Genomic DNA, 72,089 nt, shown 5'->3' with positions numbered 1-72,089 from the left:
AGAACTATTTGTTGGGTGGAGTTCAAAGCATCTATAACCCCAACAAGGAGGAGATGCATTACAAGATCTTTGATCCGAGCTAAAAGAGCCCAATGTCTTGCTAGAGACGTTAAAGACTAGCACGACATTTCGTAGGGTGTCAAAACCCTATTCCTTCCTCATTTCTATCTTAAATTTCATTTCTTGCAAAGTCTAGATACTTGTTTTTGGTTCATACGCATTGCTAGGAACTGTAATTAGGATAGCATGAATTTTGATGTTGTGATTGAGCATTTTGCATAAATTCGATCGATCGAACTTCCACCTGCATCCAACACTTAGAAAAATTTTCCACCTGCATCCAAATCACCTCTCTATCCCATCGTTCGAACTTATTCTCAGATCAATCAGAAGACCTTAGATCGATCCAACTTCAAATTTCGATCGATCTTGAGATCCAACACTTAAAAAAAATTTAAGCCTGCATCAACCTACATATTTTAGCTCTCTGTCTCATCGATCGAAAACATTTCAAGATCGATCTGAAGTTCTTCGATCGATCCAACTTCATCATTGGATCGATCTGCAAGTTCCAACACTTAACCAAATTACCAAAAACCTGCATATTTTTGCTCTCTGTCTGATCGATCGAACATTTTGTTTAGATCGATCTCAATTCTTCAATTCTCTATTTTGACTTTTGTTTGACTTCATTTGACTTTTTAATTTAAAAAAAAAAAAAAAATCCAAAAATATTTTTATTTTATTTTATTTTTACTCTTATTTTAAAAAAATCCAAAAATATTTTCTAGTTTTCAATTATAATTTTTAATTTTTAGTTTTAGTTTTTAATTTTTCAAAAATTTCAAAAATTCCAAAAATACTTTGAAGAGAGATCATCACAGTTCGATCGATCTAAAATCTCAGTTCGATCGATCGGACTGATCGGGAAAAGTTTTTAAAAATAGACCTTGAGGGTTTCAAGATCGATTCATTACATCGTTCCTCCCAGAAAAAAATATATCTTTTGAAAATCAACTTTACCTGATTGGTTCACACTCTCCTTTTATAGTTTCGGAGGTAATCATCCAACCTCGAAACATATCCTTTAAACAAAAATTAAAACAAAATCCATTTGCCTCAGCAAATTCCAAAGTGTAACCCTCATCCTCCTTATATGCGGAATGCAAACCGTCTAACATAGATTTATAAAGCAACTTAGAACGTCACAACCTAATCCCCATACTCTACGGAACGTGATATAAAATCATTGCCTCGTTCCACTAAGAACTCCATTCGATTCCTAAACCCTTGAAGAGTTCTTATATCTACCTCTTTTAAAAGTAATCCAAAAGCTGAACTATATGTAGGTTGATTCACACCAACTCTACAAGTATCAGTCACTATCTCACTAGCGAATAAGATCATCATCGTGTGATCCTTCATCTTCAAGATTCAGTACCCTCTTTCTTGGATACGTTGAAATCTCCCCCACTAGAATCTTCTTCAGACTCCTATTCCTCGTTTGTCTCTTTTATGAGAACAACCGAAGTCGTGTTAATCACGTTAGGCGATGACCTAAAACACACTCCTAAATCCTTCCTTGGCTTATACTTGTAAAAGTAGCGCCAACCGGAACTAAACCTTCGATCCCAAGTTCTGCTTCTGACAAAGAACTTGATAACGTACTCCTTTACTCCCTTTGGGTCTGTATCGTTTTCACCTTGGACCCCATCCTCCTCCTATTGTCAACTATTCCATAACTATGAAATATAATTGACATCTGCTCCTCCTAACGAACCGTAAATAGAGTACAACAAATCCTAATATGGCTCTAAGTTTTAAGAGACGCAACGCGGAAGTTATATAACGAAAGACAATCCTAAGGACATTAGAACCTGGAGTGCTCTGATACCAACTGTGATACCCCTAGATTCTAGAGCCATGGGTGATCAAGTCCGAGCACAAATCCGAGGGATATCAGATAATTAATATGTAAACAAGCAAGAGTACAAAAGAATTAAAAATAAAATAATACGCTGAACAGAATTCTAAATATAAAAATCCTCCAAAAATAATAGATCAATATACTTTAATCTTTCCACTCCGTACAACTCAGGAATCCATCCAGTGGACCCCTAATAATTCCAAATGAAAATAAATTACATAACCAAAATCCAAAACTAAATACGAAAGGAAGTCATACGTAGTCGAAAGAGTGAGTGACTATATCTGCTTTATCACGATCAAGCTCTAAGCCTGGCACTCACGAATACCAGAAAAATAAGAGTGGGTCAGGCCCACATTCAAGTTTCATCCTACTACAATCTATACATAAACCCGATACGCAGATACATCCCAGATAGCTCGGCAATAACTAAAATAATCCATATAGATATAAATACACACTATAGGATGCTCACTAGCCTATAGTTATCACACCTGAGTAGAATGTAACACGCAAAACGCACGTAGCGTAGTCATGCACACCTAGACCTACCAGGGAACATCATTAGGTCCAGTTATCCATCCGAGGCGATATACGCACCCTAACCATGATCAGGAAACTCAAGCTCATATCACGGTACCATAAGTATATATATATAAATCCTTTCTAATAAAGAAAAATAAAACAAACATCCATTATGTCGTTTAACTATTTTAGTTGAATGCATCCATGTAAGATTTAACTATTTTAGTTAATCCATTCCGTATATATAAACAAGTAAGACTTAGCGTTTTGATCTAATCCGTCCCTGATATGCCATCATCCCATACCGGTGCATGTAATGCATATGATCCATAAATGATGCACACTCATATGAACATCAAGTACATCCAGAAACCAACACAATAGAAATTAGATATAGATAAGATCATATCATGCATCCAGTATATGATTAAAATCATAGAACCTCCGTTTAAATTGCTAAAGTAATGATAAACAATTTAAACCATCCATATCCATCCAATTGACAAAACAGAAATTATAACAGTTCATCAATTAACATCCATAGTATGATATAATGATTATCAGAATTATGAACTGAGCACATTATACTAGAATTCCCAAACCATACTTTTATACTAGTTCATTTAAATTACTAAAACAAAGACTAGTAATTAAATCATCCTCAATCCTTGATTACATGCAAATTAATATTTAAATCCCATGACGTCCCTTTAATCCTCAATTTATAAATCTTGCACATGATATAATGACACTCAGAAGTCTACACAGAGTACATTATATGAATTCCTGATAGTATTTTCATACTAGTCCATTTAGTTCGCTAACACAAAACTAGCAACTAAAACTTCTACAACTCCTGACAGTATGCAACTTACTAGTTAAAATTACATGATGTCCATAACCACAGCATAACCAACATTCCTGGAACTGAAATGTGTTATATATATCCTTGATATAAAATCTTAACAATAACTTTCATATCAGTCCATTTAAGTTGCTAAAACAAACTAGCAAATTAAATCCTCCTCCTTCATGGACAGCATGCATATTAATCTTTAAAAATCATGATGTCCCTTAATATTAATGTGACGACCCTGGTTTTTAGGCCAGCGTGTCCTGTGATGAACGGTAAGGATGATCCGATAACGGATCCGAATGCGGAAGCGAAAATAGAAAACAAGACTCTAAGAAGTCAAAGTGACCTTCCATGAGGTCATGGAACTCAACAAGAACTGATGCGGAAGCAAAAGATCGAAAATATGACAAATAAGCCCTCAGGGGCAAAATAGTCATTTCTGAAAACTATAGATTCAGGTGCCACCGAGCACACCGCTGGAAGGACAATGAAAAACTAATCAAGATGAACTCAAGAATCGCATGATTTGGAGTCCGGACGAAGGAGAAACGGCATGACGAAGAAAAACGAGCACTTAAGGCAAAAAGGGTAAACTGGTAATTATCTAGGAAGAACCTGGTGCAACCGAGCACACCGTTGGAAAGACAGCGAAAAATTAGTCAAGTTTAAAAAAAAATTCACTTGAATCGGAGTCCGGACGAAGGAGAAAAACCCAAAAGAAGAATTGACGTCGCGGCGGCCCGACGAGGGGCCATGGCGCACACGGCGCCCATGCGCGAGCCCATCGGCGTGCATGCCGGCACCCAAAGACATGGCATGGTGGCAGCCCTTGGCTGCTGCTACATTTTTTTTGATCTGCCCAGAACTGAGGCTTGAAACTGAGGTCAAGACGAGTTTTTCTGGAAAAACACGAAGAAAAAACCCCCCCTAAAATCGAGTTTTCTACCCGACAAAGCGGACGGAATCGAAAAAAACTCACTGTGAAATCCCGAAAATGCCCCTAGATCAGAACTGAACAAGAGGGTCATAAAGCTGCTAAATGAAAACTGGAAGCTGAAACTTCACGAGGGATTTCCAGTACCAAGACAACATTTTCTGGGAAAACACGAAGAAGAAACACCCCCCTAAAATCATGTTTTCTATTCAACCATGTTAAAAGAAGAAAATAAAACTGATGTGAAAGGTCCCATAATGCCCCTAGATCAGAATATGCAAAAAAAATGCGAAATGAATTCACAAGAGGCTCAAAACACAAACGATAAGGTTTTGCCCAAAAATGACCATGCACGCAAACGTAACTTACCTATTTAGACGCGCTACAATGGTCCATGGCTTAAAAATATAGCCGATACAAAATCCGACCCCCCAACGGGCAAAAAGGCAAAAATGGAACTTGGAATGAAAACTCGGAATCCAAAAATACAAAAAGGGATCAAATGACCGTTTGGCCCTTGGCCACACTTCAAACATGATTAATAAGACCCTATGAAAGAATGAAAATGGAATTCCTACACCCGATGCAACCATGGTGAAGCAATGAGTTGCAATTTTTCAAGGTTTTCATAATATTTCATGAAGTTAAAAAGTTGTATAGAATACAATACACATGTCATTGGCCTCCGGCCTCACCTCATACATGTCAAATACATTGAAAGGAGTGCACTTATGTACACATTACATACATGGAATCAAATATACATATTTTGACATATAAGTCTACAAAATGACATTTCATGCTAACATTTGCATGAAATGGAAACTTGAAAGCTACACGACATCCAAGGAATGCTAGGCTTCACGAACCAAGTCTTCGTACCTGAAATATGCCCCAGTATTGTAGGGGTGAGTAACATAAAGCTACTCGTAGGAGATGAGCATGCATCGACCTAGCATTTTACAAATTTATCACCTTAAGGTGAAACATGTTAAAGGGGCTCATGCCACCTAACGTCTATGTCCAAGTGAGACTCAAGGAGCATCCTAAACTACCTTAGAGTGTTTCTAGCATAAATCACATCATCCATGCATTTCAACAACATAGAAACATGTTATACAAAGCAACAAGAATCATTATATAAATACATGAATGAAACAAATCAAAGTTGGAGTAATCCGATTAATACAACGAGTTTATAGTTACCACGGATCACATTATCAATGTAATTGAACAAAGTCTAGAGGAATCCATACAACATGACAAAAGCATATTTGAATACAAGTTAACAAGAATTACATTATCCATGCAATTCAACAACAAAAGAGCATGTTATGCAATGCAACAAGGTATAAGTTCTCAAAACCATCAACTTAGAATCTGAAGCACAAAATAACAGTAGTGGGTCATGCCACCTAACATCTAAGTTCTAAATGAATCAATAGGATCATTCCGAAGCTATGTTAGAACGTCAAAACACAATTTTCAATATCGATGTAATTTAACCAACATTGGAACTTCCAATACAACGCATAAAGCACAATTTCGCAAAGTTAATATCATGTAACTTAAAATGGAACGACAAATAAGAAACAACAAATTACAACATCATCTAGTTATCAACTTGAAAATGAAATGCGAAATCAAACAAAGTGGATACTCGGACGTCACACCGGATCAGACCGACAACATAGTTACTTTAGGGTTACTAGCCCATGGGTAACCTCCCTATGTGCGCACTAGACCATATAGAGGGACTATCCCCCGTACTAGAACCACGTCCTAGCCATAGTCAAACAACGACATCCCCAAGTTTCCAAAATCAACAAGTTGTGCAACAACACATATATCAATAGGAATATGCAAGATAATTAACTATCTATCAAGCACAACCAAATTTGGAAACCTATACAGTACATGCTCTAAGTCCACAACTAATATGATGTGATGAATGTCGAATCTTCAGTGTGCGATTCGTTACACGCTATGCATGAATGATGTTAAATACAAAATGTGCAAATCATTACACAAGGCAACAGTATATTCAATAAGGAAAACATATTCTCATGAGTATAAACATAGCAACTATGTTATCCAATGCTCAAAACATAACCAAATGAATATACAACAAGTCTATGTCCAGGATTTTGATATTAAAACGACTTTCAAACATAATTAAATCCATGGCTCAATTCGATAGAATTTAATTAAATAAAAATAATTAAATTCCCTAGATTCTAATTCAATTCCAAATAACCTCAAATTAATACATATTAAAGAACATGGCATGGTCATCACCTATATCCATTCTAAAACTCAATTAGGTTATTGGAACAACAAAGTAGAACTCTAATTAAATCATGCTAATTTAATTCCCAAGATTCTAAAGCAACTTCAAATGGTCCACAATTAATAAATACTAGTAAACAAGTCATGGCCAATACAAACATCAAATTAAAACCTTAAGCTAATGGGACTACAAAATAGATTTTAATTAATTCTTTTAATTAAAATCTCTAGATTTTCAAACTTAACCAAATGCTTTCAAATTAACCTATGTTGGAAAGCATGCCAAAAACTAATTTAATATCACATTACAAGTTTATTTCATTCAATTTAAGACCATGTGAATTAAACTTTCACTAAAGTTAAATATAAATTAAAAGTTACAATTCTCATGCAATTAATCTCAATTTAATATATGTGAACAACTATACCTAAGTTTAATTTTCTAGCATGCCACAATTCAATTCCAAGTTGTATATCACCATGAGAATTAAATCTTAAACAAGGAAATTAATTAAATGAAAGGTTTCAAAACCACACCGAATATTCTAAATCAAATATATATGAAGCTATATGGCATATAGATCAAGAATATCAAGTCGGAATTCAAATTGAGTGAATAGTGCACTCGGGGCAAATTAATTAATAATTACTAATTTTTAAAACACCTCCAATTACTTTCAAATTTAACTATGTTGAAGAGCATGCTAAGGCCTAATATAATATGCTAACACATATTAATTTCAAGCTAGTTAAGGCCATATGAATTAATCTTTCACCTAAGATAAATATTAAATAAAATCTTTAATACTTATTCAAATGTTTCAATTTTAATACATGACAATGAGCATATCAAGGGGCAATATAAAATCATACTACCTGTTTAAACCAAGTCATGAGCAACCGGGAAAATTAGATCCCGTACAAGAAAAATAAATAATAAAATCTTTAGATTTTATATTTAATCATGCAAACAAGTAGTATAAGCATCACAAGCATGCTATATAACAAGAATTTAAACCTAGAACATCTCCTACCTCAATTTGAGATGAAAATCTCAAAAGCCATCAAAATGGAACGGCTCCGAATCCGACGAAACTACTAGGTTTTGTCGGGGACAACGTCGTGAACATAACCCCCATCAAAGCCCCATCAAAATCATAACTTGACCTCAAAACCAAACTCAAGAAATGGTCAAAACTGAATTCTAATAAGGGGGAAAGGTAGAGCACGGCGAGGGGAAAAACAAACGTTAAGGCCGAAGACTTTCCATCAAGGAAAAGTGAACCAAAAGAGGAGAGAGAAGATGGCAGCACCCCTTGGGCTGCCATGGGAGCTCCAGGTCGTGCATGAAGAGGGGAGAAGATGAAAAATGAAATATCTCACCCCCCTTTTTATAGAAATATCAAAAAGTGCCCCGAACGGGGCCTCGCCGGGTCCGAAAAAGTAAAATTTGAGCAGACGCGCTCAAATGGCAAAAATTTATGAACAAAAAAGATTCAAAATGATAAAATATGAATAACGGAAGAAACGGCGTCAAAAACTGAGTCCTGAACAGAAAGTTATGCCCAAAACAAGTTTGGCGAAAACCGGGGCCAGAAACCCTGAAACTGGAAAACATCAACCAGGAGGAAATTCCAAGAGTACACAACTCGAAGAAATGTGAAAATGAATCCCGTACGAGGATCCAGGCTCAAAACAAGACATTTTGTAATAACTTTCATTAATTGCACAATGGCCCTTCCAAAAAGTGAAAACTGCACTTATGGCCCAGAATGAAAATATCTTCCAAAAATATTTTCTTAAAAACCCCTGAAATAAAATATCTTCAAAAGATATTTACGAAAAATACCCCAAGAAAAGAAAATAATTTCAAAGAACTTTGCATCCATGCCCCTATGGACACCGGGAGCAACCAGAGTACTTTCTTGCAAAAATAAAGATACGTATTTCGAGGAAACCACTCAAGATGAAGGCACGTGAAGTCACAAACCAACTCCGAGCATGAGAAGTGAGGTTGTGCCAACAATGTGACAAATGGGGAAAAGACAGAATAGGGAAAAAGACGGAAAGGGAAAAAGATGAAAGACGCATAGTGTCCGAAAAGTAAAAATGCAAAAATGACTCGGTCCTCAAAGGAAGTTGTCAATTCACATGAAAGAGTCTCAGAAACCAATTCTGAGCACTCGAGATGACACTAAGCGACACGAAACAGAGCTCAGAAAAGAAAATTAAATGAAAAAAATTCATTCGTAAAATTTCAAGAAAAAGGAAAGGAAGGCAAATGACCAGGTCGTTACAATTAACACACTAGCATATACTGACTATTTTAAGGTTTCAACAAGTTAATTTTTAACATTTAAAACCCCACAACATTTTTTAGAAATTACCTCTAAGCCCCTGAAATCCGAAAAACATCGAAAAACACCCCGTAGAGGTATTTTGGCAAAGGAGCTGGCTCCCCCATCATGGGAGCTAGCTCTTAGGATTCCAGAGCCGGCTCTCCCTGAGAGCCCCTCTCTGCTTCGTCTCAGCTTTGTCCGTTTGTCTTCTGCGCTTCCGGCGAAGTTCAACGTCCCTGTCCCAAATCTTTTTAACATTCCTAGGGTTAAATTTTAGTTCTTATAGTCCTAGAAACTCCTCACATTCCAGTATGAATTAATTAACAAAAATCTAAAATGAAAACAAAACAGTATATGCAAGAAAACTGATCTTAGTTAATTAAACATACAAACAGTTTACAGTCCGAAAACATGCATCAAAGTTCTATTTTAAAGTTGGAATTAATTCCTGGAGACTATATAGCATGCACAGAATACAAGTTTATAGGAAGGAGATAGAATGAAACTTGCCTTTAGGTTTCGGTTTGAAACCTTTCAACGTCATCTGTCAATTCTCCGACGACTGCCGACTACCGGCAAACCTCCTACTGCTCGGTTTCAATCCCACAAACCATCCCTTCCTTCCTCCTTGGTACGTCCTTCAATCCATGGCTAAACTCCTAATTAGTTCTCACAGTTTCCTCTCAAGCTCTCCTCTGTTTTTTCCCTCTCAAGCACTATTACGTGAATAGGTTTTTTTCCCAACCCTAGCAGACATATACTGTTCTACATATATAGGTGTTTATTAACCCTACTTCTAACTCCAACCAAATTACACGTCAACTACATAACCCCATAACATAAAAAAAATAATAATAATAATAATAAAAATAATAAAAAAAAAAAAACACTTAAACCTAAACTATATACGACACATACAAATTATAATCAATTAAGTCATACAAGCCACTTAGATAACACACCTCAATTAAAACACCAATTAAATCAACTAAGTAAATTAAATAACAATTAAACGATTAATTTAAAATAATTACAATTAAACACATAGCCAGATAATCACATTTAAATGCAAATAAAACAAATAATCAATTAATCAATTAAAGTGCACATAAAACAAATAATTAAATTCCAATTATACCCTTTTGAGAAATAGGGGTATTACAGTTCAACCCTCATCATCTTCAGCCAAAAGGAATATCTTTGAGGCTGGTAAACAATATACTTTCGATATAAGTAAAGCAGAAAAAATCTTTGGTTGCCTTTTGTTTGATAAAATTATCAAAGTCACTGGGGTGCATAAAATACCCTTAGCTGACGAGATCAAAGGTCGTCATAGCTACTGGAATCATATAACTAATAACTGTGTTGTCTTTCGTAATGTGATTCAGGCACAGATCGAAAAGGGGGCATGGAAGTTTCCAGAAAAGAAGAAAGAGGTGATGGGCATTGACAGCGATCCATTCCCAGCCTTGGTCAGCAGTAACATGGTCGAGATCTCAATGGCCAGTAGGCCACGAAGAAGAATTAATTTTGAGGATACTTCGGCTAACAAAGAAAGGAAGGCTGAAGGAAAGAAGCCAATGGTTGAGGACACTTCAAGGTCTAAAGATGACTTGGAAAAAGAGTTAAGGGAAGCTCAACTGGCACTGTTCAACTAGGGATTATGCCCTAAATGCAAGACAGACATTGGAAGGGACCGAGAGAGGTTCCATGGCAACACTCAGGGACGTCCTGAAAGTTCACATCATGGAAACAGACCTAAGTCACCCTCGTCTAGGGTGCCTGTAACTAGCCGATTAACATGGCCTGACAGGAGGTCTAATACCAATGAACATCACAAGCGAAGGCAAGAAGTGAACTCCAACAGTAGTGCAAGGAACCCAACCCATACTGTTTGGAAGCTTAGGGAGCCTAACTCAAATGTGGCTCGCCAGGCTAAGACATCAGTTGACCGCCCAAACCATAGGCAAAGGATGGTCAAGCCACCAGCCACTGACGATGGTCGATGATCAAGGTTGAGTTATCCAAAGTTCTCTAGGGTCAGGGATATCCCGCCAGCATTCATATCTCGCACTCAAGTGAGACATTGGCAGTGGATGAAAACTGAGTTAAGAAGAATATAAGAGAAATATTCAGCTCCATAGCCAGAGAAGGTGACTTTGCTTGGGAGAGAACCTGCTAAGCATAATTCAAAGAATGATGCGAAAGGAAATTCTAAGAATGATAATGCAGATGAGAATGGAGGCATAGAAGAGAAATGTGCATCTTCATCCATGAAAGAAGCTGATGATGAAGCAGAATTTGGTGATAATGAACTCGACTTGGATGACCAAGATGATGGTTCAAAAAGTATCAAGTTTAGTTCTTTCGAAGGAATTGTAAACTGTAACATGGTTCTCACTTTACCTCATATTTTTTAGGCTAAACCTAATCAACCCTCACCACAGAGGGAGACGTTGAGGTGATCGAGGATGAAGGCCAAGAAGTTCCAAAAATTATCGAAGACCCATTTGAGTCGATCACCGAATATAAGAAACACAAAGTCGCTGTGATAAGAGCTAAACCACATGGTGATAAGTCGGTGGTTATTGGAAGGGATCAGGCAGCCAGGGTAATTTTTGAGAAGCCTTCTGCGGTAATGTTTCAACATTTGAAACCACTTTACATCAGGGTTTTCCTAAAAGGGATACCGGTTTCACGAGCACTGATAGATAACAGTTCTGCGGTCAATATCCTTCCGATGAACACCGTGAGATTGTTACAAAAAATGGAAGATGACTTGATTCCCACTGACTTGACAGTCAGTAATTTCACTGAGGCAGAGCTAGGACCAAAAGTGTGGTCACCCTGGAAATGACAGTGGAAAAATGTAAGACTATGACTGCATTCTTCGTGGTCGAAGCAGGGGCAGCGTACAATGCTTTAATTGGGCGTGACTGGTTACACCCACATTTTTGCATCCCTTCTACCCTCCACCAGTTTATGATTTTCTGGTATGGGGATGAAGTCCAACTCATATGGGGAAACAATAAACCTTTCGAAGCTCGGGTCCATGTGGCAGATGTTGTTTTATATGAGGAAGAAATGGGTCATGTGAGGCTCATTGGGTGTGACAAGTATGGCAAGCATAAGAAGGCGATAATGCGAAAAAATCTAATAAACAGGGACTTATCTGAGTTATTTAAGGAACTATCAAGGCCAAGTGTTATCCACGAGCCAAGGCCGATAGTTGAAATTAATTAACAAAAAGTTGTTGATGGATCAAACCTAAAAGGACAAGGAGAAAATGCTAGCATTTAAAGCTAACATGGAATGACTGAGAGCGTATCTCGCCAAAAGACGGGCAATGTTGTGGACTGATATGTCGGCCAATATGGCTGAAATCATAGAAGAATGTCAATCAGGAGATTTTTGAGATATTATTCAGTTAGAAGAGTTAGATGTAGCTCCAGCTAAGCTAAAGGACCTGAAGACAGATGTTCAGGATCCTTTTGTTGGAGATCAATTTGGGATCAGAAAAAGAACCTCGGCCAACCTACATAAGTGACCTTTTAGAACCTGACTTTAAGGCTGAGCTGATCTTGTTGCTTAGAGAATATAAAGATTGTTTTGCTTGGAATTACATTGAGATGTCGGGATTACCAGGGTAACTAGTCGAGCATCGACTACCTATAAAAGAAGGTTTTAAACCTTTCAAGCAAGTGCCTAAACGTATGTCAGCAGAAGTGACCATGAAACTAAAGAAGGAGATTGAGAGGTTGCTCAAGGCAGGATTCATCCAAACCATGAGGTATTGTGATTGGCTATCCAATATTGTTCCTGTGGTTAAGAAGAATGGGAAGATAAGGGTATGCTTAGATTTTAGGAATTTAAATTCCCCAAAAGATGAGTATCCGTCGCCCATAGCCGATCAATTGATTGATGCGGCCACCAAGAATGAGATTCTGTTATTCATGGATGGTCACTCAGGATATAACCAGATATTCATAGCAGAAGATGATGTTAACAAGACGGTATTTAGATGTCTGGGAGCCATAGGCACTTTCGAATGGGTGGTAATGCCCTTTGGTTTGAAGAATGCTGGAGCCACTTATCAACGAGCTATAAATGCAATCTTCCATGACATGATTGGGAAATTTATGGAAGCGTACATTGACGACATGGTGGTGAAATCAGTGACAAAGATAAAGCATTTGGCAGACTTGAGGAGATCAATCGAGAGAATGAGCTCATGGTTTGAAGATAAACCCACTTAAATGCGCTTTTGGAGTGAAAGCGGGGAATTTTCTGGGATTTTTGGTGCATCGCAGGGGTATTGAGGTCGACAAGAATAAAGCTAGGATGATCATCGAAGCTTAACCACCTAGCAACAAGAAGGGGCTACAAAGATTGATTGGTCAAATCACATACTTGGGAAGGTTTATTTCAAACCGTACTGGAAAGATCCATACTTTTTCTCCGCTTTTTAAGCTTAAATCAGAGGAAGACTTTTGATGGGAAAAGCATCACCAACATGTTTTTGAATCAATCAAGGAATATCTTGCTAATCTCCCTGTCCTCATGCCACCTAGAAAGAAATAGCCGTTGAAGTTATATATTTCAACTACAGATAAGTCAATCGAAAGTTTGTTAGCCCAAGATAATAAAGTAGGAAAAGAGCAGGCAGTGTATTACCTTAGTTGTATTTTGACACTGGTTGAGCGTTGATATACGCCAATCGAAAAAATGTGTCTTGCTTTGTATTTTGCTGCTCACAAATTAAGAATATATATGCTACCTATTTTAGTTTATGTGATTTGTGCCACTGACCTAATTAAGTATATGCTCTCTCGTCCAATAATTTCTAGACGAATAGACAAGTGGTCCTTGGCCCTCATGGAATTCAGTTTCCAATATGTGCCTCAAAGGGCTGTAAAGGGCCAAGCACTTGCAGATTTCCTAGCCGACCATCCATGCTTAGATGTTAATCCAGGAGTCTATAATGCAGTGGAGTTATGTGTTATTCAACTAACTCCTTGGACTTTAATCTTTGACGGATCAAGCGCAAATGATGTCGAAGGGGCTGAAGTTGTAATAATTGCACCAAATGGAAGGAAGACAACATTTTCTTTCTTTCTAGACTTCAAATGTTCTAACAATCAAGCAGATTATGAATCTCTGATTATCGGTCTTGAAATACTCTTAGAAATGAGGGCACAGACCATTAAAATCATAGGTGATTCAAGTCTAGTGATCGATCAATTGTCTAGCAATTTTAGGTGCCAAAGTTGGCACCTCAAACCATTTCACTCTTTAGCCATGCAATTACTACAAGAATTTGCAGATGTAAAGGTCAAGCATGTTTATAAATCGCATAACAAAGAGGCCAATGATTTGGCTTAAATAGCATCTGGCATCAGGGTGCCAGAAGGAATAATGGAGAATTTGATCAGAATAAAGAAAAGATCTCTACCCTCAGTCAAGGTGAGGGAAGAATTATTGGTAGAGGTCTTTGCAATTGAGGTGGAAGAGGATATAGAGGAGGATGATTAGAGAACACCAATCATCGATTTTCTCAAAAACCCAAACCCTAAGGCTGACAGGAAGCTAAAGATCAAAGCTCTTAAGTTTGTGATGATTGATGGAGGCCTATTTAGGAAAAACATCAAAGATGACTTACTCTTAAGGTGTGTCAGTAAAAAAGAAGCCATAAAAGTAATGGGAGAGGCCCATGAAGGGATATGTGGTGCTCACCAGGCTGGAATAAAAATGAAATGGCTGATTAGAAGGTACGCTTATTACTGGCCTGAGATGCTTAAAGATTGCATCACATATGCCAAAGGATGTCAAGCATGTCAAAAGCATGGACCAATCCATAGAGCCTTGGCGATTGAGTTACAGCCAATCATAAAACCATGGCCTTTTAAGGGGTGAGCTATGGATTTGATAGGGAAAGTTTATCCAGCTTCTTCTAAATAACATTGTTTTATTATTGTGGCAACTGACTACTTTACCAAATAGGTCGAGGCAATACCCATGAGATCGGTGCACCAAGAAGATGTGATTCAATTTATCAAGCAACATATTATTCATAGATTTGGGATCCCAGAATCAATCACGACTGATTGAGGTTCAGCCCTTATTGCTAAAGAAGTGCAGGCATTTGCAGCAGTGTACAGGATCAAGCTCCTTAACTCAACCCCGTATTTTGCATAAAGAAATGGTCAATCCGAGTCGTCTAATAAGACGTTAAAAGGTATCATGAAAAAATGGTGGAAGACAACCCTAGGGTGTCGCATGAATTGTTATCAGAAGCACTTTGGGCATACAGGACTTCTCAACGGTCAAGCACAGGTGTAACTCCATTCATGCTCACTTATGGTCATGATGCAGTTTTGCCCATGGAAGTGACTGTGCGGTCAATGAGATTCACATTGCAAAACAATTTGACTCCTGCGGAATACAATGAATCTATGTTGATCGAATTAGAAGACCTAGATGAGGTGAGGTTAAGGGCTATCGACCATATACAAGTTCAGAAGAGGTGAGTAACAAAGGCATATAACAAGCGTGTTAGGGCCAAAACCTTTGGCGAAGGTGACTTGGTTTGGAAAACTGTCCTCCCAATAGGTGTGAATGATTGAAAATATGAAAAATGGTTGCCAAATTAGGAGGGTCCATTTATGGTTTACAAAGTCTTAAAAGGAGGCGCATATCCTTTGCAAGATCTCGACGGAGAGATACACCCACGGCCAATTAATAGCCAGTACTTGAAAACTTATTATCCTACAATGTGGGAGACAATGGAGAATGAAGCCAAAGATGGTTAAAGAATCAAATGGCCACTTATAACAAGACAGGTAATGCAGGTCGATCATAAGCTCCAAGCTTAAGTAAATACAACTCTACAAAAATTCAGCATGAGCCCATTTTCATAGAGTTGGGGGGCAGTTGTTAACACCTAAAAATATTATCCAAAGTAATCATGCCATGTGGTCGAGCAACCTGAGGTCTGAACTATGGATCAGCCCACGATCGTCGAGGGGAATGATTAATTTTTAATCATGGTGGTCGGAATTAAGGTCGAGATTTAAGGTTATTAGAACTAAGACAAGGTGTTGAGCTCATGGCTAACAATGGCCAAGGTATCTTGGTCACTAATGACTGACGGAGGTGTGGCTGACGGAGGTCCATCGACCACTAGACTGACGGAGGTCCATCGACCACTAGGCTGACGGAGGTCTCATCGACCACTATGGCTGACGGAGGTCATCCATGGATCAGTATGACTGAAGAAAGTTTCTCAACCATCATAACATAATATTTTCTATTGTCATAATCAAGAGTCTCTATCACTATGACCTAAGAAAATCTCTCGACCAACCATGGTCGATAGTCTCTACCAGTAATTGATCAAGGGTACACCTAAGTGATGGACAAGCTTAGATTAAGATGGATATAATATCTCTTCGGGCCATAGTCACTTGAAGAATAGTTGGTGTAATTCAAATAAAGAACGGCTGTGAATCCCAATGTCTCAAGAACCCAACATGTCAGGCCTGGAAACCTAAAGAGAGCTTGAAATAGAAAAAGACAACTTGACCATGTCAGAAGTTTAGAGATTCAAAACTACAGATGAAAGGTTCTCACCTACATCTGATAAAGAAAGTCAGAATTGTCAATAATCAGATGATGCCAAGCCGTGTACATATCAAGCCAAGCATGACAAGTGCATAGAGCTGAAAATGGCTTGAAGACTACAATCATCAAGCATGAAAGAATATGCACCATTTAGTAAAAAATACTATGTCAGACACATTTATATCTGCCCATATAGAGATGTGCAAGTCAGTCAACCTAACCAGCTCAGCAAGATGGTTAGGAGAAGTCATTTTCAGCTTACAACCAATTAATTTCTAGAGAAATGGTTTGAAAGGGACAACATGAGATGAAGGCTTCTATAAATACCCACTCAAGTCTCACAAAGAGGGGATCCAAGACCACTTCTAAAGTTTAACCTTTAACATTCATATCACTTAGCACTTAATTTTTATTTGCTCAAGTTCAGTTTATCACTATCAGTTTAGTACTTAGTTCATCTTTTAGCATTCAATACGTTAGTTTTCATTTCAATCAAGAGTTTGTAATTCATTCATCATTGTAATCAATCAAGTTCAATGAAGAAAGGTTTACAGATTCAGGTATATTTATTGTTCAATTAATTTGCTTCTAATTGATATCTATCTTGAATGTTTAAAGTCCTTTCTTAAAGGCAATAGCAACCTTAAGGAGAGGGTCATTCCTACTCTCCAACTTTCACCTGAATCACATTAGGTCGGTGACCCGACCCAATAGGAATAGTTTGGCAAGAAATATTCGAGTCCGTCAGGACTCTGGCACGCCCGCGTTCTAGGTCAGCCATTCATTGGCTAGCGACCTCAGACCACTTTGTGAGCTAAACACTAAAGCTATAATATTCAGTTTTATTTTCATGAGTAGCTATGGGTTTCTTGTCTTTTAGATTAAATTGTTGTTGCTCGCTTTATTAATGACTTTATTTAAATTGGATAACTCTCTAGTTAATTTGAATAATAAAGTAGGTGTGTATAAGAATAATAATAATAATAATAATAAGTTGAATCAAACTCAAATATACCTGCTTCTATAATGATATTTTCTCATTAGTCAAAGTTGAAGGTCGAATATTTATGTCACCTAAGAAACAAAATAGGTATAATGATCATGACTTTCTTTTCAATATAAATAAATAAACAAAACCTTTTCACTAAAAAAGTGAAATCACAGTAAATTTGGAACTCTTATGCAAAATAGACTCTTAGGTGCCATTCTTTCAAATATGGGAACGAATTTCACCAGTAGCAAGTACGCCCTCTGTTTCATTTTAATTGTCTTTTTTAAGAATTGTAACTCAGTTATAGTTTTCAAAAAAGATAATTAAAGTCAAAGTTCTAAAAAAAATAATAATAATTATACCCTCTGTTTCATAATAGTTATTTATCTTTTCTTTTTGTGTTGTCCCAAAATACTTGTCAACTTATCAAATTTAAACAACATACTTCACATTTTTCTATAAAATACTCTTAAAATTTTATGATAAAAAATTTTAAACTTGATTATATATATATATATATATATATATATATATATATATATATATATATATTTGAAAGGATAGTTTTGTAATTTTTTAAGAAAACAATGCAATAATTACATGTTTCCTTAAAAAGTTTTATTTTTTAAAAAAACATTTAATATGAGACGGATGGAGTAAAATGAGACAGAGGTAAAAACTTATTCAGTTTGGCCACGAAGTCATGTGGGGCTAGCCAATTACAGGCCCCACACGAATGTTGCTCGTAGTAGAACAACAATGGGCTATAATCCTCTCCATGGCACCTCTCACTGGAGGGTGTCCATGGTAGATCCAAGGGCTAGGATGAAGACACATCAGCCCATCTTGCAATGTCATTGCCTTGTCAGCAATGATGAAGCGCCATGTCAGCATTTAGTTTTTAACCTTACTTTTTTTACCATGTACAAATACTACAAACAAAATAAATACGTACCATATACGAATACAATATACCAAAATTATACGTGCGCCCAAATTACACTTTTTACTTTCACTTCTTCTCTTCTCTTCGTGTTCTTCTTCTTCTTCTTTGAGGCTTCGGTTCATCTTCCTTACGCTGGTTTTCCCTCTGAAAAATTTTACGTGGGCCTAAATTACACTTTTTACTTTCACTTCTTCTCTTCTCTTCATATTCTTCTTCTTCTTCTTCGAGGCTTATGTTCATCTTCCTTCGTCGTCCTCTGATTTTCCATCCGAACAGTGCGGCGGTGGCGGCTTCCCTTTAGTCATTAAGTTTTTACTTTACTTCCTCAGCTTCTGTTATCTTGTTCTTGGTTGACCTTGTCTTCCCTCCTTCATCCTCCCTCCGTCCTTTGGTTCGTCTCATTTTCTCTCCTAGGCGGTATCGTAGTCCGTCTTCCCTTTCATTTGTTTATAAGCAGTTGTTGTTGTTCAGTTGGTGTTGTTGTTGCATCATATTTCGTCAAAGAAGAAATCGTGTGATTTTGCGAGGGTTTTATACTGTGATTTTGTGAGGGTTTTAAGCATTTGGGGAAATATAATGGCGAGGAAAAAAACTATAGCGAAAAAGAAATTGGAAAAGAAATTGGTATCTAAAACAATGAACAAAGAAGATATTGCAGGTGGGGAGCAGACATTGGTCAAACAGCCTGCCACAATCTTCGTGATGTATAGGTAAATATTCCTTAAGCTGTTGAAATAAATTTATATCCACAATTGCATTTATTTTAGTATTTAGGTTTTACAAAGATTGATTGTTTATATAAAATTTGATTGATTAAATTAGTGTTTTTTATTTTATTTGTAGAACTGGAAATTCACATTGTGTTAATTTTAGTTGTATAACTGTAAATACACATGTTAGTATGATATGCAATTCATAATACATTGATGTTCATAGAATTTGTGGTTGTTATTTTTATAGAAATATGAAATAAAAAATGAAGTGTATCTTATTTATTGCAATAAGAAGTATAATACAGATACACATGTTAGGAAAGTTTGTTGATGTACTATACAATTCATAATACACAAATGTTGAAAGAATTTGTGATTGTTGTTTTTTTAGAAATATGAAATGAAAAATGAAGCTGTCAAATGGAAAGTAAGATAGAAAACCAATGAATCCAAAAATAACAACTCAAAAAACAGAAAATGTAGACCCCTGTAATCAGTTCATGGTAACAAAACATCAGAAGTGTGAATGGTTTAATAAATAAAACATCACATCTTTAACCTAACATCTTCACCTGATTTTAACACATAGAGTAATATAATGCATATCCACACATTCATACATTTTTCCAACATGTGGCACCACTAATACGAACATGTCATACAAAATATATCCAAACAGACTTCAACTGAAAAATATAACTTTTCAAAAACAAGTGTAAACATCTTTATTAATAAACCATCACAACTTTTTACTAACATTCTCAGAAATTTTATTTCTAAAGCCTTATAATCAACTCATGGTAACAAAACAGCAGCAAAAAATAGGGCCCCCTACAATGTCCACCTCATCAAAGCACAAACAAAAGACAGCAACAAAAACCACAATTTATATAGTAATATCTTGTTAACTAGCATTCTGTACTGTGACAATATCAAAAAACATGTGTGTGGCCACTGAATTAGAAAGAATGCAAACATCCAAATGTAATCTAGCATTTGTTTCCTTCCAAATAGCCCACAAAGATGCTGCAAATAAACTTTTCAGAACCATTGAACTCTGGTACTGAGAATTAAACCAGAGAAAAAGCTCCTAAACTGTGTTAACAGCTACAAACAATTCCATATTCCAATGTAGGACTTCAGCAATCCATATCAGTTTATGTGGTTTAGACTGAATACTGATAGAGTCAAGATAAGCCCTGAAAGGAAGAAGCAAATCATCTTCCAATAGAGCAAAATTCCAGCCTCCATTCAGCATAATACTCCGCATTAAAACATTCCTGTGTAAACATAACCTTCTAGGCAGCGTATGATCAAATTTTTGTGTAATTGTTAACCCTTCACTCTAAGGGTCAAGAAATAATATAATTTCTTGGCCACTTCCAACTTGATAAGAAACAAATGTCAAAATAGTTGCTCTAGCCTCCACAATAGCCTTCCAAATGACAGAATTAGAACTTGTCAATACCACATTCCAGACAATTGAGTTAGCACAATATTTATGATGAAACCAAGACACCCACAATCTATCCTTACTGAGTAAAAAGTCCCAAGCCAACACAACTCTAGACACTCTTTCAAGATCAGACAGCTTCCTAAAGTCAAAACCTCATTCAGTTTTTGTATTTGTAACAATATCCCACTTCAGCAGATGTATTTTATTAGCATGAGTAGTACTCCCCCACAAAAAATGTTTACATAATTATTGAATTTGATTTGTCACAGGGACAGGGACATTAAAACTATTACACCAGTAAAGAAAGATAGGATTCACTATTATTTTAATCAACTCCAACTTACCAGCAAGAGACAACAGCTTTGTATTCCAATAAGAAATCTGTTTAATAACCTTATCAACTAGATCTTTACAATTATTCCCTTTAAGACTTGAAGAACACAGAGGTAGGCCTAAAACATAATTAGTAGATAATTTATATTGCATATTATCTTCTATTGTTGGACATGGTAGGAAAGTTAGTTTGTTGATGTAATATACCTTCATTTAATAACTATTGAGTCGTATAAAAAGTTGATAATAAATTCTTTATTATGATTACAGGTCTGACTATATAGCCAAGTATCAGAAAGCTAATAACAAAATTGGAAGGATGTCGAAGGCTGAGATGAATTCAGTGCACAATGCTTACCAAATGACATAGAATGGTATGAAGGCCAGTGACAAAGAACCGTAAATAAGGGAAAGAGAAAGATTAATGGAAGAGTATGAGAAGCTCGCTTCAGAAAAAAGAGCTCCCAGAAAAGAGAAGGTAATTATATTTCGTTGTAATGATGTAATTTTATGGCTAAGTTCTTTAAAAATATTATATGCATGATGTTTGTTTTTTAATGGTATGGCTTTGAAGCAGAAGAGAAAAGCCAATAAAATTGCTCATCCAGGTGCATGGCACAGATGCGCCGTTTCAAAGTTTGTTAAAGTTGTTGCACAGCTTGATGAGGGTAAGAGAAAAGCTGTGGAGGACATTGGATTCGGAAATTTATTAAAGCTGAAGTGTACATATATGTCTCGGGACTTATGCATGTACTTACTAAAGAATTATGACCCTGATAATTCTTACATAAGACTTGAGGACGGAGGCTTTATGTTGATACATTCAACCGATGTGCACTCGATTCTTGGGATTCCATTTGGAGTTCCAAATGTTCCCACAAATATCCACTTCTACGATGCGGAGTGGATAGACGAAGATGGTTACTTTGACACTGATGGAATACATGATGACTTATTGTTTGACCAGGTTGTAAACTTAAAGGCAAGTGACAAATTCAAGAGAGCATTTGTCCTCTTTGCTTGCTCCACTTTACTAAGTCCTACTGGCAGAAATACATGTCATTGGGGCTTGTTGAAAAGTGTCGATGATATGAATGGTATCAGTACTTACAACTGGTGCGGCTACGTCCGCGATAGTTTGTTGAGAACTATGAAACCATCTACAAATGGGAAGCTGAAAAAGTCCTATGGTGGTTGTTTGATGTTTTTGCACGTATCATTGCTGTCATTGCTTTCAGCATTTGCTTTACTTTTGTTTAGATTATCTTTTGTTTTCTTTAGATTTCCTTTTTATTTACTTTGTTTGTTGTAATTGAAAACAGCTGCTTTATATGATGCACTGTGAGACACAATATGGAGGCTACCCAAAGGGAGATGCTATAGCGCTTGATTTTTGGACCACAGAAATTTTTTGGTCTCGCATAAGATGGGAGTTGGGTAACGGAGGTTTTGGTCGTGGAAAGGTAATTCAAGTTTTTGTTGTGAACAGGTAATTTATTTTGTTATATGATAATGTAATGACTGTCTTATGTATTTTCATATGCAATTTGAATAGTTGGTGCCTCTTAAGGCAAAGACATGTAGAAGAAGTAGCCGCGATGATGGTGCAGCCAAAGATGGCTCGGCCCCTGCTCCGTCTGAGTCATTGAACTTTGAATACGATGATTATAAATGTTCCGACTCAGAGGTGGAGGTAATCATTTAGTGAAATGCATTTAATGTATGTAGAATATTTGTTTTAAAATTTACGGATGTCATTGAACTGTATATACGCAGGTCTATATAAAAAAAGTGAAGATGGACATTGTGTTAGCTGAATATAATTTAAGAAATTCGAAGAGAAGTCTTGGATAATTGTTGACTTCATTGAAGAAGCGTGGAATTCGCAAAAAAGCAAAACTGTGTGGGGGGAACAATGGCAACGGCAGCAGTGTAGGTGGGGAATGTCAAGAGGATAATAGAGGTGGTAAGGATTGTCCTATGAATAATGAAAATGATGAGGAAGACTGTAATGGTGGTGATGAAATAGTGGTGGAGAGAATGGGTTTAGATAATAGTGAAGAGGAATGGAATGGGAGTGAGGAAAGTAATGGAACAAGTGATGATGAGTGCAGTGATGCGAAGGGTGAAAAAAATGAGGGTTGTTCTAGTCTTAGGCAGGAGGTGTTGGTAAGTGCAGAGAAAAAAAAATGATTTAAATGTAGTTATTGATTTAAGAAATGTTGAAGAGGGAACCAGTGATGTAAAACCAAAAAATGGAAAGGGGGAGAGTAAATTGAAAGTGAAGAAATATTTTTTCTATCCATATATATACAAAGGCGGCGAAATGGTTAGTTTGACTTCGGAGCAAAACATGTTGTTGACATATATGGCAACTGCTGAGCCGGATAAATCGTAAGTTTTCCAATGCACCGACTTTTATTAGGCTGGTTATTTATTTTGAATGTGTAGTATGTATGAAAGGTACATTGACTTATAATTGAGCTAATATTGTCTTAATATATTTAGATTTGTGGGTCATATATATAGCAGAAAATTTGTGCAAAATGGATTGCATCAGTATGATATGAGTGCTTTGTTGTGGTTGGTGGCAGATTGGTCTGCTTACAAGTTTCTTCTTCTTTTCACTTAAGTAGAAACTGAGCTAAGAAGGATATATATTACAAGTTAAGTTAAGCAAACCACATGAACACAAGATGTACAAAGCCTCAGTACCATTTACAATGAGTTGTCACAACACCAAGTTGAAAACACCTGAACCTTAAGCAACTATAGGTTGTCACAGCTTCAAATAATCATAATAAACTTGCACCAACAATGTTCTGAATAAGCACAGCAACATAATCAAAGTTTAGCACAGAATCAGTAACAAAAGAACTAGGGTTTGGTCAGTTTTGTAGCTACTGTGATCCCTCTAAACTGAGGGTACAAAAGGTATTATGTAAGGTGTCAGGGCTAGAAAATATTCTCCTACACTTGGTTTATGTTTTGAAACAAAACTTAAAGGTCGAGCACTTCTTTATGAATTAAATTTCAGCCCCAAAATCTGTTCCTAACCAGCATCTGCAGAAACTCTGCAACTAGGGACTAAAATATAAATTCACAGCTGCACTGTCTTGTACTGGACACCCTCAATCATATTTTATGTTAATACACATGCTCAAACAAAAATCTCATCAATAATTTCAAGGTATAATGTCTTCTCAGTTCAGAACACAGTAAACAGCCCAAAATCACTATGTAATGTGAGGTTTAATAGGTCAACTACAAAGATAATCAGTTTTCTAGTAAATCTTGAATTTCAATAGCCTTGAATCAGTAATGGAAACTTGCTAGGATGAATAACATGCAGCTCATAGCAAGATACAAAACAATATAAGCTCAGATTAAGTGAGAAAACCAGAAAAATAGATGTAATGAAGGTGTAAGATGTAAAATCTTACTTCAGGTCACTTTGGTGCAAGAGAGCACCTTCTGCAGATGTAAAAAGCACAACCACACATGCTTGAACCTTTTTTTAACAGCAGGTTTAGCCACAACTTGATTTCAGCTTCAGCAACCTCATATTTACACCAAAAAATTAGCTTCAGGTTAATTTTAGACTTTAGTGGATCAGTGCACTCTTCATGGTAATTTCAGAGATTAAAAACAGGATTGTGCATATAGGAGAAATACTAATTTTTAGCATTTTTTACACTATGCACCTTCATAGAAGTGATTTAAATTCGCTCTGCCAACTGAAATACCCTTGATACCCTTGAAATACTGAAATACCCTTGTTAAAACAACATATTACTTAGATGAAAACAGGTTGCAGTAACCTCTTGTAAATTCAAAATCTTATTGTGCTTGATTATGGAAATTTGAACCACCACTTCTCTGTCACCTAGTTGATCATCACAAACTGAATTAATCAGGTTAGTAACATATTTTCATCATCACAAACTGAATTGATGATTGCACTTTCGACAGGGAGGAAACAATTCTTTCCATGGATGGTATTACTGTATCTCGCCTTGAGATTCATACTCTCTTCGCTGATAACTGGGTCTCCGATGATGTGAATTAATTTAACTTTGTATATTGTTTATACATATGTATTACTGTTAATTGAATTACTTGAACATGTATGTTAAAAATCTGAAATTTTTAGAGGTAATTAATTACTTTGGGAATATGTTAAATAACAAACAAGGATCGAAAGGGGAGAGGTACTACTTCAGCAGTAGAGCCATCCAGCTAATGACTCTATTGAATGTAACTAAATTAAAGAAAAAAGCTGAACGCATCTCTCGGCTTGAAGAAGTCTGGGAAAAATTTAAGAAAACTGCTGAATACTGTTTCCTACCTGATGCGGAGACTGCAAAACTGGTTAGTGTGTTTTTTTCCTTTTATTTACCCAATAACCTTGTAAACCTTACTTGTACTATTCATTAACTCTGTATACTTACCTTGTTGCAGTTATTTTTCCTGGCATGCATAGAAGGACATTGGTTACTCTTTGTTGTCAACCGTCCGAAGAAGATGGTTGATTACCTTTGTTCATTGGGAGGGGCGCATAAACGTATGGATTATGTTAAACTATTGGTACGTATATTTAGTTTGTGTTGATGGAATTGATTAGGAGTGAACATGTATTATTTACAAAATATTGATATGTACAACAGAAAGAGTTTATTGGGATCGTATTTAAGGAAGATTTCACAACATTTCAACCCCGCACACCAAGGGCATTACCCAGACAAACAGATAGGTAAGAATAAGTTTTATGTATTTAATTAGAAAACAGCCCTATACATTTGTATAGGTAATTACTTACAATTAGCCATTGCAGTGAATCATGTGGGCTATTTGTGATGAGGTTTATGGAGCGGTGGAATGGGAAATGTTTATCCCCCGCTTTCGAACATGTAAGTAAAAAATGTGATAACTTATTCATACAATATAATACACGTAATTACATTAATGGTTAGATTTCACAGTTACTTTATCAGGAAATAACTCAAATTATTAAACTTTTCATAATGTTGCAGACAGACGCAAAGGCAATGCGTTCTGAAATACTGCTCCAGCTCTTGGATGATGATAGGAATGAAAAAAAAGTTGATTTATACATCTTGTCATCTATTCGTGGATCCCAAACAAACAATTAATTTGTGTTAATTTCGTACAATGAATTTGTGTTAATGTAGTAAAATTGATGGGTGGCAAATTTTCTGAAATGTTGTAGGACTGTTATACAAATTTCATTTTTTACACCAGAATATTTGAGTACCATGTGTTACAACATATTTGTAGATAATATAACATTTATCTTAACATATATCACATCTTTGACGAGCAATGTAGAGCAAAAGAAGTTAAAGAGAGCGTAGAAGGAATCATTAAATACGCATCATAATTTTTTACTAATATGTGTTACAATGTTATTTTATATTATATATGAATAGTTTGTTAACATGCATCAGAACTTTTAATTACGAAGTTAAAGTTAACTGTTAAAAACACATCCAAAATTTTAACTAATATGTGTTACAATGTTATTGTATATTATATTTGAATTCTTTGTTAACATGCATCACAACTTTTAATTATGAAGTTGAAGGTAACTGTTAAAATCGCATCATCATTTTTTACTAATATGTGTTACAATGTTATTATATATTATATATGAATTATTTGTTAACATGCATGACAACTTTTAATTACGAAGTTGAAGGTAACTGTTAAATACCCATCATACTTTTTCACTAATATGCGTTACAAAATAATTGGGCATAACATATGAATTATTTCCTAACACGAATCCGAATATTTCATTTACGCAACAACACCTGCATGAGTAAAATCACTGCCAATCCAAAAAAAATCAAGCCTACAAGAAAAAAAAATAAACAAAGCCTTTGCGATAGACAAATGTATATTTAGAAGATCGGCATCTGCAGTAGTTGTTGGTGCACGAGCAACAACGTTTTCAACCGTGGATGGTGGATCGATCCACACAAAAAAAAAGAACAACGCCTTTCTGCACAGTTGAAGAATCGCCTCCTTGGATTCTCTTTGGTCTTTGAAACATGCAAACGACTCCATTCTCCACATAAACAAATTGGATGGTCAACATCACCTCTACGACGTACTCCACTGCTGCTCGATGACGCCTTTGAAGACACTTGCTATAAATACGCAGTAAACAAAGTAGAGACCTTAGACCAAAGAGAGAGAGTACACAGATCCTTTGTTAGAGAAAAGTGGAATAAGACTGAGGTTTTAAGGCTATGGATTTCGGATTGTGTCTCTGTTTCTGGTTCTTTGTATACATACATATATATATATATATATACATGTAGCTGTGTGTGTGTCTGTGTGTTGAGAACGGCTCTCTAACGGTTCATTTTGTAACGGTTCAAATTGAAGGGTCAGCCGGCTCAGTTTTCAAAGTGGTTTTAATACTTGGTTTTAATTAGAATAAAATAATATTTCTATTCAACGTAATATATCTTGCCAAAGTGGGTTTGTATTCCGGAAAATCAATGCAGAGAAAAAAAAAATAGAAACGAGTTGGGAATAAAAGCCATGTTGGGTAGAAACGAGTTGGGAACATAAATGCATTGAGAGATACATCAGACAGAGAAGCATCGGAGAAGTTTGTGTGGCAAAAGGAAAGATGCAGCTGCATTGAATTAGTTGTTCAGCAAAACAGAGTGGAAATGATGCATTCAATGAAGTTGTTGGGTATAAATGAAAAGTTAATGGTGCCTAACTACTGATTCCTATTCAGTTTACTGAATCTATATTATTCAACCATAAAAATCCAACACAGCTTCTTGCAACCCAAATAAGAAGGCAGCTTCATCGGGAAGTTGGTGAGTGTTCCTATGTCAAGTATAATATTTGTATCTTAACTATGCATATATAAATTATACTTTTCAGTCTGACCACTTAAGTATTCAGTTTTGTGTACTTACTTTTCAGATTGGATTGGCGGCATGGTTTCCATTCTTATTCACTATGGTCCACGTATTGGTGAAATCAGAGATGTGGACCCAGAAAATTATGGTTACTAGAAATTTTTAGAAGATTTGTGTGGACTACCATTCATTCGTGCAATTTCATATCATTTTTCCATGAACGTATATGTTTCTATCCCTTCCTTACTAGACAGAATGGTGCTCAGCAGCGATTCAAATATAGCAAGGATGTTTGAATTGAAATATCCCTATCAAACGATGATTGTTTTCTTTAAAACAGAGGAAATAGGTTATCCATTAGCTACCTGCTTTTGATCCATCTACTACTGTGACTTGGAAGTCTGGAAGTGTTTTATGATTTTCATGGTGTTCTTCTAATATTTTACTTAAATGTTATGTAGTTGTGACATATGTTTAAAATATATATAAAGTTGTGACATATGTTATGTTATGTATGTCTGACAAATTATTGTGACATGTGTTTAAAATATATACCTATATGATATACAATATACTTGTGGCACTAGTTATTCAAATGTTATGACGCCACTTTCAAAATAACATCTCCATACAAAAATTATATAACAATTACAAATATTAAATTTTGCTACATCACTTTCATCATGCATTATTCTATAATTCATATACTTGAATACATGAAGAAAGTCCATTCTGATGTGGCGAAAGTCCACTGTGTGTTACCCATTCAAATTACAGAACTACCCAGATAATCCTTCTATGTAATGTTGCGAAAGACGACCTTGCAAAACCAAGATATTTAAATCACACCAACAACGATTACAATTGATGAGATCCTCATTAAGGATCCAGCAATGCCAATCAATATGGTTGCTTTCAGGACAACATTTTGGAATATGCGTAAAGAATGACCGATTGCGGGAAGAAGTCTCTCAATAATTGTTAACATCTTTCTACGGGCAGACTTGATACAAGTGTTGAGTATTGAATTTGTCCTCAACAACGTTAAAAAATTAATCCCCGCCTCTTTGTCCGTTTCATTGGAAAATAATAATGCAATACACATAGGATAAAGGGACGCGTAACCATTTGTACGGAGGAAAGCCAACCCTATTTTTTCATTGTAAACAATCCAATCAACCTGTGCAAATTTTTTTGCATGTTAGACCATACAAATAAATAAAGTGTAATGCATAAAAGAGTACACATGATCTTAGGAAACATACCACTCCCCTAATAAATTTTGCAACATGATCCCGAGATTGAAAACATTGTTCCAGGTACATACATCTTGCTGGGATACTTTCATCTGGCCCATTACGTTCAACTAATTCAATTGTTACATCGTATCGCTGTAGACCCGTCGTCCATAGTCCAGTGCCCAGTTCTGCTGTTTCCCTTCATTTTCAATACGTACAACACCCATATGTCTCATTTTAGTAATGTAGACCCATAAGCCGAGAATATATGTAAATTGTAAACTATAAACTGAAACATAACTCACCATGCATGCTTCTCTTGACTGTTTCTAAAAGCTATAGCCTTAACTCGTCTAACCACATCTTCAATCGCAGTATGTAAAACAACATCCATGGTTTCCGAATACATGCAGCGGCTGCATATGGCGTAGAGTATGGTGATATAAATAGACACATAAATTTACCTTTAAACGTTGCCTAGGGCAGTTATAACTACCCAAATGGTTTCAATATAACAACGGTTACAAGGCTAAGATGAAAGTTTCCACTTTAATTGGAAAATAAGTATTACAATAAAGGTACAACTCTAGAAATAATTTAACATGCATCCATTTACATTATTTCTTTCTACCATATCTTGGAGGTGGAATAACAAAGTCGTCATCTCCCGGGTCAGAAAAATTTGACAAATTAGAATCTGATTTCAGATCTGGGTCATTCACAATAGAGGCAATTTGCTCAGCTAGAACCTCATATGTTTGTTTAGCTTCATTCACTTTCTCCACCTTACACCATCTCAGATAAAGTTAGTGGATTTCAGGGTTAATCTGACCAATGATGGAATACATATCTGATGTACCTGCCAGCTTCATTTCAAGTGAACGTGGTCTTGGAATGGCTAGACCTGCTCGTCTACACTCTGCAACAATTACACTCCTCGCATTTGTTAACTCCTCATACTTAATAAGTTATTCCGGTTGCCATTCAGCTTGAGACACCTGTGGAGGTGGACGGCCTGCATGAGGTTGAATATCTTGTACTACCTCACCTTCACTTTTTACCACTTCAGCATGGCAGTGGGCATTCCATCTGCTGAAGGCCTCAACAGCGTCTGCATAACTAGTATAAGGATAATACTTTGCATCAGGATACCCTCGTGTCTGTGCCTTCGCGTCTGCCAACTTCCTGTATATTCCCACATTCCGGCCCATGAAAACAACATAAAACCGACGTGCACCCATTGCTTATACAGAATATGTGATGTGAATATGAGACGAAGGATATGGGGATGAAGAATCCCTGAATATTTAAACTTCAAGTTCAGCAATGGGTAAATGTAACTCGCCTCTTTAATGTTCTTACCAAACAGTAATTAATTGTCCACACAACTACCAGTGTAGGTGCAAAGTAATTGTCCAAACAAACCATAGACTCTTTACAGTTTTTACCAACAACTTCACCAAACTGAATTATTTAAGGTGCAATAACAAATGCAATCTACATAAATAAAGTTTCAAAAGTCTTTCTAAGATCACATAGGAAGCAAAAGATTTAAGTTCATATATGTTCATTAATAACATATTTGTAGCAAACGAAATAACTGCACTAAATTTTTATGTCCTTTAGAATGTTCTGCTCTGCCCATTTCCGACACTGTTATTGGTGACATGTCTAATTCATGTTTTCCATTGGCACAGGGGACATTGTGTAATGACCCGGTTATTTCCTTCCTTTTCTTTTTCCTTAGAATTTCACGGATGAATTTTTTTTCGTTGAAATTTCTTGTCTGAGTTTAGTTTCTCGTCGCTTAGTGTCGTCTCGAGTGCTCAGAAATGGTTTTTGAGACTCTTTCCTTTGGATTGACAACTTCCTTTGAGGACCGAGTCATTTCCATATTTTTTGTTTTTCGACACTATTCACTTTTCGTCATTTTCCCTATTTTGTCATTTTCCCTATTCTGTCTTTTCCCCGTTTGTCACTTGGTTGGCGTAACCTCACTCCTTGTGTTCGGAGTTGGTTTTTGACTTCATGTGTCTTTATTCTAAGTAGTTTCCACGAAATACGTATCTTTACTTTTGCAAGAAAGTACTCTGATTGCTCCCGGTGTCCATAGGGGCATGGATGCAAAGTTCTTTGGAATTATTTTCTTTTCTTGGGGTGTTTTTTGTAAATATCTTTTGAAGATATTTTATTTTAGGGGTTTTTAAGAAAATATTTTTGGAAGATATTTTCATTCTGGGGCATTAGTGCAATTAACCCTTTTTGGAGGGGCCATTTTGCAATTAGTGAAAGTTATTGTAAAATACTTCGTCTAGATCTTGGATCCTCATACAGGATTCATTTTCACTTTTCACCGACTCTTAAATTCTTGGAATTTCCTTCTGGTCATTTTTCTTCAGTTTTAGGGTTTCTGGCTCCGGTTGCCGCCGAACTTGTTCGGGGCATATCTCTTTGCTCGGAACTCAGTTTTTGACGCCGTTTCTTCCATTATTCATATTTTCTCATTTTGAATCTTTTTTGTTCACAGAGTTTTGCCATTTGAGCGCATTTACTCAAATTCCACTAGTCCGGACCTAGCGGGGCCCGTTCGGGGCACTTTTTGAGATTTCTTTAAAAGGAGGGTGAAATATTTCATTTTTCATCTTCCCCACTCACCTTGCACGACCAAAGCTCCTATGGCAGCCCAAGGGAGGCTGCCACCACCTCTCTCCTCTTTTGAACTTCATTCCTTTGTTAAAAAGTTGAAGTGCCTTTACATTTTGTGTTCGTGTTGACTACGTGCACCATTATCCCTTATTAGAAACCATTTCTGACCAAATTTTGAGTTCGGGATTGAGGTCAAGTTTGGATTTTCATGGGGCTTCTTGGGGATTCATATAGATCGTGTTGTCCCCGACAAAACCTAGGAGTTTCGTCGGATTCGGAGCCGTTTCAATTCGGTGGGGATTTGGGATTTTCATCTCAAATTGAAGTAGGGGATGTTTTAGGGTTATATTAATGTTGTATTGATTGTTAAATGAGCATATACAACTTGTGAGCATGCCTTGTTCAAGTTATATAACTTAATTTAATTATTTTATTTGTTTAAGATTTAATTCTCATGATGCTAGGCAACTTAGAATTAAATTGTGGCATGCTAGAAATTTAGGCCTTGGTATGGTGGTTGATATATATTAAATTGGGGTTATTTGAATAAAAATTGTAAATTTTATTTAATATTTATCTTTTGTGAAAGTTTAATTCACCTAGTTGTATCAAGTATGGAATCAACTTGTAATGTGATATTAAAGTAGGCCTTGGTGAGTTCTTTAACATATATTAAATTGAAGACATTTGGATATGTTTGAAAATCTAGAGAAAAATTAATTAATGAGCTTAATTAATTTTATTTTAAGTGTGTTGGTCACTTAAATTAATATCGGAGGTAATAGGTTATTAATCCCTTGAAACATAGTCCGTTTAATCACCTTGTGAGCATATTACAAATTTGATGTAGAATTATTACTTGAGGCATCTTGAAATGGTAATTGGACTTAGCATGATATAGACTATTATTGACTTGCATAGCTTGTTTAGATATATCTTGTGTGGGTGTATAGCTTGTTAGAATATTACAATTGTTTACCTTGAAAGCTAATTACTGAATTAGGACTTATTTAGTACTTGTGGCTTAGTGTGGTAATGTGGTTCAATTGTTGTAAAATATTCTTGTTTTGGTGTATAAATTGCATATTGGAGGTTTGACATGTCACATGTTATCTAGACTTGAATTCTATGACATGGTTTGTGTGGATTCAACCTTATTTGTGCATGGAAGATGGCTTTATGCATTAGTGGATTTGGTAAAAGTTTAGTCTAACTTATTGATTTTTGTATAAGTTTTGGACTTATTAATTTTGGAAAGCTTGTAAGGACATATTTCACGTGATGACTAGGGTTTGGCTCTAGTACGGAGACAAGAATCTTCTAAGTCATAAGTGCGTACTAGGTAGTACCTTGTGGGTCGTAATTGCCCGGAATAACTTATGCATGTGCGCACTAGGTAGTGCCTTGTGGGTCGTAATTACCCGGAAATACTTGCTTGGTCTAGTGACCACATGTCCTAGTCTTTCTACTATGATTTCGCATTCAATTTCAAGTTGTTAATCATGGATTACTTGTAGCTTGAGAATTAATGTTTGCTTTGGATATTTGAATCTTACTTAGTATACTTGAAACTGTAAACTTGTTTTGTGCATTTAGATCTCATATAGTGTACTTGAACTTGTATGCTTGCTCTGTGAGTTTAGATTTCATTTAGTATGCTTGTGCCGTGTATACTTGTTTTAGGCGTATCTCTTTTAGCTTAGTATACTTGTGTTCGTATACTTGATTTACGAGATTTTCATATAAAATGCATACTTGTGTAAATATGCTTAGACATTGCATGACTTGTCTTAATGTGGTTTAGTATACTTGAAAATGTATGCTTGTATGTTGTATAACGTGTTTAACATTATTTAGTATACTTGAGCATGTATACTTGTATGCCGTTGTTCACTTTAAATTGCATGAGTAGCTTAGGATGCTCCCTGAGTCTCATTTTGATATAGACGTTAAGTGGCATGAGCCCCTTTGACATGTTTCACCTTAAGGTGATATAATTGTAAAATGCTAGGTCGATGCATGCTCATCTCCTACAAGTAGCTTTATGTTACTCACCCACGTAGTGGGGACATTTTTCAGGTACCGGGATCAAGATTTGGGATTCACATCATGCTTGGATGATTTGTAGACTTGAAGTTCTCATTTCATGTAAATGTTGACTTGAAATGCCATTTATAGCTTTATATGTCAAAATGTGTAAATTTGATTCTATTTTTGTAATGTGTACATAAGTACATTCTTTACAATGTATTTGACATGTATGAGATGAGGCCATAAGCCAATGACATCTAATTTGTATCCTATGTAACTTTTAACTTCATGAAATATTATGAAAATATTGAAAAATGCCAAGTCATTGTCTCACCATGGTTGCATCGGGTGTAGGAATTCCATTTTCATTCTTTCATAGGGTCTTATAAATCATGTTTGAAGTGTGGCCAAGGGCCAAACGGTCATTTGACCCCGTTTTGTATTTTTGGATTCCGAGTTTTCATTCTAAGTTCCATTTTTGCCTTTTTACCCGTTGGGGGGTCGGATTTTGTATCGGTGGTATTTTTAAGTCGTGGACCATTGTAGCATGTCCAAATAGGTAAGTTACGTTTGCGTGCATGGTCGTTTCTGAGCAAAACCTTATTGTTTGTGTTTTGAGCTTCCTATGGACTCATTTTGAAGTTTTGTTGCATAATCTGATTTTAGGGCACTTTGGGGTTTTTCTTCGGGAAATAAATTCCGTTCTTGACATGGTCACTTAGAAAACGTAATTTTAGGGGGGGTTTCTTCTTCGTGCTTTTCCAAAAAATGTCGTCTTGGTACCGGAAATCCCGTCCAAAGTTCAGTTTTTCTGCTATGCTATAGCAGCTTTTTTTTAACTTCTTGCCCTTTCCTAATCTAGGGGCATTCTGGGTACTTCATAGTGTTTCTTTTTCATTTTCGTTCACAATCCGGGTAGAAAACATGATTTTAGGGGGGGTTTCTTCTTCATGTTTTTACAAAAAAAATCATCTTGATGCCGAAAACAACTCGCAGATCTGGAAAATCTGGTCGCCCCAGGTTTTTCAGGAAAAAGTTCTGATCTAAGGGGGCATTTCGAGTATTTCACTTGAAAAATAAAAAATTCTTTTGACATGGTCATGTAGAAAACATGATTTTGGGGGGGGGGGGGGGGGGGGAGGTTTCTTCACAACTTTTTGCCAAAAAAAATGTCATTTAAGCCCTCAAAATCCCATTTGAATTCGGAAAATGTGTGCAGGCCCTGCTCATACTTGAAACCCAGAAAGTCTAATTTTTTGAAACTTTGAGACTTCATATCTTCATCATCTGGACTCCAAATCAAGTGATTTTTGAGTCTAAGTTTATTAGTTTTTGTTGGTCTATATAAAGGTATGCACAGTGGCATCAAATTATATCTGAAAAGACCATTTTACCCCTTGTAAAGTACCCTTGCCGCACTGATTTTAAACCCAAAAGTTGGTTTTTATGAAACTTCGACATTTCATATCTTATTCGTCCGGACTCCGAATCAAGTGATTCTTGATTCTAGATTCATTAATTTTTCCTAGTCTATCTAACGGTATGCTCAGTTGCATCTAGTTTGGTCTGAAAGGACCATTTTAACCCATGTAAAGTACCCTTGCCGTATTGATTTCAAACCCAAAAGTTTGATTTTATGAAACTTTGGAGTTTCATATTTTCTTCATCCGGACTCCGAATCAAGTGATTCTTGAGTTCATCTTGATTAGTTTTTCGTTATCCTTCCAATGGTGTACTCGGTGGCACCCGAGTCCATAATTTTTAGAAATGACTATTTTACCCCTGGGGGCTTATTTGTCATATTTTTGGTCTTTTGCTTCCGCATCAGTTCTCATTGAGTTCCACGACCTCATGGAAGGTCATTTTGACTTCTTAGAGTCTTGTTTTCTGTTTTTGCTTCCGCATATCGGATCCATTATCGGGTCAATCTGCGGTTCATCACAGGACACGCTGGCCTAAAAACCAGGGTCGTCACACATTGGGGCAACATTTAATTGATGTACACCTTCTACATGAACTTCCTTTTACTATCATGATTTACAAAAAACAATACAACAGTTGTTTGTAATTTCAACAGCAAATTTATTAAAAATTTGGGCCTTATGCATATAATATACACTTACCAGTTTCAACGTGAGTGGTTCTTCATATGCTGATGGGGGGGTCATTATCATGGGTTCACCAAAATAAGCTGCACGAGGGCTATTCTCATATTCCTGGGATTGTGTTGAAGGTCCTGCCCTATCAAATTCTTCGGACATGAATATATGTGATGGAATTTCAGCACCCTTCAAACAATCAAACCATCAACTCAAGTGTTATGATGTACATATAGTTTTGGATAGGTGAAACTTAGAAGAACACTCACATTGTGTAAAATATATGAAAGGATAGTAATACAAGCACTGCAACCTGCCACTCCGGCAACAATGCCACCATTGGAATTCTGTATAACACGATATGAGGAGTTTGTTGTTTAAAAATTATATAATGACAACAGAGATAAAATGATAAACATAACAGGGTAAAACCACGCACATAAAGCTAAATACATACATGATAAGGCTAAGGGTATGTACCTCTAAATTACGGTTGTCAGTCTTTTTCTTCTTTCTAGTGGTTTTTTCCAACACAGATACGAACCTACACCTTCTTCCTTTCGATGTATCTTTGGTGGCAATCCCCTTCAGATTCAAAATTGGAATGCTTTGCACAATGTCTTTGGTGGCAACCGTAGGATTAGGTATTGATCCTTCGGCAATTTGCTTCAAACTACTAAGCTGCATCAAAACATTATTGAATCCATCATGGCTAAGAGATGCAATGGAAGATATTTCTGTAAGCTGACGACAAAGTATTCTGTGCCGTCATCTCATCTAAAGTCTAGGATCCGTCAGCACATCTGTGCCAATTAATTCTTCCAACCTGCCGTCCTTCGCATTTCTTGTCCACCTTTTCAAAACATATCGGCTCAGTATTTTGCTCACACACATCTTATCTCTGAGGACTTACAGAGTATGGCTGCACATGACACCCTCCATTTCAAACTTTCCACAAGAACATGACAAATGGTCATCACGTGTCCGTATCACTCGCCGCATCACGTTTTGATTATACAACTCAACTTCATACACATATTCCCCGTTACCATTGTCATTGCAGTTCAGGATATACTGACTCATACAAGCTATTAATAATTGTTCCTGAAAAAGTTCAAATATGTTAGCAGTGTACACATGTCCGGTGTGATCTAATATGGGAGATCTTGCTTTCATCCTAAGCATCTTCTGGACCAAATCATATTCAGCTTCATACTCCTTGTACCTCTTGTCGTACAACAACGTGTCGAAATGCTTGAAGAAATCTGGAAGTGCATATTGTCTAGATAAGTACTGTTTCAACCCACTGTTGAAGCTTTCACTTAGCTGTGTGGTACGCATACCAGCAGACCATACATTTTTTACGTATGCCTTGGCCAATACATGTTTCAAACGAAACAAGTTAGCCAACCATGTATTATTCTCCACACCAAATTCCCTTTCCATCAAAGACCATTCCTGTAAAAACTCATCATGCTCCTCAATGTCAAACATGAATTTGGAGATCACACTTTTTATGCCTTTCCCACCAACAGACATGTTGCCGATATGCTTTTGTGCATTAAGCATAAGGTGCCACGTATACAAATGGTGATTTGTGTTGAGCATTACTTCTGCTAATGCCTTTGCCATTGCTGCGTCTTGGTCAGTCAATATTGTCCTGGGCACTTTGTGGGACATTGCATTCAAGAATGTATTAAACAACCAAGCAAATGAATCCGCCGTCTCATCATACATGAAAGCGGCACAAAACACACATGTCTGCCGATGATGGTTCAAACCAAGAAAAACACCCAAAGGCCAGTTACCTTGGACAAGTTTATACGTTGTATCAAACGTAACCACATCTCCAAAATGGCCATAATCTGATATCATTTTCGAATCCGCCCAAAAAATATTAGTTATCATTGTATCTTTATCCAGTTGGACAGCATAAAAAAATGATGGATCTTCCCATGACTGAGTTTGGAAATAATTCATGAGCCAACCCGCCGCTCCACACTCTAGCTCATTCTGCCTTCTTGTCCTAATATAATTTTGTACATCAACCTTGGTGTAGCCAATTGCTTCTCTACCTCCAACTTGCCTAGAGCTTAATTCGAAGGCTTTACGAACTGCTATTCCAGAATCACAAGCCAACTCCACATCAATACCTTGCACTGAGCTAATTTTTCGCTGCGATGGCATCATGTGCGTGCACTGCTACATGATGAGGGGATGGTTATGACTTTCTTCAAACTGTTTTACAACGAAATTTTGCAAACCCACATCATACCTTACTAACATGCGTGCACCACAGTTTGTGCGTGTTTCAGCCCTTGATTTCTTTGTTTTTCCGTCTCTCTTGTCCTTACTTCTTAAACCTTCCTTGCTACAAACAAATAACCTAGATATTATTTTTCCATCCTTCCAACTTTTATTTGCATACTCCTTCCGAATACTAAAACCGACTCTGCCACCATAATTGTTCTAAAAATCATACGCCGCATCTACAGAATCAAACTCCATTTCAAGACATGGTTTCCATTGTACTTCATTTTCCTCAGAATCTGATTCGCTATCTGTATCTTCAATATTAATAGTTCCATCTTCCATATCTTCAATATTAATAGTTCCATCTTCCATGGCCATAACTTAAATATAAAACCTACAAATGTAAGCATAACACGTAAGTATTAGCATAGTTCAACTATCACCACATTTCACTAACATGTAGCAACATTTTAATAAATATAACATCAAATATTTTACCTAACATCTGCACATCAAACTGATAGAATAATATAATGCATATCCACATATGCATACACATTTCCAACATGTGGCAGTACTTATATGAAGTTATCATACAAAAAAAAAAAACCTAACATACTTCAACAGAACCTCACAAAGGCAATTCATTTACAATGGGAATCAAATGAAGTTTTGCACCGAACAACATATCAACACTTCAATAAATAAATCATCACATCTTCTAAGTACCATCTTGACATAAATTTAAGTGATACAGTAATATAATGCATATCCACACTTTCATACACTTGTGCAACATGTGGGAAGCAAATGAACTTTTGAACTGAACAATATAACCTTTTAGAAACAGGTGTCAAGAGTTTACTGAATAAACCATGACATCTTTTACCTAACATATATTCATACACTTTTCCAACATGTGGCACCACTTATATGAACATGTCATACAAAATTATTCCTAACATACTTCAACCAACCTCATAAATGAAAAGCATTTAAAGTGGGAACCAAAAGAACTTTTGAACTGGACAGCATAACCTTTTATAAACAAGTGTCAACATTTTAATAAATACACCATCACATCTTTAATTGGACAGTATAACCTTTTACAAACAGCTGTCAATAGTTTAATAAATACACCATCACATCTTTCACCTAACATCTTCACCTAATTTTAACAGATAGAGTAATATAATGTAAGTCCACAGATTCATACACTTTTCCAACATGTGCCACAACATATATGACTATGTCATACAAAATTATTCCTAACATACTATCATAACTTTTGAACTCAACAATATTACCTTTTACAAACACATGTCAATAATGTAATGACTAAACTATCACAACTTTAACTTTTACCTAACATCATGACCTAATTTTCACACATTGAGTAATATAATTCATGTGCACACATTCATACACTTTTCCAACATGTGGCACCACTTATATGGACATGTCATAAAAAATTATTCCTAACATACATCAACTGAACCTCATTAAGGCTAATCATTTCAAGTGAGAAGCAAATGCACTTTTCAACTCAACAACATAATATAATTCATGTGCACACATTCATACACTTTTCCAACATGTGGCACCACTTCTATGGACATGTAATACAAAATTATTCCTAACATACATCAGCTGATCCTCATTAAGGCAAATCATTTCAAGAGGGAAGCACATGCACTTTTCAACTCAACAACATAACCTTTTATAAACAGGTGTCATAAATGTAATGAATAAACTATCACAACTTTTACCTCACATTATGACCCGAATTTAACAGATTGAGTAATATAATACATGTGCACACATTCATACACTTTTCCAACATGTGGCACCACTTATATGGACATGTCATACAAAATTATTCCTAACATACTTCAACTGAACCTCATAAAGGCAAATCATTTCATGTGGGAAGCAAATGCACTTTTAAACTTAACAACATAACCTTTTACAAACGGGTGTCAATAGTTTAATAAATAAACCATCACATCTTTTAGCTAATATCTGTTCATACACTTTTTCAACATGTGCCACCACTTATATGAACATGTCATACATAATTATTCCTCACATACTTCAACTGAAACTCATAGACGCGTTTAAAGTGGGAAGCAAATGAATTTTACAACTGAACAACGTAACCTTATACAAACAGGTGTCAACAGTTTAATAAAAAAAATATCATATCTTTAACCTAACATCTATTCATACACTTTTCCAACATGTGGCACCATTTATATGACGATGTCATACAAAATTATTCCTAACATACTTCAACTGAACCTCATAAAGGAAAATCATTTAAGGTGGGAAGCAAATGAACTTCTGAAGTGGAGAACATAATCTTAAACATTAGAAGTGTCAACAGTTTAAAAAATAAAACATTACATCTTTAACCTAACATCTTCACCTGATTTTAACAGATAGAGTCATATAATGCATGTCCACACATTCATACACTTTTCGAACATGTGGCACCACTAATATGAACATGTCATACAAAATATATCACACTAACAATTGTTATAATCACAAATTCAATTATTATAATCACATGTAAAATAGGGTTATAACTTACATGTAAACACATATCTATACTGCTATAAATATTATCACACTCTACACTGTTTTGTTGTGTCTTAATTTATTAGATCAAAATTAATTCAGGGGTTATTTCAAAAACCAAATATAAAACAAATGCCCTAATACATCACAATTTCAATTAGTATAATCAGATGACAAATAGACTTATCAATTATATGTAAACACATATGTCCACTGCAAAAAATATTATCTCTCTCACACTATTTTTTTGTGTCTTCATTGAATCGTATATAATTCAAGGATTTTGTATTTCATAACCCAAATATAAAACAAAATTAGTAATTTATCACAAATTCAGTGATTATACCATGTAAAATACACTTATAAATAACATGTAAATATAACTATAGACTCTACAAATTTAAGATACATATGCAGAACAACAAAGAAAGTAAAATTTAGCTTCACTGAAATTTAAAAAAAATGCAGAAAAACAAACATACCAAATTCTTGTACAAATATATATGCTTCTTTGAAGACAGACAATGTGTAGGAAGCTTGAGTTGAATTTCAGAGGAAGCTTGAGTTGAATTTCAGAGGAAGAAAGACGTGAACGAAGCTTAGTCTTTGGCCGGATTCTTCAGACTTCAATTTCAGAGGGAGAAACACCTGAACGAAGCTTGGAAGCTTCAATTTCAGAGGGAGGGTTGAATTTCCGAGGAAGAGAGAGGTCAACGAAGCTTGGTCTTTGGCCAGATTCTTCACGCTTCAATTTCAGACGGAGAAACACCTGAACAAAGCTTAGTCATTCGCCGGATAGACAGACCATTTCAAAAGCTTCACCTTCAGTCGTCAGTCACCGGATTCTTCATAATGATACAAAAAAAATTCAGATACAAATAATGATACAAAATTTGTGAATAAACATTTTACTTTTGGGGAGACAGACCTGAACCAAGCTTCAATTTCAGACGGCGAGTGAATTTCAGAGGAAGAGAGGCATAAATGAAGCGTCTTTTACCAGAGACTTCAGACTTCAATTTAAGAGGGAGAGAGACCATTTCAATAGCTTCAACTTTGGCCGGATTGTTGATCAGCCGCCGGAATATTGGTCAGTCGCCGGATTCTTCATGACTTCAATTACAGAGGGAGAGAGGGCAGAATTTCAGACAAATAATGATACAAACATTTTACTTTTGGGGGGAATAAGATCGGGGAAAAGAAGCAACAGTATTTTGAAGGAAATTTAAGCTCGTATTTGTCCATAACTATATAAACTTCTTCAACACATACATGCGTAGCAGTAGTATATACATAAGTAAAGTAAATACTTTTTTTACCAACCTGCCATGTCACGCCTCCATGTCAGCACTGGACACCCTCCAGTGAGAGGGTGCCCGGAGAGGATTTTTCCCCAACAACAATTGCGTGCTTTGGCTAGCTGCTCAGGCCCCCACATGTTTATTTTATGTCTACGATGGCTCTTTTACGAAAAACAAATTACACTGATTTCAATGTATTTTTTTGGTTTTTTTTTTTTTTCTATCCTTAAAAGATCATAAAAATACGCGGGCTTATTTCTTGACTTTTTCTTTTTGATTTATTTAATTATTTGTGAGAAAATATGTAATGTCTTTATATTTATGTTTATTTAATTTTGTTAAAAAAAACTGTTCTACAAAAACAAACAAACAAACAAAAAAAACCCTTCAAAACACGAGTGATTGGAAAAATGGGCAGTCGAGAAAAACACAAACAAATAATAACATAAAAATGTTTTTAAAATTTTTATAAAAAAATGTAAAATTAAAATATATAAAAAGAATTAAAAAATTAATAAAATAATAAAAAGGGGCAGCCCAACCAACACCATATTCAGCCGAACTAGCCACATATTGTAACTAGCCACGTCAGCCCAATTGCCGACATTTGCATAACCATCCAATATTGCCATTTGCTATACCGGCTGCTCTAAAGAGTCGATCTGGACGCCTCCAGCTGCCTGCTCACCCCTTTAAGCCCCAATACCCTCCCAAATTCCTATCCGACATCAGATGCATCCTGTGACACTATGCAACTTGCTATGGAGACCCAAGTATCCTCCTCATAATAGAATTCAAATGTAAATACCACAAGCCCTAGTAGCCTACAACACCTGCTGTGATTTCCACAAGAAATTGATATTTCTTTGATCATGCAAATTATAAGCAAAATCCTAATAGAGCACAATCATAGCTATTTAGAAACTAAGTTTCAATACACTGATTTCCTTGTGCAGTTTCATGAAGTCCCTTTCCCAACCAGATAGAAAAGAAGAAAAAAAAAAACTAAGCACATTTGACAGGACCCTAAAACTTGTACAGATTTTTGTGAACCTTTGATACCACTCGACATGTCAAAGAAACTCGGTTGGTAGTTCTGTGAATTCTATTGGAATCTCCAGTTTTATTTAATCTAATCGTTTTCTCCAAGCCTGGCAGTGGCTGATTTACTTCATCGTGGTTCAAAGCTTCGACAGAATTAACAGCCTGAGAAAGAAGATGTGAAGGAATAAGAGACAATATACACGAAAATTAGATTTAATAGGATCTCTTTGTATTACATGTCAAATACATCATACGTTGCTTTCCAATTGATTAGCACATTAAGTCATTTATATTACCTCATCGTATTGCTGCACCTCGCTATCTTTTATCCCATGCAAGTAGTCTGGAAGCCAACCAGAAGTGTGATGTCAATATTTCAATTGAACAAAAGAATCATAACTGCACACAAGCAAAAGCAACTGAAGAAGTAATCTACCTGAGTATGCCTCATCTTTGAATATCAGTAAACTCCGAGGCATCAATAGGAGGGAGAAAGGGTGGTGATTATCAGAAGCTCCATCTGAAATTTTATCTTCAACGCTGTTTCTCAATTGGTTTGTGCAGAGACTCAAACTAGAATGGGGAGTAAAGTCCATAACAACAGGTGATCCAAGAGACAAGATTGCTACTACCGGGAAATAAGCAGGTCCATCTTGGTGTGGCTGTTTTAGACAAGGTGTTAATATTATTGGCGGTTGAATAATGTTAATATTATTGGCAGTTGAATAAAACTTTACTTTGTGGAACAAATAAACAGAGATGAACAAATCTATTTTGGGCTTTTCCTCCCTATTACTTAATTCCCATAAGATCTAAATAGGAAGTTAGCAATGACTGAAAATGTAGTCATAAATATTCTTTTGGGCTCACAGGTTCAGTAGAGAGAAATAGAGAAGTTACAGGAGAGAAAATATAAAAATACAAGAAAGATACAAAGAAGAATGAATCAATTCGTGTGAGGAATAAGCACAAACCATTATGCCTTGATTAGGAAGGTATTCATTGATGAGCACATGATTAATTGCTGAAGGAAACAGCCCTGACACCTCATTTATTCTTTGCGTAATTCTTGTTAGCCAAGGCGGCACTGCACGAGAGAGGGAGATAGATTATAAATTTGTGCCTACTTCATTTTCTATTTAGTTAATTTTTTTATTGAATAAAAGAATTTATTCACGATAAATCGGTAAGAAGCCTCAACTGCATGTACAATATCTTAATTATAAACAAGCAAAACAATGCCAGATAAAATGTAGCCCAAGTTTAGCATGAATCTGACAATCTGTTGGCTTCACATAAATACATTAAGTCCACAAATTCCAAGTAATACCCGCAAAAGTTCAAAAGTGAGTTTTAAAATATTCGAGGGTCAGATGAGTAATTTTGGGCTTTTAAATTAATTATATCAGATAATCCTGTCTTAATCTAAAATATTTGAGGGTCAGATGAGTATTTTTGGGCTTTTAAATTAATTATATCATATAATCCTATCTTAATCAGGAATATGGTGCATTAGCAAACAACAATCCTAGTATACCACAAATATAAAGAGTCTTACATTAGTTAAGGTTTAAAAAGAAAAAGGCTCCAGATAGAAAAACTACGATTTTTCGAGAGGAGACAGAGAAAACTTTCACAAAATTATTGGGTCCTAGACTTGAGCTTTCAATGCAAATGCAATATTGCAACATTTACCACTTTACAATCAAGTCCTAGCACACACCCACCTATACTACCCATGTCTTGAACATTTATGCTCCATTGTCATCATGATCCAAGGTCCACATAAGCCTTTGTGTACTTGAGTCTATATGATAAATCTCAACACCACTCGAGTAGATTGTAAATTCCTTCACATGAATAGGTTGAGATCATCAAAACCACCCAATCAACCTTGGGTTGAAACACAACATAATAATAGTCCAACTCTTGCCACTGACTACTTGGTCCTTCTTCCTCAATTCATAAATCCGTAGATCATTCCCGATCTGAAAATAGGTCTGAACCGCAACTGTCCAAATGGTATGGGCAGAATCAAGAAAAGATAACCACAACTACTATGTAGTTCCATGGAGTGGCTTAGCCAAGACATGACCAAGGAATTAAGGAAATTTCATATACCCCTTGATTAGGGGGGCATTTCATGTTGGCAAGTAAGGGCATGGGTATCCTATTATATGGGTAGACGCGAACACGATACGATTATTATTTATGTCAAGAAACTTTGACATGAACGTGACGAACAAGACATGATTATTAAATGGATAACGTGACACGACACGTGAACATGTTTAACAAACGAGTCAAGACCTGACATGACACGACATGGCAAGACACGTTTCATACTATTAGGATCAAATCAACACAAATACGACAAGTTTATTAGACACGTTAAGTTAAAGGGGTCATTTCTAATGCGAACACGACACATTTATCAAACATGTTTAGTTAAACAGGTCTAATCGTATTATAAATGGATTGGCTTGTGAAACACGAACACGACATGTTTAATTAGCTTTGTCAATTTGGTCGACACAATTCAACCTGAACACGATTAAGCCAAACTCAAAACCACTTATCCCGTGTTGGGTAAAGTATTGCCACCCCTACCATGATTATAGAAGGGTTCTGATGATTTGGGCTGCTTACATGCTCCAATCAAATACCCATATAAACCACGACCTTGACTAACAGTAATTAAGCCCCTAATCAAGCTAAGAAATCGCTGTCTTCCAATTTCGTGGGATTAATTTGAAGGGAGGGAGTATCTCCAAGAGTCCCTATACAACTGAATCCACCTCCACTATACTGGTAGAACCCACACTTATCTCCAACATGTCTACCCAGTAACACAACTTTTGCCCAGAAGTTAAGAATCCAAGACAAACCACAAAAAAGGTCCAAAATACAAGGATATGGGATATTTTCAATTTTATCCAAGCTTTGATCAAATGAAAAATGAAACAACAAAATACCATGGCTAAGCGCAAGCAACGATGGTTTAAGGAGGAACCAAACCTGTTCAAGTTACAAAAAACCACCAAATCGTGATTCGATTGAGCCGAAATCAACCAAGAAGATGCATAGGATCAGAATGGTAAAAAAATCCAGGCAAAAACTCAGAAAAACAAATTGAAAATCAGTTCCAAAAATCCGAAAATACTTAAAAAATAGAAAAGGCTCATCAAACAACTTCAAATATCAAAACAAATTACACCATAATTCCTATAAAAATCAAGCAAGCCTCCATGTGGTTTTCACCGTTTTCCGACCGTGCGAGTGCTGATGATGTTTTCACCTTATTCCAGCCATGCAGATGCTGACATCAACACCCCTACTGCTGATGTCAGCACCTTCTCAGCCTAGTGCGGTATTTTTTTTTTAGACTCCTTAAAGGGTTTCGGGACTCCGATTGGTGGTTCTGATACCAAGTTGGAATTTAGATTTTGGATGATTATGTTTGAAAGAAGAAAAGAATGAGAAGAGAAAAAGATACAAAGAAGGGTTGTAAAATGATTTTGATATCACTACCTCCATATAATTCTATTAGGGCAGAAAAAATAAAAGAAAAAATAAAAGAAAAAATAAATAAAAAATAAAAAACTGAACTAACAATTTGTTGCATTTAAGGACAGTCCATCACATGACGTTAACGGAAAAATCAAGAGACACTTTTACCCTTACTGAAAATGACGGATGACATGGATCGGGTCAGATTGAAACATTGGGTCAAACAAGACGTGCGGGTGGGTTATGTTGGATTTGATCAGGTCAGGTGGGTTCTGTTGAATCAAATATTATTTTTTTCTTTTTTAATGTTATGCCTTGTTTGTCTTCCCCAAATCAATATACCATTCAACTGAAAAACACTAGATGAAAAATCTCAACAATCCACCACCTCACGAACTCAGTGTTCAATAACAATAGGGCAATGGCAACCAACCAAATGTCAACTGATGAATACACCACATGAATTCTGAAGACCACAACTATGCAACACAGTTGTGCGAACAGATCTAAAAAAGAGGACATTGGATGATCGATGATGAAGCCACAGATATTCATCTTCTTTCTCTTTTCCTCTGTCAACTCCACATCTCATATCTCAGATCTATCCTCTGTTTTTGGATCAAAACCCATCAAAATAGCAAAAGATTTAATTACCTGATGAAGCTTTGGCCTCTCTATTTTTAGGCCTAACACTGATAATCAATCGATATATATATATATATATATATATATATATATATATATACATATTGATTGATCTATCAAAAATATATATATATACATATTGATTGATTATGTAAAACCCTTCCAGCCCAAAACAAACCATCCCAGTAGATTTTCGATCTCGACTCAAAGAGAGAGAGGGAGAGGGAGAGAGAGAGAGTGAAGAGAGGTGAGCAAGAGAGGGGTTGGCCAACCCAAAACGAATGCCCCCAGTTAGACTTCTGATCTCGGCTGAGAGAGAGAGAGAGAGTGTGAGTGACAAGAGAGGGATCAACGTGGTCAAGAAGATGATGAATTAGGAGGTTCTATTTTCAGAAATTGAATTAATGATTATTAACTATATATATATAGGATGGGTAGTGTTTGGGTATAAAGAAAGGTATTAGTGGCTTTTTAACATTCATAAGGGCATTCTAGTCATTTGAAGAAAAATAGCCCATAATGTGACAAGCATGGGCACTTGACCTTTCAAATCTAAACGACACATTGACGGCAGCGGGCATTTTGCAACAAAACTTGATAGTTCAGGGGGTTTTATGTACAAATGTAGTTCAAGGGGGTTATTTACAGATTTGGGTATAGTTCAGGGTTTTTTTCCGTATTTTACCCTTTTAAATAATAACAATAATATCCCAAACGATAATTTTTTGTAAATATGCTTATAACCTCAATTTGTGCATCAATTTGAGGATGAAATGCTGAGAAAAAAAAAAAAAATTTAATTAAAGTGTCCAAAGTGTCTTCCAAAAGTTAATGTTGTACTTGACATACCTATTCAATACCTTGAAAGTGCATCACCTTAGAGTTTAACAATCTCTTCAAGGCTATCTCGAATAACTCATTTTGTATAGATGCATTCTTTAATTGATTCAGTTCAACATGTCCTCTAACATGACTGAGATTATGTGGGACATCAGATAAATGCAATCCTCAGACCACGTGTATTCACTATTCATGGGTGGAAATTCAGTCAGCAGTGCCTCGGTTGTTACATCATTAAATTTAATTAGTGTAGTGGACTCTAAGTGAATGAGATTCTAAAATCTTTTCAAATGGGGGTGAGAAGCTTCCTTAGCCACTTCTTTTTCTCGTTTTGTCAAAACATGTTAAATATCACTAATAAGCTGAGGAGAAGACATATGTGGTGTTTTAGAATCCTTTTTTGGTGGCTTTGCAGGTCTTAACAGAAGGGTTACCACCATTATACTTGAACCTATTGTGATTCCCTATGTTTTGGTGTGTCACATATAAATCATAGATCAAAGGGCAACCAAATAGAACATGGGCTACAATCAAGGATAAAACATCACACCTAATCTTATCATAGTAAGCATTCGTTTGAATAGGAACTTAATACCTTACAAAAACAATCGAGAAAGTTTCATCAACATCCTATATGGTTGTGGGTGAAGTTCAGGTTAAGTTTCATTCTATCAAAACCTGATTTTGAAACTGCGTTTACTGAGCTTCCAGCGTCAATAATGATTTTACAGACCATTTCTCCACATTTCAAAAATATGATAAATATTTTGGTGCGGTTACAGTCATCTTTTCCGACAAGGGTAGGGTGGCAATTTGTGTTGGTGGGTCATAATCGTGTCGTGTCGACCTATAAGTATTATGCTAAACAAGTCAACCCGAATACACTCATTTAATTATCGTGTCACGGACCCTCAACATAAACACGGTCCGTAACATGATATCACCCGTGTAACATGTTTAATAAATGAGTCATGCAATGACACGACTCATTTAGAACCTGTTTAACTTTGTTAGAATGTTTATATATATATATATATAGATGTTGAGTCATTATGTAATTACATATAGTTGGTAGGCCCTTGTGTTATTAAGTTAACCTTATATCCTTTATATAAGCCTACATAGGCTTATTAGGTTTTGTGATGATATATGAAATATGTCTGCCTGCTCTCTCTCTCTCTCTCTCTCTCTCATGATTTAGAACATGGTATCAGAGCAGTACGAAACAATGGGAACCTAAGATTGTAGTTGTGATTGCATCTGGGTTGTTCTTCTACAAATCAAAATCAAGATCAAAGTCGATTCTGTTCTTCGCTGAAGGTTTGGCTGTCGTTCTGTTCAGAGCTGGAGGTTTGAAGCTGTCGTTGTGTTCAGCGCTTCTTGTCCATCGTTCTCAGATCTGAAGCCTTTCGTTTTGTTGGCCGAGGCTTCCTTGGCTATCGCAAGTTGCAGAGGTTCCATCATCGCGATCCATCTCCGCTCGGTTGTTAGATCGCTACTTGTGTTGGGTTGCCGTCACCGCTGCAAGGGCTAGGGTGTGTACTAGCCTTGATTTTCCATTGCAAATCTTGAGTGCTGGAATTTCTTGTCGGTGGCAGAGTTCTGGTTCTCGCTGCCGCTGATTGTGAAGGAGAAGGGTGGTGTTTGGCTGTAGGAGTGAAGCTATTCCAACCCTGGTTTACTAAACTTGGGATAGCCCAGATCCGGCCGATTTGACCAGATCCGACCCGTTTTCCAGGTTCGGCCAGAATACATATTCTGCATTTTTTTTTCTTCTTCTCTGTTTTTGATGGGTTCAACATGGCGTCCAGTTCAGATTTGCTTTCTTCCACATCCAATCTTCATTCTCCCATGACTTCAATTAAACTCAATGGGAAGAATTACATACTGTGGCCTAAATCTGTCGCAATTTTTCTCAAAGGTAGAGGTCTTGGTACTCATCTGACTAAAGGTAAACTCAAGGCCACTGATGCTTCTTTTGATACATGGGAAAAGGAAGATGCTCAGATCAGCTCTGTGATGTTAAACAGTATTGAACCCCAAATCAGTTCAACCTTACTTTATTTGGACACTGCCAAGGAGATATGGGACAGATTGCAGCAATTGTATTCTGGGACAGGTAATAACACTCGTGTTTATGGTCTCTGTAAGCAGTACTTCAGTCTTGAACAAGGTAATCACAGTATAGAAGAGTATTATTCCAAAGTTATGGGAGTCTATGAGGAGCTGAATATGTATCAACCCATTACCGCTGATGTTCGTAGTATACAACAACAACGTGAGGACTTTAATGTTGTCCGTTTTCTTACTGGTTTGTCATCAGTCTATAAGTCTTTTCGTGCGCAAATTATAGGCAGTCCCATACTTCCATCTCTTACTGAAGTGTTTTCTCGACTTCAGCGTGCTACACTTGCCAGTGACACCTCAACTTTGAATACTGGGTAGAGTGGTGAGCATTCAGCATTGGTGGTGGGCATAGTGCTTACCGTGGAGGTCGTGGGGGACGCTCCACACCTGGTGGTCGTGATTCACGGGGAGGACGTGGCCGTGGCAGGGAATCACGAAAATGCACTCATTGTGGCCTTTCTAATCATACTGTGAATTTTTGTTGGGACCTTCACGGCAAACCATCTAGTTATGCAAATCAAGTTTCCTCCTCTCCGAATGATGTTGCTTCTAGATCTCACAATGTAGCTGAATCAAATACAGTCCCTGTTCCACGTGATGGGTATACTCAGTTTTTGTCTTATAAGCAAGCATCTAATTCATCTTCCACGGCTACCTTTGCCCAGTCAGGTACTGCACACACATCTATTGTCTTCCACTCGCAATCCTTGGATCATAGACACTGGAGCATCCGATCATATGACTGGATGTTCTTATCTTCTATCTGATTTTAATTCTGTACCTTCCTCTCAAAGTGTCACTCTTGCTAATGGTTCGTCCACTACGGTTTCAGGTTTGGGGTCAACTCAACTTAGTGATTCCTTATCTCTTTCGTCTGTTTTATATGTTCCTCAGTTTCCCTTTAATTTAATGTCTATCAGTAAGCTTACTAAATCTCTCTAGTGTTCTGTTACATTTTATCCTACTTCTTGTGTGTTTCAGGATCTCAAGACGAAGAAGATGATTGGTACGGGACATGAAGCTGGTGGCTTATATTACTTTGATTTGGAACCTTATCCTGTGGCTCTTCAATCTTCTCTGTCTCCATTCTAGTGGCACTGTCGTCTTAGTCACCCGTCACTTGAAGTTTTGAAGCGTCAAGTTCCTAGTCTGTCATTTGAAATTCTTGTCATGAGAAATTTGTCAACTTAGTAAGCACCATCGTGTGTCTTTCAAGTCTAGGGTTAATAATCGTGTCTCTAGTCCTTTTCATTTGGTTCATTCAGATGTATGGGGTCCAATAAAACATTCTTCAATCAATAAATTTCATTATTTTGTGACATTTGTGGATGATTATTCTCGCCTGACTTGGTTGTTTCTAATGAAAGATCGTTCTGAGTTATTTTTAATTTTTCAAAAATTTCGAAAAGAAATCAAAACTCAGTTTGGATGCCCAATTCGTATTCGACGTTCTGATAATGCTAAGGAATATTCTTCAACCCCCTTTGATACATATCTTAGTGATAAAGGAATTATTCATCAAAATTTATATGTTTATACTCCTCAACAAAATGGAGTCGCAGAACGTAAGAATCGACACCTTTTAGAGGTAACTCGTGCTCTTTTGTTTCATATGCGTCTGCCTAAACGGTTTTGGGGTGATGCTGTTCTTACTACCTATCATCTTATTAACCGTATGCCATCATCTATATTAGATGGCAAATCTCCATATTCTATTTTATTTCCTGATTCTCCCTTGTTTTCTCTTACTCCTAGAGTTTTTGGCTGTGTATGTTATGTCCACAATCTTAGTCCTGGTTTTGATAAACTAAACCCCCGTGCCACAAAGTGTGTATTTATTGGCTACTCTCGTTCTCATAAAGGTTATCGCTGCTATAGTCCTGTTTCTCAACGGTACTTTATTAGCGCGGATGTAACCTTTTGTGAGTCCATCCCATATTTTTCAGATCCTGATTCACTTCTTGATATCACTCCTGAGTCGCCTCTTCCTGCGGTTTCTCTTCCCTCACTGTCTCTTCAACCTAGATCTCCTTCGCCTGCCCCGTTACAGGTATACACTGGAAGACCAAAGCCATCTGCTGTCGTGCCACCTCCATCGTCTTCAAAGTCTTTGGATCCAACACAATCCACTGTGTCTGATTCCTTGCCTATTGCACTTCGTAAAGGTATTCGCTCGTGTGTCACTAATCATCCCATTGCTCATTATGTCTCTTATAATTCCTTATCACCATCCTTCTCATGTTTTTCCTCTCAGTTGTCTACCACATTTGTTCCTAAGACTGTGCAGGATGCTTTGTCTAATTCGGGCTGGAGGAAAGCAATGCAAGATGAAATGGATGCTTTGCATCAGAATGGCACGTGGAATCTTGTTCCATTACCTCCAGGTGCCAAACCTGTTGGTTGTCACTGGGTATATACTGTGAAGTATTTCCAGATGGGTCCATTGCGCGTTTAAAAGCACGTCTTGTTGCCAAAGGTTTATACCCAAACTTATGGTATTGACTATGATGAGACGTTTGCCCCTGTTGCTAAGATTTCATCTATTCGTGTTTTGATTTCTCTTGCTGCTAATAGACATTGGCCTCTGTCTCAGTTAAACGTTAAAAATGCCTTTTTGCATGGTGACTTAGCAGAAGCGGTTTATATGGAGCAACCACCTGGGTTTGTTGCTCAGGGGGAGTATCTTCACACTATTTGTCGCCTTAAAAAGGCCCTGTATGGATTGAAACAATCTCCACGGGCTTGGTTTGGAAAATTCCCTGAGGCGGCATTAAAATTTGGTCTTAACAGATGTCAGACCGACCATTCAGTATTTCACCAGCGCACTAAAGCTGGCTTCATATTTCTTGTGGTGTATGTTGATGATATTGTGATCACAAGTGATGATTCTGAAGGCATTGCTAAGTTGAAGTTGTTCCTGCAATATCGATTCCACACTAAAGACTTGGGTAAACTTAGATATTTCTTGGGTATTGAAGTTGCTAGATCTAAGAAGGGTATAAGTTTATCCCAACGAAAATATATGTTGGACTTGTTAGAAGAAACAGGTATGTTGGGTAGTCGTCCGGTTGATGCTCCTATGGATTCAACTATAAAACTTGTGTCTGATGAGGGTGATCTATTTAATGACCCAGACAGATTTCGTCGTCTTGTTGGGAAATTAATTTATCTCACCATCACTCAACCTGATATTTCATATGCAGTTAGTGTTGTAAGTCAGTTCATGGGAGCCCCTAGAATGCCACATTGGATTGCTGTTCTTCGGATTATCCGATATCTCAAGCAAGCTCCAGGTTTTGGGTTACTATATAAATCAAATGGTCATCTTAGGGTGGAAGGTTTTACAGATGCCGACTGGGCTGGTTCTCCTTCAGATAGGAGATCTACTATAGGCTACTGCACATTTGTAGGAGGAAATCTTGTTACATGGCGAAGTAAAAAGCAAACGGTGGTTGCTTGGTCTAGTGTTGAAGCTAAGTATAGGGCAATGGCTCATACCACTAGTGAGTTGACATGGATACAACATTTTCTAAAAGAACTTGGGTTGACAGTTGAAGCTCCTACTCCATTGTTCTGTGATAATCAAGCAGCAGTTCACATTGCATCAAATCCTGTGTTTCATGAGAGGACTAAACATATTGAAGTTGATTGTCACTTCATTCGAGAAAAAATATTACGTGGGAGCATCTCTACTCCATTCGTGAAATCTGAAGATCAATTAGCTGATATGTTTACCAAGGCATTGGGTCATAACCGGTTAAGAACTATCTGTTCCAAGCTGGGAATATTTGATATATATTCTCCAGCTTGAGGGGGAGTGTTAGAATGTTTATATATATATATATATATATATATATATAGATGTTAGGTCATTATGTAATTACATATAGTTGGTAGGCCCTTGTGTTATTGAGTTAACCTTGTATCCTGTATATAAGCCTACATAGGCTTATTAGGTTTTGTGATGATATATGAAATATGTCTGCTTGCTTGCTCTCTCTCTCTCTCATGATTTAGAACACATACATCATGTAACCCATTTAACTTAAATAGATCATGTAAGTCGTTTATTAACTTGAGTATAAAATGCACATATAATGAACAAATGAGATAATGAATGACTAAATTCATGAAAATGAGAATAATTGGGATGACTAAATTCATGAAAATGAGAATAATTAGGATAATACAATTGAAAAAAAAAAAAAAAAGTTCAAATACAAAATCTATATTGGATTTATTTGGAAATAATAGAAATGCCCATCATAATTGAATTAAAACAGGTTACAAGTAAATTAGGTTGACCCCACACGATTAATTAAACAAATCTAATCAGGTTAAACGAGTTGAGCTCCAAAACACAAACACAACACAATTAATTAAACTGGTTAACACGATTATCACACAAACACGATTAAGGTCAACCCAAACTCGCTAGCTTCATGTCACGTTCGAGTCATATTCGCAGATCATGTTGAATTTTGCCACCCCTAATTACATCCATCTGATTTTTCATGCGGTCAAGAAATATGTGAGTTGTGCTATATGGAATGGATGCAAAAGTTTAATTTAAAACAACCTAGAGATGGATGAATAGGTTTTACTTGCTCCTCTATCCGATTTTTGATTGTTTCATATTTTTCCAAAATTAAAATTAAAATTAAATCAAACACACAAAGCAAGTAAATAATGTAAAGTTTGAGAGTAACACCAAAATTTTAGCATGGAAACCCTTTCAGGAAAAACCATAGAGATTGTCCTCTCGAGCGAAACAATCCACTATTACGAAGCAAAGTACAACAGACTCTGTCTCGGGCTCACACCCACTCTACTCTACCAAGAATTAGTTACTAAACGCCTTAGGCTTGTGACTCCTCGTCCAACTACTACAGACTTCAAGCTTACTCCTCAATCCTTGTAGAAGAGTTGCCAGAAGAACACGAATCCTTTGCAAACACCATGTCCCCTTCGCAGTACAATTGATTCCTCCTTCCTTACGAACACGAAATTGAAAGGATAAACCCTGCTTTTTGATGAACAAAGATAATCTATAGAAGCTCTATAGATCAAATTAGGAACAACATCCTAAGATCACTCATGTTAATAGTGTGTGCTCTCAAATGAATAAAAACCCACAGACAATCAAGATGATTTTTTGTGAAAAATATTCTCAAACGGTTCTCACAATTGCAAAAATATTAATATCTAAGCATGTAATTAAACGAGAGACAAGAAGAGTATTTATAGATGTTAGAGAGTCCTTGTCTAAGTTGGAAAATAGGTCAAAGTTGTCAAAGGACGCGTATCTAAAATCTTATAAATACCAAAACAGAAGTTTCCTTTTCTACTCCGAACAAGTGTGACCGATCGGATTTGACCAAATTGCAATTCTGGGTTATCTTACTTGTGCTGGCCAAGTGGGACCTGTCGAAAGAAGTGGGACCGGTCGGACTTGTCCAGATTGCAATTTTTATTACAAAAACCCTAATTGCAATACAAAGCATGTCCTCACTCAACATACATGTTCTACATGATGTTCTCATCGAATCGAATTATGATTGCACATGTAGTTCCACTTCCGACATCAAGACTCAAAATAAAATGAAAATTACAACTCAATCGGACATGTTTTGACACCAAAATTAGCCACTACAAAAACATGCAACTCACAAAATAGTCCAATCTTGTCTAAGTTATCAAAATACGCAGGTGGATATCTACATCTTAAGACTCGATATGGTTAGAGATTCGGAGGTCTCCTAGTAGGATGCTGGAATCGACTCTTCATAAAGTTGGTTTCTCTCATTAGAGAATTCCGGGATGATCTTGGGATAAAGAAACCATCACAAAGATAGTTTTTAGACTCGATATTATGATAGAGGTGACAGTCTTTAAGATCGTGTCTAACTTTTGGCGAAACAAATGTCAATCCTGTGGTTCTAAATAGGATGTTTTCCTATAAATGTGATCAGTTTAGCGACCTCCTCATGGAGTTGGGCTATTGAGTCCTCCACAATTTATCAAAGTCCTCTAACTTCACCATGTCTTTTCTAACATTTAGCACTCTCTGTTGCATCGAAGAAGGGTGTTTTACAAGTCACATATAGTCATGTGGTCTCAGGGGAATGGTACAACAATGAGGATGGTTAACGACAAAGTGCAAATATATGACTCAAATTGAATTAAGTAAACCAAATTATAAACTACCACAATGCACAAGCAAGAAATTCAAATTCAATTAAAGTGATTATGCAAAAATGGATGCACTGGTTGCAAGTTTTAAAGTGCAAATTTTAAGTAAAAATAGCCAGTGAAAAAGAAAAGTGGGGTATAGTATGGCAAAGACAAAACATATGAGGCAATAGAAAGAAATATGGAGCAACAAAAGTAAATATATGGGCTCGACGACTAAATGGGTTCAACTAGAACCTCTTTGCAAATTTTTAGACTTATGAAATAGATAAAGTATTAATCACAAGTTTTAAGTTAAGTATATGTACCTTTATTAAAGTCATGCGTAACTCCCTAAGTGATGAAGGCTACCAAAAGTGGCTCTAAGAATTGTAGTTAAAATTTTATGTTCTTCATTATTATTTTTTTGGGAGAGGAGAAGAGGAGAGGGGGGGGGGGGGGTGGGGTTGGGGGGTTATTGCTGAACTGGTTTACTATCGAACTTGCTGACTATAGCACCGAGCTGAGTTTGGTCTGCTTGTGGAACAGGGGTGGTCCTAAACTGGTGTCAAAACAGGTTGCCTTTCCCAAATCATAACAACATGCCTTAGGGCTTTGGCGAAGACAACAACTGAAGCGGCTCTGGCGAAGGTGGTGTGACACACTTGTGATGAAAACAATGACAAGAAGAAGACAACAGCGAGAGCAGCAACATCTGAAGAGGACAGAGATGGATTCCGATGACAGGAACTGACGATTGATAAAGTGACTGCAAAGTGGCTTTCCGATTGCGAAGTAACAAGATTCCGATGACAATGATGCAAGACGTTGACGGGGCGGCGACAAGGCTTGAGATGGCGAGATGGCTTCATGATTCTAGTGAAGTGTGATTTTTGAAGACGATGAGATATTCCAGAGTGATGAGTACGAAGAACGGCCTATTAATGGTGACACAATGGACCGATGAGGGATTTCTTCTTGACTTGCCGTCCAATATATTGAACAAGGCAAGAGCATCAAGTTGGGTCTCGTGTCTCAACTTTGTGATGGGATGGTTTGACTTGGGTTATGCAGTGATAGGGTTTGATGTGTTGATTCAATGTGGGTTTGGCGATGGTGACTTGGGTGCTTGGGTTTGTTGCAGAGGTGAATATGGCACCTAGAGTTTGGTGGCAGTGATGGTGTTTCTATGACGAAGGTGATACATGAATAAGGATTTAGAGGTAGATTTGATGGTTTCGATCTGATGAACGCTGCTTTGATTAAGGTCTGTGGTTGTTATCATGGTGGTTTTGGGTAGATGGCAGTACTATAGATTGGAGGAGTTAATTTGTGATGATGAACAGAAGTACTGAGTTTGGATTGTTGTGAACAATAAAGAATGTTTGGCCCTGAACTGGATCTTTCGAAGTGAACTCGGATATTTCGGTCTGGTAATAATAAATTGGCGATGGTGACTTGGGTGCTTGGGTTTGTAGTAGAGGTGATTACGGCGCCTAAAGTTTGGTGGCAGTGATGGTGTTTCTATGACGAAGGTGATACATGATGAAGGATTTAGAGGTAGATTTGATGGTTTCGATCGGACGAACACTGCTCTTATTTAAGGTTTGTGGTTGTTATCATGGTGCTTTTGGGTAGATGACAGTACTATAGGTTGGAGGAGTTAATGTGTGATGATGAACAGAAGTACTGAATTTGGCTTGTTGTGAACAATAAAGAATGTTTGGCCCTGAACTGGATCTTTCGCAGTGAACTTGGATCTTTCGGTCTGTTAATAATTAATTGGCGATGGTGACTTGGGTTCTTCGGTTTGTTGCAGAGGTGATTATGGTGCCTAAAGTTTGGTGGCAGTGATGGTGTTTCTATGGCGAAGGTGATACATGATGAAGGATTTAGAGGTAGATTTGATGGTTTGGATCGGACGAGCAGTGCTTTGATTTAAGGTTTGTGGTTGTTATCATGGTGGTTTTGGGTACATAGCAGTACTACAGGTTGGAGGAGTTAATTTGTGATGATGAGCAGAAGTACTGAGTTTGGGTTGTTGTGAACAATAAAGAATGTTTGGCCCTGAACTGAATCTTTCGAAGTGAACTTGAATGTTTCGGTCTGGTAATAATAAATTGGCGATGGTGACTTGGGTGCTTGGGTTTGTTGCAAAGGTGATTATGGCGCCTAAAGTTTGGTGGCAGTGACGGTGTTTCTATGACGAAGGTGATACATGATGAAGGATTTAGAGGTAGATTTGATGGTTTCGATCGGACGAACACTGCTCTTATTTAAGGTTTGTGGTTGTTATCATGGTGGTTTTGGGTAGATGACAGTGCTATAGGTTGGAGGAGTTAATGTGTGATGATGAACAGAAGTACTGAATTTGGCTTGTTGTGAACAATAAAGAATGTTTGGCCCTGAACTGGATCTTTCGCAGTGAACTTGGATCTTTCGGTCTGTTAATAATAAATTGGCGATGGTGACTTGGGTTCTTGGGTTTGTTGCAGAGGTGATTATGGTGCCTAAAGTTTGGTGGCAGTGATGGTGTTTCTATGGCAAAGGTGATACATGATGAAGGATTTAGAGGTAGATTTGATGGTTTGGATCGGACGAGCAGTGCTTTGATTTAAGGTTTGTGGTTGTTATCATGGTGGTTTTGGGTACATAGCAGTACTACAGGTTGGAGGAGTTAATTTGTGATGATGAGCAGAAGTACTGAGTTTGGGTTGTTGTGAACAATAAAGAATGTTTGGCCCTGAACTGAATCTTTCGAAGTGAACTTGAATGTTTCGGTCTGGTAATAATAAATTGGCGATGGTGACTTGGGTGCTTGGGTTTGTTGCAAAGGTGATTATGGCGCCTAAAGTTTGGTGGCAGTGACGGTGTTTCTATGACGAAGGTGATACATGATGAAGGATTTAGAGGTAGATTTGATGGTTTCGATCGGACGAACACTGCTCTTATTTAAGGTTTGTGGTTGTTATCATGGTGGTTTTGGGTAGATGACAGTACTATAGGTTGGAGGAGATAATGTGTGATGATGAACAGAAGTACTGAATTTGGCTTGTTGTGAACAATAAAGAATGTTTGGCCCTGAACTGGATCTTTCGCAGTGAACTTGGATCTTTCGGTCTGTTAATAATAAATTGGCGATGGTGACTTGGGTTCTTGGGTTTGTTGCAGTGGTGATTATGGTGCCTAAAGTTTGGTGGCAGTGATGGTGTTTCTATGGCGAAGGTGATACATGATGAAGGATTTAGAGGTAGATTTGATGGTTTGGATCGGACGAGCAGTGCTTTGATTTAAGGTTTGTGGTTGTTATCATGGTGGTTTTGGGTACATAGAAGTACTATAGGTTGGAGGAGTTAATTTGTGATGATGAACAGAAGTACTGAGTTTGGGTTGTTGTGAACAATAAAGAATGTTTGGCCCTGAACTGAATCTTTCGAAGTGAACTTGAATGTTTCGGTCTGGTAATAATAAATTGGCGATGGTGACTTGGGTGCTTGGGTTTGTTGCAAAGGTGATTATGGCGCCTAAAGTTTGGTGGCAGTGACGGTGTTTCTATGACGAAGGTGATACATGATGAAGGATTTAGAGGTAGATTTGATGGTTTCGATTGGACGAACACTGCTTTGATTTAAGGTTTGTGGTTGTTATCATTGTGGTTTAGAATAATAAAGAACGTTTGGCCCCGAAGAAGAAGAAATAGGAGGAGAATCTCTGAATAAGAAGAAAAAATAGAGGGGAGAATCTCTGAATAATCTCTATAATCAATAGTCAATAATCATCAAAAGTTATCCAACATAATGTACTAAGCCCTATACATAGACACTAAAATAAAACCCTAATCAAATGCTACTACCAAATAAGGCCCTAAAGTAAGAAAATACAAAAATAACCCTAAATTTAAATATCTAAAAATTAAAATAAAAAAAGTGAAATAATATTTAACCCAAATTTTATTTATCCTTGACCCTTCTCCAAAAGTAGAGGCAAGTCACGTGCGACCCATGCTTTCGAGTCACATTTCATTCTCCATTATGATATCTGCATGTGATGAATTGATACCAAATTTCTTTGAATTCCAATTGGCTAATTCTTTTCCTTGCCATCTTCGTCAACACCATTGTTTCTTCACAATCCCATTTGGCTTGAACGTTTTGGCATTATTGAAGACGTTTTGCTCTCCATGGGAGCCTTGCCCTCTCTGTTCACACGCGCATGCAGCCCTGTGGTCACCACAATGAAGATATCCAGTTTTCCTCTTAACTGTAAATAGCTGTTAACCTTGCTGGTTGATAGAATCATCAGTGCGTGTGGTTAATGGCTCCTTTGGCCAGGGTTGCGAAATTTTAACTTCAGCCTTAAAGCTTGTTGTACTGCGTCTTCCGAATCCGTAAATCTCAATAAGTCCTAATTCATATTGAACTGGGCTGTGAAAGTATATATATATATATATATATATAGAATAGACTGGTGCAACTCCAAAAGGTAATATGGTTTCTCAACTTCATCTTCATCTCGTACATTGTACATATCTTGGGTTACCTTACAGATCTTACCTTGCTGCTTAAGCTTTACTAACTGCAACCTACATTTGTTACTCAATTCTCCACTTGGAATAGTGGTTCATGTTTGCTTGCCAATCCATTTAACATGAATTTTGCCAAATGAACAACTTCAACCTCAATTTAGATTAAGACCTTTACTAGTCTCTCCTCTACTGGTCACCATGTTTGGGACTTTTGGATTCCTCTCGAACCACTGGCCCTATCTCCTCCACTCATCACTGTGTTTGGGACTATCTGGTTCATCTCAAACCACTTGGTCTATGTAACAGATTGAATTCCTATTAGGGATCTGTCTCTGCATTTTATTTTGCTTCTATGAAGTGCATCTTAGGCAATCCATCACAAGGAGTCCTCAACCCCCTAAAGGGGCATCTTAAGACTGATGATTTCTTGGTTGATGATACTTCCGAAGTGCTTGCAAGGTAGGATCAAGATAAACATTGTTCCCTAACTAAAATGGTCTTTAAAATTATGGAAAAACTTATTGAGATCACATGCCTAATGATTGAACAACACACAAAGAATTTTGTAGGTAAAAAGTAGAAATTTCTAGTCCTTGTGAAAAAGAATTGGACAATAACTTCTATCTTTGAAAAAAAGAATAACTTCTATTTTGGTCTTTAAGATTCCACAAACTGGAGATATATATTTTTTCAAAATGATGTGGAAAGATCTATTTGCCTTGATTTTACCAACGTTCCAGAAAAGGAATTATCTACTGAAAAAAATATATATATATTTCAAAAGGAACTTCTGAAATCTTAGGAGTATATTGTTTTTATCCAAAAATAAGAGAATAAGAAGGGAAGAAAACTTAAACTACTGGAGTTGATTGTAGCTTTGATCACAAGTTAATATTACTTAATTTTAGAAATTAAGAATTATATTTTCAAAAATCCTGAATGATGTGAAACTTTGAACCTAACAAACTACTTATAGACATTCAACTTCGAAGAAACCTCAAGTAAATCATTTTCTGATGGTATTTGCTGCTCTTTTCCCTACCTCCTCTGTTGCTGATTTAAAGAAACTAGGAAAATCACTATACTAAATACTTAACAACAACTAGGAAATGTAGACCATATATATAGTTATAGAAAGATGTATCCTGAGATAGAGAGTAAACTTGGTGGAAAGGAACCTTTTAGACCCACTTGTTCACAAGCTGACCCTCATCTTCACCTTTTTTAACAAATTCCACGCTATTATCTCCTGCCACCTGGCCCTCTCATGAGCCTTATCAGATGTCTCACATGGCTAGCTACTGGCTTGTTTGCAGGGGCGGAGGGATAGCCCCCAAAAAAAAATCATTTTTTTTAATTATACCCTCAAAAAAATAGTTGTTTTGCAAATAAGCTCAACTTTTGTTTTTTTAAATTATTCCCTCAAAAAAATAGTTGTTTTGCAAATAAGATCAACTTTTGGTCTGAAAATTCATTAGAAAATTTCATTCCCCCCACCTCTCTCTCTCTCTCCACCCCAAATAAAGTTCAAAACACTTATTTATTGGCCCAAAATATAGTGAGTTGTAAATAAATATAACTTGTATTTTTCGAAATTCATATAAATTTTAACCTAAACCCTTTTATCCTTACTTTTGAAGTCCAATCTTGTAGAACAAAAATATAAGTTCATTATTATGGTATCATTACTATATTTACATTTACAATAACATACACACATGTATGATATCGATTATATGAATCCAAGAGAGAAAAGGGAGAAATTACACTAACGTCCTCTCATGTTTAATAAAAGATACATGAACCTTCATTCTGCGACATTTTTGTTAGATCGCGTTTATGGGGGAAAAATATCTTAAATTATACACAATCCCCATTTCCAACTCTTTGGAACACTGGGAAGAAAGAAAAACTGAAGTTTTATGATATCAAGACAAGAAAAATGCCAATAACAACAATGATGTCACACATACTTATATTTTTATTTGTCACTAGTTAAATGAAAATTTCTATAGCTTCTCTTTGTATAAGTTATTAAAGTACTTCTCTAATTTGTTCCTAATAATTGTGTTTTATTAAAACTTGCGGGAAGTAAAAAAATGAGATAGAGGACAGGTGACAAAAAATATAATTCTGGCATTCTGTGCAGCTTTAAGATGTGTAGTATAATTATGGAGGGAGGTAGAAGTGAAATAAATAAATTCATCACCCATGAAGCCATTAAAAAAATAGAATAAAAGAATGTTTGTTTAGAAGCATCCACATCAATATGAAGTTGGTTGATTCCAACTCCATTAGGAAATGAAGTTCCTTCAACAACTCACATTTTATGCATTTTACGTTAGGAAATAAGTAGGATTACAAAGCTTTGTGCCATGTTGTGCAACAGCTGCACTTACACGAGATTGATCCAAGGGATGAACCAACCACTACTCTTAAGTTGCAGGAAGACCCTGCAGCTCAACAATTTGGTGTATATATTGATACCTAGGAACGTGGTCAGTGAACAATATCACAATGTTCAGATTTTTCCCAAGGAACTCTGGAGTTGTTAAGCAACTCTAAAGAGCTGGTTACCGATCAATTTCCCAATGATATTTATTTTTTTCTATAGATTCTACTATTGCAAAACCATCTATCAATTCTCACTCATCTTTAAAATTTTCTATTACAAATTCCAATTATGATAATCGCTATAGATTGCATCCTATAAAAAATGCAGCTAATATGCACTCTTTTGAGCCGTATAAAACATCAGATTGACTATTTTGCAACACAACAAAGTAGCAACAATAGACCCAACTTAGACACACACTTAGTTATATGCCATGGAAGAAATTATAACCAGCAAAGATCAGCTCTTTTGCACTCTATCAAGAAGAAAACTAGAATTCCCACATATATGACTGAAAAGATTGTGACTTCCATAAAATTGGAACACTTAAATTTTTATCATAAATATGGAGAATTACAAACTAAAAACTAAATTCGTTTATCGGCATCCTGAATGGCTATGTTTTGGCAAGAAATCAGAAAAACAAACATTAACAATATGCTACCAAAAACAAGATGGTCAAAAGAAAGGCCAAAAAAAATGATAATAAACCAGAGAATAAATAACATAGATCTCTTCCACTTACAGTCCTGCGCTAGAAGACCCTTCTCATGGACAACTCCTCCTGTCATGATCACGGTACCAATCACAATAATAATAATAATAATTATTATTATTATTATTATTATTAATATTATAAATAAATAAATTCTTATGAATTATATCTACAAATAAAAAAGATGAACAAATGCATAAACACAGAGAAACACGCGCAATAGGATTAAAACTGAACATACCCCAATTTTGTAGTCTCCTATTCTTCAAAGATTTCCATTTCGATAAGGGAGCTTGATAAATCTATAAAACAAAGAAAAAGTTGTTAGTGTTTGGATTTAGACCTAAAACCCCAAAATTAGGGAAAACATGATGTTTGAAGCGGATAATGACATTGTTGACAAGCTGGTCTTGTTCACCGTCTGTGATGAAGTCGGGAATGTAAAACAAAGTCGGCACAGACCCAACAACGAATTCCTTCATTTTCTCTCTTCCACCCATTACTCTGTCGAAACCACAATTTACCAGAGTTCAGAGTAGACTCTGTACTCAACTCAAACCACCACCCGTAACTTTGGAATGTTAAAGAGTCATGTACTCTTGTCAAACATCAATGACACTGTTGCAATTTTCTCTTTTTTTTTTCTATATATATATACATATAATTGACCCTTCTTCTACCTAATTATACAACCGACTTGCCAGATTCATATAAATACCTAAAAGATAGTAATTTCTATACCTTTTGAAAGTTAACCGTCCTTTGTCGACGGGACTGTATGTATTACACTATAAAATTTTTCTTTTTCACAATGTCGTTTTTTTAAAAATATTTTTCCTCAAAATTTTTATTTCGTAAAATAACTTATTGAATATTTTACATCCAAATTTTCCAACTAACTATTTTTAAAAAAATTTCAAAATTAAATTAATTCAATTAATATAATAATTTATTTTTCAGATATTACTTAATATTAAAAAATAAATAAATTGTAACTATTCATATTGTACTGATGTGAAATTTATCTTAAAAGGTGAGGAAGTACCATTATAAATATAATGACTTTTGGTACAATTGAGAATAACATGTGACATATACGGAGTATTCTATTTTAATGAAGTAATTCAGCATATTTGAGTAATGATCAAATACCATATTTTTAACTAGGGGCAGCTTGAATTTTGTTTTATCTTATTACTGTTTTAATATTGTTCAAGACCACCCATTCTAAAATTATTTTCTCACTCCATCATGGAATTGGGAGATGTTTTTATTTTCTTTAACCCTTTTTTTTTTATTTTTCAGATTGTCACTTTAACGTCAATGATATTTAAAATAAATTTTAAACTTGTCTTTTTTCTTCTTACCTATATATTTGTCTTTTAAATGTGAAAGGGTATGGTGATAAATTCGTTAACATAATTTTCTTTCATTTATTTCTCAAACATGATTATAAATGTTAAGACTATTATTTCTTTATTTTTCGTCATTAATCAACCAAACACGATGAGATGATAATATGAATTGTAAATCACCCACTTCGTCGATTATCTGGCTTACCTTGCCTCGTTTATAATAGTTGTGAAGGTGGTTCAATGGTTTTGAAGTAAGGATGGGGGTTCCTATTGAAAACCCATGCAATTGATGGGCGGGGATGGGGAAAGCTCACCCCGCCCTGCCCATCACATTTATATTAATAAATTATATTTTTGTCATTATAAATTTATTTTATATTAAAATTTTAATTTAAGTTATTCTGTCTCAATTACTAGATATTCTTTCGTATTATTCTTTATCTAAGAACATCTATATATTATTCTTATGATCCTACAATAATATTAAATCTCAAGTTCTAATTGAGAATTTGAATCCTGTTATTATCTACAGAAGAGAAAATGATTTATTACTATAGTTGAAAAAATATTTTATTATTTACGTTTGTTATATTTGTAGCACAATTACAAAAGTAACTTCCTCAACCTGTCTCCACCCTGTTTAGTTTAAAAAATGATTTTGGACGGGACGAGAGGCCTCTGCTACACGGGGCGGGAATGGGATTGGAGTACCATGCCCCAAACCCACCCGTTGGAATCCATAGATATTAATGAAATCCTTTCCTTTTTCTATATATTAGCAAAGAGCACATGCAATGCACGTGATTAAAAATTTAAATAAAATTGTCTAAATTTCACTTGATAATATGGATGGTAAAACATAAGGCTGTAATCGAGCCAAGCCGAGTAATGACATGTTTGGGCTCAGCTCGCAACTTTTCAAGGCCGTTCGAGCTCGGCTTGTGTTTGACACGAGCCTAACCGAACGTGGTCGAGCTCGGCTCGGCTAAGCTCGTATAAATATCCTCAAGCTATACAAAATCGTGCATATATACATACAATCGTGCATATATATATATATATATATATATATATATATATACACACACACACACACCCATTTATTCCATTGAAGAAATCACAGTCGAATACCAATAGATCTTCATCACCAACATAAAATCGATCTCTATAGTTTCACAAAATCCACAAACTCTAGATTCAATTGTGAATTGGGTAGTCAATATGAAATAAATGAGAAGGGAGTTTCGGATCAGATGAAGAGGAAGGAAGGGAGGGAGAGAGAATCACTTTCTTCGTTGCTACGCTATGCTATATGTGTATGGATTGTGAGATGTTGCTGCGTTGTGTAACTTGTGTTGTGGATTTACTGTATATCCAAGGTAGTTGTTCCTAAATTACTGAATTATATTTGTGACTAGGGTTATGTAAGGTAAGGTTATAAAACATAATGGACTTGAGTTAAGGGGAATAACCATTACTTGGTTATACGGACCAGAATCATTTCTTTAGTTTGTGGAGCTAACAAACTACAGGCAACTGATAGTCTCAAGTTGCACTTCATCCAAATTTAAGTTCAATTAGAGCTTCTTGCTCCTCTCACTGTAGAGGTCCTTTATCATTCAGAGTTTTGGAGTACTTTTCCATGGTGGTGTGTTCTTTATGTTCTGTAAAGACTGTGATGACTTTCATCTCCTCTCCATTCCGATAACCCTATGGGTTGTCTCCCCGGAGGGGCACCTGTGGGTTAAATGTCAATTTGGGGTTTTTGCAAATTGGAAAGTTTGCTAATCAATTTTTTCCGCTTTTTCCTTTTGTACTTGTTTGCTTTCAGTTTTTTTTGGTTTGCCTTCCTCTTTATCCATGGATTTCCATAGAGGGTCAAACCATTGGTAGTAATGCGCATATCCTTGTTGCAAGATCTCTGGTTCAACATAACAATATTTTGGTGTTTGGATCCGTTGGTCATCGCTCTACTAGGCGATGTTTCTCTGTTGAAGTTATCGTTAATGGCGAATCGTCGTCGCCGTCCTTGCAACGCAACCACACGGTTAAACCTTGTCCTTGTTCAGGTTTCCAAGTGTGCAATCAAAGTTTATTGAGGAATTACTGGATGGCGGCATCTATTTCATTTGCAGGATTTCAAGTTCTATCAGTTTCGCTGTGGAATTGGGAAGAGACTGTTGTAGCTTTTCCTAACCATAATTGTAATGACTTGGGCAACCGTTCGGGTAAATTGATCAAGAATACCCAAGTTTGGAGTTGGGTTTCTGACAATGAAAGTGATATTCCAAATAGATTGTCGAAAAATCCTCCATCGTCGCTGTCTAGTGCACTGACGTTTGGGTTCCATTATCATGATGGACTTGTGATGCTGCGCTATCAGACGTCTATACTGTCGTCTGACATCATGATTACATGGTAGTCTTTGCATGTTGACCACGATAAGAAAGGTAATTTGGGCCTCAATGAAAGTTCTAGTGGTTACAAGAAGGTACAGCACCAACTGGGCCCAATTAATGCAATGAAACTATCCATTACATGCATCTTGTGTTTGCTTCAACCCATCTCGGTCCTGCCAACTATAGCCTCAGCCCAAGGAATGGAAATGTTATGCTTATTAACTTTCAGTAGAGGTGGTAAAATTAGACACGACACAGTTTAGGCGGGTTTGGGTTTAGTATAAATGGGTTCGGGTCGGATAAGGGTCGACACACGAAAAAGTTGGGTTGGGTTCGGGTTCAACCTGCATAACCCGTTTAATTAAATGGGTCGTGTCAACACGGATACGACCCAACCCATTTACAACCCATTTAAAATGTAAAATGGTAAATTGTGAAATAAGAGAGGCTAAATTTGTCCATATAGGTGTAAAAATATAAGAATAAAACCTTGTCCTAATACTAACCCTATCGTATATTTACTATTTCCATTTTCTTGTTTTTGCCGACAGAGCGCAAAAGGCAATTACGAACCCTGGCTTCAATCGTCTTCGATTCCTCATGTGATTTCTTCCTTCTGTCGAGTTCCAACACAAAGTCACACCTAACAAAGGTACAGATCATTCGATTTCAGTTCCTATTTCATTTCTTGTCTTTTATATGATGTCGAAGCCATTTGTATGCAATTTGTACCACTGATGTCTAAATTTCTTTGATCATCTTTAGCTTTCTCCCTAGAAAGACGAAACTGGACCACACCATCTTTATTGTAATGAATATCTTTCATCCATGTCCCTAATCCTTCCTCATTCTTATTATTATTATTATTATATATATATGTATGTATGCACGATCTATTTCTTTGTAAACACTTGCATATAAAGTCAAATGTATATGTCTGTGTGTATTTCTATGTAAGCACACACATGTATGTATGTCAGTGTATTTCTTGTTCTTTCTTATCTTCTTTTATGATTGGATTAAATCGTTTAGAAATATTGTATATTCTTTATTGAAGTATAAAGTTTCTTCATTCCACAAACATTTTTGAGTTAAATAATTTCTTTACTATTACACTTATATTTTATTTTCTGCGAAAAAAGTTTTTTAAAATACTTTTTATTGAAACAAAAGAAAAATTTTATGTTATAATTATTTTATATTAGATTCTAGAGATTATTATGTAATAGAAGAAAAATTCTATGTTATAATTATTTTGTATTAGAGTCTAGAGATTATTATGTAACAGAAGAAAGAAGAAATAATATTTGGGTGTATTAGAAATTAGAACATAACTAATCTTTTATTAAAATAAGAAATATATATTAAATTAACTTAGTATTTTATTTTTGTATTGTATTATCTTATCTTTTTACTGTTGTTTTATTTCGGTGCAAACTTGTAGATGGACGTTGCTACTGATATTCAAATAAACCTTGAAGATGTTGAAGAAAATGGTGATGAAGTTGAAGAGCTACAAGGAGATAAGGAAGCTTTCAAACAAAAAAAAAAAAAAGCTGTAAAACGAAAAAGGAAATTCACCTCTGCTATTTGGCAATATTTTAAGATGCTTCCTCTTGCTAAAGACAAGAAGCGAAGATGCAAGGGCAAAAAATGCGGGACTGTTTATTTGTGTAATACCAAGTATGGAACTAGGAATATGAAGTGACATATTGATAATTGTATCAGAAAGGACACACGTGATGTAAGTCAGCTTCTTTTATCTCAAGTGCATTCATCAAAATTTGATCCTGAAAAATTTCATGGATTATTGATTACTGTTATTATAATGCATAAGCTACCTTTTCAATTTGTTGAGTATGAGGGCATTAAAGCAATATGTCAATATTTATGTGAGGATTTTCAACCTATTAGTAGGAATACTGCCAAGGCTGATATCTTGAAGATGTATAAAACTGAAAAGGGTAGGCTTCGACACTTATTAGGATAAGTGCAGTGTAGGATTTGTTTGACATATAACTTATGGACTTCTTTAACTACTAATGGGTATTTGTGCCTTACTGCACATTTTATTGATGATGATTGGTGTAATGACCTGGTCATTTTCCCCCCTTTCCTTTTTCGCAAATTTTACAGATAAATTTTTTTCGTTTAATTTTATTTTCTGAGTTCAGTTTCTCATCACTTAAGGGTCGTCTTGAGTGCTCAAAAATGGTTTTCGAGACTCTTTCGTGTGGATTGACAACTTCTTTTTAAGGACCGAGTCATTTCCACATTTTCATTTTTTCGACACTACTCACTTTCGTCCTTTTTCCTATTTTATCTTTTTCTCGTTTGTCACTTTTTGGCACAACCTCACTTGTCATGCTCGGAGTTGATTTCCGACTTCACGTATCTTTATTCTATGTGGTTTCTATAAAATACGTATCTTTACTTTTGTAGAAAAGTATTCTGGTTACTCCCGATGTTCACAGGGGCATGAATGCACATTTCTTCAAAATCTTTTTCTTTTCTTGGGGTGTTTTTCATAAATATCTTTTGAAGTTATTTTATTTTAGGGGTTTTTAAGAAAATATCTTTTGGAAGATATTTTCATTCTAAGCAGTTTCGTAGTTATCCTTTTTTGTAGGGGCCGTTGTGCAATTAACGAAAGCTATTACAAAATACCTCGTTTTGATCCTGAATCCTCGTACGGGATTCATTTTCACATTTCATCGAGTCATGAACTCTTAGAATATCCTCCCGGTCGTTTTCCCCAGTTTTGGGGACTTCTGACCCCGTTGCCGCTGAACTTGTTCAGGGTATATCTCTTTACTCGGAACTCAGTTTTTGACGACGTTTCTTCCGTTGTTCATATTTTCTCATTTTAGTTCTTTTTCGTTCACAAAGCTTTACCATTTGAGCACATCTGCTCAAATTTCACTTTTCCGGACCCGTTCGGGACACTTTTAGGGTTTTTCTATAAATAGGGTCACTTTAAGTGAAAAATCACTTTTCACCATTTTCTTTCCCTCTCTTTGGCCGGCAACCATGGCTGCCCCTTGGGCTGCCACCTTCTCTCTCGGCCTTTGAAGTTTTTCCCTCGTGTGAAATGTCATAGTGTCTTAGTGTTTTGTGTTCGCCTTGACGTGTTCTACTTTTCCCCCTTATTAGAACCCATTTCTGGCCATTTTTCGAGTTCGGGTTTGAAGCCAAGTTTAGATTTTCATGGTACCTCCTTGGTGTTTAATGTTCCTTTCGTTGTCCCCAACATAACCTAGGAGTATCGTCGGATTCCGAGCATTTTTCTTTCGGTGAGGATTTGAGATTTCATCTTACATGGAGGTAGAGGGTGTTATAATTTATATTCTTGATGTAATGCATATTATTGATGCTTATACAACTCATTTACATGTCTTTGCATTAAATCTAGAGGTTTTATTTAATATTTTTCTTATATGAGATTTGATTTTCCCGGTTGATTATAGTTTAGTTTAAACATGTGGCATGACATTAAATTACCCATTGACATGATCATTGACATATATTAAAGTGAGAGCATTTGGACAAGTATTGAAGCTTTTATTTAATATTTATCTTGAGTACATATTTAATTCATGTGGCCTTAATTAGCTTGAAATCAATATGTATTATCATATTATATTAGGCCCTAGCATGCTCTTCAACATATGTGAATTTGAGAGTATTCAAAGATGCTTTAAAATCTAGAGACAATTAATTAATTTATTTCAAGTGCACTATTCACTCCATTGGATTTCGGACTTGATATTCTTGATGTGTATGCCATATACTTTCACATATATTATTTTGAGAATTTTTGGACAACTTTGATTTCTAGATAAATTAATTAATTAGGTTAATTAATTTCTACTTAGCGTTCTAATAAATTAGACTTGTATTTCATGGGGCTTTTGTCTTTTTATTGTGTATCATGACTTGTTGCAACTTAGCTTCATTAATGTAGTTGATGAACTTGCACCCGTACATTGGAGTGATTTAATTGTTCAAGTGTTGTTAAACAAATCATTAGATCATTAATCTTATACTAGTGGTATGTTTACATAATGGATTCTATGTGCTATATATCCTAGTTTGTAGTCTATGTAGATGCATACTATGATTCCTTGACATTTCACATGCCATGATAGTTGAGAACTTAGGCATGACTTGTGTGTTTTCAAAATCTTGGTTGTGCATGAAGCGTATTTAATGCATTACTTGTATCTTAATGCTATATTGACTTGCACAACTTGTTGATTTTGGAAACTCGGTGATATCAATCAAGAAGTGATATAGCTAGGACTTGGTTCTAGTACGGGAGATAGAGAGCTCCCTACACTATTGTGCGCATTAGGAGAATGTACCATTGGGTTAG

At 36.2% G+C, this 72,089-nt stretch overlaps 2 protein-coding genes across 3 annotated transcripts; both read right to left on the bottom strand.

Annotated features, from left to right (window-relative positions):
* Nucleotides 1-30,395: 30,395 nt before the first annotated feature.
* On the bottom strand, nucleotides 30,396-38,041 carry LOC132309097 (protein FAR1-RELATED SEQUENCE 5-like). Its single transcript, XM_059807449.1, has 4 exons — nucleotides 36,765-38,041; nucleotides 36,332-36,611; nucleotides 35,876-36,040; nucleotides 30,396-30,539 (listed from the first exon to the last, which is right to left on the bottom strand). Exons 1-4 carry the CDS (start codon nucleotides 38,039-38,041, stop codon nucleotides 30,396-30,398), a joined length of 1,866 nt encoding a protein of 621 aa, XP_059663432.1.
* A 4,789-nt stretch (nucleotides 38,042-42,830) lies between these two features.
* On the bottom strand, nucleotides 42,831-64,646 carry LOC132306203 (alkylated DNA repair protein ALKBH6 homolog). Of its 2 annotated transcripts, XM_059803519.1 has the most exons (7): nucleotides 64,353-64,645; nucleotides 64,202-64,262; nucleotides 63,991-64,029; nucleotides 44,007-44,119; nucleotides 43,469-43,694; nucleotides 43,329-43,375; nucleotides 42,831-43,194 (listed from the first exon to the last, which is right to left on the bottom strand). In XM_059803519.1, exons 1-7 carry the CDS (start codon nucleotides 64,458-64,460, stop codon nucleotides 43,015-43,017), a joined length of 774 nt encoding a protein of 257 aa, XP_059659502.1. In that variant the 5' UTR covers nucleotides 64,461-64,645; the 3' UTR covers nucleotides 42,831-43,014. The 2 variants fall into 2 exon arrangements, with proteins under 2 accessions (XP_059659502.1, XP_059659503.1); XM_059803520.1 differs by lacking the exon at nucleotides 63,991-64,029 and having other exon boundaries at nucleotides 64,353-64,646.
* Nucleotides 64,647-72,089: the final 7,443 nt, after the last annotated feature.

This window comes from Cornus florida, unplaced genomic scaffold (genome assembly GCF_030987335.1).
Source record: "Cornus florida cultivar Cherokee Brave unplaced genomic scaffold, ASM3098733v1 CherokeeBrave_3.0.0_Hap2_Chr05, whole genome shotgun sequence".
Taxonomy (NCBI): Eukaryota; Viridiplantae; Streptophyta; class Magnoliopsida; order Cornales; family Cornaceae; genus Cornus; species Cornus florida.
The sequence above is the reverse complement of the archived record's forward strand: the minus strand, read 5'-3'. Positions and strand labels throughout refer to the sequence as shown.

Bases quoted from the DNA above. Each gene is read 5' to 3' on its own strand.
- LOC132309097 (XM_059807449.1), bottom strand. From the start codon at position 38,041: ATGATGCCATCGCAGCGAAAAATTAGCTCAGTGCAAGGTATTGATGTG. The intron at 36,041-36,331 runs GTACATACCCTT...GATTGTTTGAAG, and splicing joins CTGACAACCGTAATTTAGAG to GGTGCTGAAATTCCATCACA. The intron at 30,540-35,875 runs GTAAGTGTATAT...TAAATAATTCAG, and splicing joins AACCACTCACGTTGAAACTG to TTTGGTGAAGTTGTTGGTAA.
- LOC132306203 (XM_059803519.1), bottom strand. From the start codon at position 64,460: ATGGGTGGAAGAGAGAAAATGAAGGAATTCGTTGTTGGGTCTGTGCCG. The intron at 44,120-63,990 runs GTAAGTGGAAGA...TCTCTCGTGCAG, and splicing joins GGGTCTTCTAGCGCAGGACT to TGCCGCCTTGGCTAACAAGA. The intron at 43,195-43,328 runs GTAATATAAATG...CTTCTTTCTCAG, and splicing joins AGGTGCAGCAATACGATGAG to GCTGTTAATTCTGTCGAAGC.